Below are 71,700 nucleotides of genomic sequence, written 5' to 3'. Positions count from 1 at the left end.
TCAATTAAAAAAGGGAGGAATGAAACTCACCTTAGCAGCATATAAAGTCGTTCACCAAATGAAACTCGGATTACCAAATAACCGTAGGTCTCAACCTAGAGAACATATGTTGTCAATAAATGTCTATCAAGCTAGGTCAGGTCATAGTGTATCATAATCGTAATGCTCGAGATCGACATACAAAAGTTATCAAAAGTTATTTCAAAAAGTCAATCTGACTCAATACAATAGTTGAATGATCATGGTAATCGAATCATTTTAACATTTCTCATAGTTTTCCAATTCTTGTAAAATTAAACTATAGTTTTTATAAGGTTTTAAAATATGATAAAACAATCAGTTTTGACAATTGTTCAACAAAACGAGACGTGCCTTATATAAGGATTCATTTACTCGGCTAGTAATATTCAAAAATCCAATTTATCAATCTTACATACAAGTTGTTTAAATATCAATTGCAGACTCAAAAGCAATTTTAATTAATGTCAATCATAATTCAGTTGATCATATCTTTTAATTCGTTCACCGAAATTATGCGATTTCTAAATGAAAAGTTATTGATTTTTCGCCAGCTTTTCAAAAACATGCATATCACATACCTTTTTCTAGTAATATATGTATTTAATTTGTGATTCATTATAAACTGTTTAACGATGAAATTTAGCATACAAGCATATATAAATATATATACTCGAGCACTAGACATGGATACACAATTAATATATAAAAGATAAGATATGAATGTTCACGTATCAATATTGAGATTCAAATATTGCAGGAAAGTACGTGGACGCAACAAAGATGATAAACACTAGGTTTGACTTGCGAACAGTACCCATGAATATTACCCATAACCTCCATAGCTATAACCCATAATTTCCTTAGCTCTATCCCGCTCGAAAACCTATTTTTGAATGTGACATGCTCATAACCTCGTCGTAGTATTTTGTGTATAATACTAATTAATAATACTAATAATAATAAGATTAATAATAATATTAATCTTAATAATAATAATAATAATAATAATAATAATAATAATAATAATAATAATAATAATAATAATATAAATAAGTAAATAATTACGGAGTATAAGAAATGAATGAGACCAGAGCCAATTCGATCAATTTATAGGACTTGGCCTGAAAAAGTACTCCATGCGATCGCATGGTTTTTGGGCATCAAGGCCATGCGATCGCATGGCCCTCTGATCCAGCTCACATTCTTTTAACTTCTAGTTTGTCGACATAATTAAATATTAATATAATATATATAATTTAAATTAATTAATTATATATTATATTATATTCCCATGCATAGTTGATTTGTAATTTTTGTTCCGATAAGTCGTACGTCATCACGCGACTTATGTCCCGGTTCCAATTTTTCGAACGTCCTTTCGTACGCCGAGAAAACTTGTACTTTATGTTTCGTGACTCGTACCTTTGTCAAAATATAGATTTAAATTATCCATAAACTATATCACTAGAATTGTAACTTATACACTTGAGTGTTTTGGTCATTTACTTCTATAAATCATCGTCTCGCTATTTGTTAATACATATATAATATCAAATCGTTTTATTACCAAGTTAATATTATATTTTATCATATTGTTAAATATATATTTTCAATATTAATAAACACGTTTTGAAATACACATCGCAAGTTATTCATATATATAATTCTAACAGTTAATATTCTTATTATTGTATATGTCCAAATTACGTTATTTAAACAAACACTTTACCATTTATTCCGAATACCGTTAAACATGAATGATTTCCCAAATCAACGTGGACCGCACAACAGAGGCCCGTAATAATATCATAATCCTTAAGGGACTCAATAAATATCTTTTAATTCAATCGTTTGGCATAATATTTTAACTCCGTAGTTAAATATATCAATCAGATAATCAAACCAATAAGTTTAATGCACAGTATCATATACTCATCACTTTGTTACGTTTTCAAGTTATAGTATGTATCTATTTACATATAATTGTTCGTGATTCGTTGAGAATAACCGAAGGGTATTTGAATAGTTTAAGAATTTTAGGATTCAACTTCATAGACTTTGCTTATCGTGTCGGAAACGTTAAAGATTAAGTTTAAATTTGGTCAGAAATTTTCGGGTCATCACAATACCTACCCGTTAAAGAAATTTCGTCCCGAAATTTGAGTGAGGTTGTCATGGCTAACAATAAAAATGTTTTCATGACGAATATGAGTCGATAAATAGAGTTTTATCTCCGTTGAATAATATGGATAAAACAATCCAATTACTCGAAGCGTATGAGTGGAGTTATCGTAATAAAATGAAATGGAGAATAGAGATGCGTCTTATCTCTTGACGTAGTAAAAATTGATTTCCGGAATTTAAGGAATAGAAAATCTTCATAATCTAAATAATATTTGATTCTTCGGGAATTAAGGAAATTAAGATTTCCTTTGATTAAATGCGTAATCTGTCTCAATTGCTATGTCTGATATTTCGCTATAAATTAACCACTTCTGTTTTATTACTTTCACCACTCCTACATCTTCTTCCTCATTTCATACTTCCAAAAGATTGTGAAATGCTTTATCCAGTTCTGATTCTTGATATACTCCTAACTTTCATATCTGTCATTCTTCTCTTTCATCTACCGCCAGACGAAGTTGTTTTCTTCTACCATTACCTTGGGGTTATAGTGTTTTTCATTCTTCCGTGTCTTTATATTACTATACGCATTGATATACATGGTTTGTAAATTTCGGGGTTGTTATCGGGCTTATATTCTCCTTTATATTTCAGAGCTCATGCTTTCGATTTCTCTTCTCGACTTTAAGTCAAGCGAATAATGGTCCAGAATTCGTAGGTATGAATTTCGGAATGAACATAATTAATGTTCTAAGAAAGAAATGGTAATAGCACAATCTGACTTGTCAAATTACCAGAATACCTCGAAAAAGACCGAATCATTAAGAAAATATTTTTTTGATAGTTTAAAGGTTAAATAGAATGAAAGAGTTATGTAATATGGTTCATGATGAGGGTATGATCTGTGAACCTTTATCACATTCCATTAGAAACTCAACATGACTTACTGTAATATAATCACGTTGATCAAGTGTCATTATATTATATTAACTCATGTTTCAGTTCCCAACACTGCTTCAAAATATTCATAATTTAAACTCGAAGGTTTACAGAATATAGAAACTAAACAGTTTCCTTTATGATGTAATACAGATAACGCGAGGAGATAAATGATTTCAGATAAGGATAGTTATGAAAATATCTTCAAAAATATCGAGGATATTTATAATGAAATATACGATGATATCTTAAAATTTCTAATATCGAAGGATGATGAAGAAGATTTGTCCGTAAAAGTTTAGAGTCAGGAGCAAGGTATTCGTTAATATCTTCAGCAGATACTGAATCATTTGGATTCTTTGAAGGAAGGTTTAGTCTTTGTGATTTGTCCACAGCCTCCTTCATGATTTACTCAATCCGTTTTCCAGTTTCAAACCTTCTCTTTTTCTGAGCTTTGCCAACACACAATTCTTTATCATCAAACTTTTGGCTATTAAAGTCCTTTACAGTTTTTGCTGCTTCATCAGCTTTTTCAACATTCAGGGTATTGTTTCGTAGACTGGTTGCTTTTCAGAATTTCATAATGAAAGCTCATAATTCTAAGAGATGAATGTTATATGTATACATATGATGTTCTAGTACAGTTTTGAATTCAAAGTATGGCATTTGAAAGATGTAAGAATCTAAGAGTGATGTTTTCTGTTAAATCTGGGCTTGGATTCTGATTTTTTTTTCAAAATCAGAATATGTAATCAAATTTGGATGCGAATGGTTGTTTTGATTTCTATGAAAGAATGTATATTGTTGTGAAAGTAGTGAATATAGTTGATGATTGCTGAATCAGATTCGAAGAATGTAACATATTATTTGTGAATTTATATATCTTTTGGGTATTACCTACCCGTTAAAAGTTTCACAAATAATATTTTGTACAAGAGAATTTTATCACAATTTTTATGAAAATATTAGTATGTATATTTTTTTTAAATGTAATACAGATTTAATGAGTTAATATTATATTAAGCTCATTTAATTTTCAGCTGGAACTAGAAATAAATAATCTCTAAAACTTTAAAAATTTCGTAATCTTCGTGGATTATCTCTTCAACGTAAATGAAATTATGAATCAATACTTCGTTATTCATTTTTATTGATATTTCCTCGGTGAATGATGTTAGTGCTCGTGGAATTCTTATGAACTTCATAAGATATAAATGATGTTTTCTAGAAAGTTTCGAGTACATCGAAAGATAAAAGTGTAAAATCAAACATGTAGTTGATTAATACACTAAGTTCATTATGAAATGGAATTCATTGAGTTGAAACAGATATTGTAGTTAACGATGGTTAAGTCGTTAACGAAGGATGTACATCATAGCATATTAGTAATATGAATTAACCGAGTAGTACATACTAGTTAAGATTCACACGTAATAGCTTAGTACGAAAAGATTTATTTTGATCTCAGAATTCATATATATATAAAATATACATATAATTTCTTTAGAGTGAATGAGTTAATACTTCATAACTCGTTGATACGATATACGCGTTGTTGATTAGTGATGATATTTGAGGTGATTATGGATCTGGCGGAGCTTGTAGTTGTTGTAAATGCTGCTGATGCTGACGATGCTGATGGTACTGACGGTGCTGCTGCTAATAGAACTAGCTTATAAATCGTGCACCATTCCGATCAGGGTTTTATTTCATCATTTCTATTCGCTCATTCATCTGGTTTCCAATTAGAACTAGAATAAGTAATCTCTAAAACTTTTTGACACTACATATTCTCTGCAGAATATTTCTTCGATGAAGTTATGAATCAATACTTCATCGTTTGTTGTTGTTGGTATTCATTGGTATCTATGGTGCGTATGACGTTGATGTTCAAGGTACAGAATGTGATGTTGAGGTGTGAGATGTGGATGTTGTTGTTGGTGGTGGTGATGGTACTGTTGGTGTTGCTGATGGTGGTACTGTTGCTGCCGGTGCTGCTGCTGGTTCTTGTAACCTTTGCACCATGTTCTCCAAAGCCACTACCCGAGCGCGAAGCTCGTTGACTTCTTCTATTACACCGGGATGATTGTTGGTTCGGACAAGCAGGTGAATGAGATTCAGAATTTGAGATAGTATATTATCGTGACGAGATACTCTGGAAATGAGAGAGAAAATGGTGTCTCGAACAGGTTCGCCGGTAAGTGCTTCAGGTTCTTCGCCAAGAGGGAAAGGTGGTGGATGGAAGGGATCACCTTCTTCTTGTCTCCAATGACTAAGCAGGCTACGAACCCATCCCCAATTCATCCAGAATCGGTGATGGCTGATTGGTTGATCCATTCCGGTTACACTGTCTTCGGAATTCAAGTGAATATCCATATCGGAATAGCTGTCGGACTTTAAGGAATTTGAACTAGATACGGGATCCATCTTGTATAATTAGGGAGATGATTTTTGATATGTATTAGATTATAGAATTTAGTTTGGTATTCTTCAATACATAATTTACATATGTACATATAATACCAAATTCCATAAATCACGGAGAAATTTTCGGAAGATGTCAGGAAAAGTTTATAGTAACAGATACGCTAAGATATGAATTTTTGTCTATACACTATTTATGCAATAAATGCAGGAAAACGTGTCTAGACTTAAGAATGATAAGCATGTAATTTCCGACAAGAAATGATAAGCAAAACTCGGTAAAAACAGATACAGTCATAGTCCAGACTCACTAATGCATCCTAACGATTACTAGTTAAACACACTAATGCAAATTCTGGTTCCCTATGACCTCAAGCTCTGATACCAACTGTGACGATCGCTCCAAATCCATATGGACGAACACGTCATTCATCGATTTCATTGCGAGGTATTTGACCTCTATATGTTACGTTTTGTAAACATTGCATTCTTTTGAAAAGGCACACCATAAATGAATATTTAAATCAAAGGTTTTCATCATCTGATGATTTCTACATATAGACAATCACTGTAAATAATAGTTTACAATAGTACTTCCGTTGACAATGCAGTCAAAAATAAGATACATGGTAATGATTTGGTGAATGCAACGTTTCCTTGAAAAATATGCCATGTAAGACTCCATGCACATAGCTTGTCTAACATATAAGCAAACAGCGGAAGACTTCTAGGGAACCTGAGAATAAACATGCTAACAAGTGTCAACACAAAGGTTGGTGAGTTCATAGTTTTAACGTTTTGCATAATCTGTACATAAAGGTGGATCACAAGATTTCAGTTGTTTCATTCAGAAACGTTTATCAAAATATTCTACAAGATTGAGCACCCTGGTAACTAAACTTTAACGTCTATATAATAAGTACCCCTGTTTTAACATACATGCAACCAACATGTACAATACACGCAAACCAACGTGTACTAACCTCAAATAGCATACGTCTGTTTTATAGTTCAGGCTAGGGTTTCTATACCTGGAACAGACGGGGATGTCAAGCCCTATGGATCCATATATAACTACTCGCGCCCACCAGTTCTTATAACTGGCAGTTACTAGTTACCAAAGCTAAGGGATTTTCGGTTCAAACTCGGTGTAGAATTTAGTGTGTACTTGTATCCATTGTGTTTAAAATAAAGTGCATGTATTCTCAGCCTAAAAATATATATTGCAAAAGCAATTAAAAAGGGAGCAAATGAAACTCACGCAAAATCAGTTTTAGTATTTGTATTCATTTTATAAAACAGTTATAAAACAGCGCATGTATTCTCAGCCCAAAAATGTGAATTGCAAAGCAATTAAAAAGGGAGTAATGAAACTCACCTTAGCAGCATATAAAGTCGTTCACCAAAATGTGACTGAAACTCGGATTACCAAATAACCGTAGATCTCAACCTAGAGAACATATGTTGGTCAATAAATGTCTATCAAGCTAGGTCAGGTCATAGTGTATCATAATCCTAATGCTCGAGATCGACATACAAAAGTTATCAAAAGTTATTTCAAAAAGTCAATCTGACTCAATACAATAGTTGAATGATCATGGTAATCGAATCATTTTAACATTTCTCATAGTTTCCCAATTCTTGTAAAATTAAACTATAGTTTTTATAAGGTTTTAAAATATGATAAAACAATCAGTTTTGACAATTGTTCAACAAAACGAGACGTGCCTTATATAAGGATTCATTTACTCGGCTAGTAATATTCAAAAATCCAATTTATCAATCTTACATACAAGTTGTTTAAATAACAATTGTAAATTCAAAAGCAATTTTAATTAATGTCAATCATAATTCAGTTGATCATATCTTTTAATTCGTTCACCGAAATTACGCGATTTCTAAATGAAAAGTTATTGATTTTTCGCCAGCTTTCCAAAAACATGCATATCATATACTTTTTTCAGTAATATATGTATTTAATTCGTGATTCATTATAAACTGTTTAACGACGAAATTTAGCATACAAGCATATATAAATATATATACTCGAGCACTAGACATGGATACACAATTAATATATAAAAGATAAGATATGAATGCTCACGTATCAATATTGAGATTCAATATTGCAGGAAAGTACGTGGACGCAACAGAGATGATAAACACTAGGTTTGACTTGCGAACAGTACCCATGAATATTACCCATAACCTCCATAGCTATAACCCATAATTTCCTTAGCTCTATCCCGCTCGAAAACCTATATTTGAATGTGACATGCTCATAACCTCGTCGTAGTATTTTATGTATAATACTAATTAATAATACTAATAATAATAAGATTAATAATAGTATTAATCTTAATAATAATAATAATAATAATAATAATAATAATAATAATAATAATAATAATAATAATATAAATAAGTAAATAATTACGGAGTATATGAAATGAATGAGACAAGAGCCAATTCGATCAATTTATAGGACTTGGCCTGAAAAAGTACCCCATGCGATCGCATGGTTTTTGGGCATCAAGGCCATGCGATCGCATGGCCCTCTGATCCAGCTCACATTCTTTTAACTTCTAGTTTGTCGACATAATTAAATATTAATATAATATATATAATTTAAATTAATTAATTATATATTATATTATATTCCCGTGCATAGTTGATTTGTAATTTTTGTTCCGATAAGTCGTACGTCATCACGCGACTTATGTCCCGGTTCCGGTTTTTCGAACGTCCTTTCGTACGCCGAGAAAACTTGTACTTTATGTTTCGTGACTCGTACCTTTGTCAAAATATAGATTTAAATTATCCATAAACTATATCACTAGAATTGTAACTTATACACTTGAGTGTTTTGGTCATTTACTTCTATAAATCATCGTCTCGCTATTTGTTAATACATATATAATATCAAATCATTTTATTACCAAGTTAATATTATATTTTATCATATTGTTAAATATATATTTTCAATATTAATAAACACGTTTTGAAATACACATCGTAAGTTATTCATATATCTAATTCTAACAGTTAATATTCTTATTATTGTATGTGTCCAAATTACGTTATTTAAACAAATACTTTACCATTTATTCCGAATACCGTTAAACATGAATGATTTCCCAAATCAACGTGGACCGCACAACAGAGACCCGTAATAATATCATAATCCTTAAGGGACTCAATAAATATCTTTTAATTCAATCGTTTGGCATAATCTTTTAACTCCGTAGTTAAATATATCAATCAGATAATCAAACCAATAAGTTTAATGCACAGTATCATATACTCATCACTTTGTTACGTTTTCAAGTTATAGTATGTATCTATTTACATATAATTGTTCATGATTCGTTGATAATAACCGAAGGGTATTTGAATAGTTTAAGAATTTTAGGATTCAACTTCATAGACTTTGCTTATCGTGTCAGAAACGTTAAAGATTAAGTTTAAATTTGATCAGAAATTTCCGGGTCATCACAGTGAAGCTCATTGGATAGCAGTCAAGAACATTCTAAAGTATCTTAGGAGGACTAAAGAGATGTTCTTGGTCTATGGTGGGAATGACGAGCTGAGCATCAAAGGATACTCTGACGCTAGTTTCCAATCAGATAGAGATGATTGCTCTTCACAATCAGGATTTGTATTTATGTTGAACGGTGGAGCCGTCACGTGGAGAAGTGGCAAGCAAAGTACTATTGCTGATTCTACGACAGAAGCCGAATATATAGCGGTAAATGAAGCTGCTAAAGAGGCCATGTAGATAAAGAAATTCATCGAGGATCTGGGTGTGGTTCCTACAATCCATGATCCTGTTGAGATTTTCTGCGACAATGTGAGTGCGGTTGTCTTGGCTCAAGAACCGAGGTCACAAAAGCGCACGCGGCACATACTCAGAAAGTACCATTACATCCATCAACTTGTAGCAGAAAATGACATATTATTAAGTAGAGTAGACACGACTAAGAACTTGGCTGATCCTTTCACCAAACCTTTGCCACAGACTAAGCATGATGCTCATAGCATGTCTATTGGCATTCGTGTCATTGATGATAAAGTTTGATTGTATTTTTATGTTAAGTTTGAAACTTTAAACATTGGGTAATAATATATGTTGCAATTGATCTGATGATTAATATATTGAGATTATATTATACGCACGATGCGATCATTTCATTGTATATTGCCATGTTTCATTTTGCATGTTTTAACTTCCAATGAATATTATTTCATAAACTTCCACAGTCGGTCATTCTCTAAGGAAGAGAGATTTGAATTAAGGCTGCTATGAAGTGTAGTAATATAGGCTTATATGAAACTATATTCATGAGGAACTTGATAGTTGATTCAAGGTTCTGGAATGACCATAGTTAGACATTACTTCATGGTTTTAAGTCAAAAGGTAAGCTCTAAGATGGCAACATCATTTATCCTAGAGTGGATATGTATGAGAAATCCTGACATAAACTATGTTATACTTTGACCTGTTTCTAACGCTGTGCATAAATGCCGGTCATAAGGGAGCAGTGATAATGCTAAAAACGAACATATATTTCATAGCATTATTCCTCAAGAAAGACAAGCTTTTAGTTGCAATTGTTCTATTTACAAGTGATATTCGTTTAAATAATAAAAGGTGAAGACAAAAGACAGATTCGACGAATTGAAGACGCAAACGACCAAAAAGCTCAAAAGTACAAAAGACAATCAAAGAGGTTCCAATTATTGATAAGAAACGTCTCGAAATTACAAGAGTACAAGATTCAAAACGCAAAGTACAAAATATAAAATTGTACGCAAGGACGTTCGAAGATCCGGAACCGGGACCGGAGTCAACTCTCAACGCTCGACGCAACGGACTAAAAATTACAAGTCAACTATGCACATAAATATAATATAATATTTAAATAATTCTTATAATTATTTAATATATTATATTATTTATAAAACCGTCGGCAGAAGAAAACAACCAAATATGAGCCTCCCCAGCTGGCCATGCGATCGCATGGCCTGGAAGGCATAAATCCATGCGATCGCATGAGCCCCAGTTCCAGCCCACATGCCTATAAAAATCGAGCTTTGGTGCACCACAAATCAATCTATCTTTCTCTTTTCTCCATTCATACGATATATTTATATTTATAATTTATATTTTAATTTTAATTTTAATTATAATTCTAATAATAAGGGTATGTTAGCGAATATTGTAAGGGTGTAAGTCGAAATTCTGTCCGTGTAACGCTACGCTATTTTTAATCATTGTAAGTTATGTTCAACCTTTTTACATTAATGTCTCGTAGCTAAGTTATTATTATGCTTATTTAATCCGAAGTAATCATGATGTTGGGCTAATTACTAAAATTGGGTAATTGGGCTTTGTACTATAATTGGGGTTTGGACAAAAGAACGACACTTGTGGAAATTAGACTATGAGCTATTAATGGGCTTTATATTTGTTTAACTAAATGATAGTTTGTTAATGTTAATATAAAGATTTATAATTGGGCGTCCCTATAAATTACCATATACACTCAATCGAACACGATGGGCGGGGTATTTATATGTACGAATAATCGTTCATTTAACCGGACACGGGAATGGATTAATAGCCACTAGAATAATTAAAACAGGGGTGAAATTATGTACAAGGACACTTGGTATAATTGATAACAAAATATTAAAACCTTGGGTTACACTCAGTCAACATCCTGGTGTAATTATTAAACAAAGTATTAAAATCTTGTTACAGTTTAAGTCCCCAATTAGTTGGAATATTTAACTTCGGGTATAAGGATAATTTGACGAGGACACTCGCACTTTATATTTATGACTGATGGACTGTTATGGACAAAAAACCAGACGGACATATTAAATAAACCAGGACAAAGGACAATTAACCCATGGGCATAAAACTAAAATCAACACGTCAAACATCATGATTACGGAAGTTTAAATAAGCATAATTCTTTTATTTCATATTTAATTTCCTTTATTTTATATTTAATTGCACTTCTAATTATCGCATTTTTATTGTTATTTTATTTAATTGCATTTTTAATTATCGTACTTTTTAATTATCGCAAGTTTATTTTATCGCACTTTTATTATTCGCAATTTCATTATTGTTATTTACTTTACGCTTTAATTTAAGTCTTGTATTTATTTTTAATATTTTACATTTGGTTTTAACTGCGACTAAAGTTTTAAAATCGACAAACCGGTCATTAAACGGTAAAAACCCCCTTTTTATAATAATAATATTACTTATATATATATATTTGTATTTTTATAAAAGTAAACTAATATAGCGTTAAGCTTTGTTTAAAAAGATTCCCTGTGGAACGAACCGGACTTACTAAAAACTACACTACTGTACGATTAGGTACACTGCCTATAAGTGTTGTAGCAAGGTTTAAGTATATCCATTCTATAAATAAATAAATATCTTGTGTAAAATTGTATCGTATTTAATAGTATTTTCTGCAAAAATTAATAGTATTTTATATACACCTCGCGAAACATCAAGTTATTTTTGGTGCCGCTGCCGGGGACATCATTCTAGCTTAAAAGCCGGAAGCGCAACGCTAATATAAAAAAAAAGATTTTTATTTTTAGTACGCTTTTGTAAAAATACGTGTTAAATATTCAAAAATATTAAAAGAAAAACAAAAATATAAATATTTTTTTTAAGAGTTTGGTAAATATTTAAGTTTTATAAAGTTTCTTTATTTCTATTTTTTTTATTTTGTAAAAATATAAGTTTTATTTAATTAATAAATATATTTTATATTTTACAGCAAAAACAGAAAAAAAAAAATTATATATAAATCTATTTTTTTAGATTGTTATTTATAAAATCATAAAGTATTTTATTTTTATCTTAGTTTTTTAGATAAGTTTTATTTAATTTATATAAATAATTTTTATAAATATTAAAACAGAAAAAAAAAAAAAGAGTAGTAAAAAACCACTCGGCCCGATCACTGTTGCAGCCCAAAGTATGGCCCGAATTCGCAAGCCATGCGATCGCATGGTAAAACAACTAACATCTCATGCGATCGCATGAGGTGAGTTGACAGGTCTGGTAACCTAGTCCGACCAGTTTAGGGTTTAAATTAATTATAATTATTATTAATTAACCCTAATTAGGGTATTGTTATTTTATTATTTAGTTTATTTTGTATTTTTTTTAGTTTTAATTAATTTTATTTTGTTTTAATAAATTATAAAATTGATACCTTTAAAAATAAATAATATAATATTTTTATAAAAATTTTTACTTTTTACAACTTTAAGTTTATTTTTATATTTTGTAACTTTTTATTTGTTTTAGCGTAATATTTGTATTTTTCGCTCATATTTAGTTTTAAACTTAGTTTTTGCCATAGTTATTTTTACTTCTAGATTTTTAGGCTTTGCCGTAAAATCCCTTAAGTGCTTTTTCTTTAAACTAAGATTTAAGTGCTTTAGAATTTTGCGACGCCTTTTTAAGTTTTAGTTTCTTTTTAAGTTATTTCCATTTGGGATTTAGTTTTTCTTGTAAGCTTTAATATTTTTAGACGACTTTTACCTATGTATCAATTATCATTTCAATTAGTAATCTCAATTTGCGATTATAATTTTAAGCTAGTTGTAGTAATAAGATTAGGTTAGTCAAGTATTTTTAATTTTTATAAGTTTCTTTAATTTTTTCGTCACCTTTTATTTTTCAACCATTTTTCTTTTTCGACCTTTTTCCGACGAACTCTTTTTTCTTTCTTATTTCTCGCTATTCTAGTTTTAGGGCATAGATTTTTATTCTACTTCTTATCTAAAATTCTTAAAATTACGAAAATTTATTTTAAGTGGTTAAATTGATAGACATCAAAATTTTCTGGTTCGTAGTAATAGTTGGATTTGTACGTGGACCGGGTTATTGGAGCCAAACAGTCCTCAATTATATTGAGACCAAACGAATCCTGCCCCTCTGCTGCATCTTTTGGCTATTCGAAACGTGGGCAAAATCAGAAAAGTCTATTGATTGGATAACTTATTATAATTTTTCTTTCCTTTTTAAAAACTAATAGGATATTCAGTGAATGCACCGAGCAAGACGTTCACCACCTTTTGTACGTTCACCACCTGTAACTAGATCAAGACATTTAGCAAATATAACCGCCGTTGATTTTTCTTTAGAATCGTCATCCAGTCGACCAAGTACTTCAGTTCAAATTTCCGATAATCCATTTTTTGAACCCGACCTCACAATTGAGAATCCGGAGAATATTCAGGAACGGTTCGTAGATCTTGAACCACTAAACTTTCCTCCGGAACCACCAATCATTCAAACAGAGATTGTTGAGGAACGAACCATTAAATCAGAATCCTCTAGTGATTCCGATTCAACAAATTCAATTATGGAGAATCTGGAACCTTTAAGTATGGAAGACCGAATGAGAGCTAAACGCACTGGCCAAGGTCACGCAATTACTCATCCAGACATTAATGTGCCAGATTATGAAATCAAAGGACAAATTCTACACATGGTGACTAATCAATGCCAATTTAGTGGTGCGCCGAAGGAAGATCCAAATGAACATCTACGTACCTTTAATAGGATCTGCACACTATTTAAAATCCGAGAAGTGGAGGATGAACAGATATATCTCATGTTATTTCCCTGGACTTTAAAGGGAGAAGCCAAAGATTGGTTAGAATCGTTACCTGAAGGGGCGATCGATACATAGGATGTTTTAGTTGACAAATTTCTTAAACAATTCTTTCCGGCATCTAAAGCCGTAAGACTTCAAGCAGAAATTGTTACGTTCACACAGAAGCCGAATGAAACTCTATATGAGGCGTGGACAAGATATGGAAAGTTATTAAGAGGATGTTCGCAACATGGTTTAGACACCTGTCAAATAGTACAAATATTCTACCAAGGATGCGACATCACTACAAGGAAAGACATAGATATAGCAGCTGGTGGTTCTATTATGAAGAAAACCGAAACTGATGCTTACAAAATTATTGATAACACTGCTTCCCACTCACATGAGTGGCACCAAGAAAAAGATATCGTTAGATTATCTAAAGCAGCTAGAGCCGATTCTAGCCATGACTTAGATTCCATTTCCGCAAAGATAGATGCTGTCGAGAGACGAATGGAAAAGATGACTAAAGATATTCACTCAATACGAATTAGTTGTGAGCAGTGTGGAGGACCACATTTGACAAAAGATTGTCTCAGTATTGAATTAACAATGGAACAAAGAGAGAATATTTCATACATAAACCAAAGGCCTGGAAATAATTATCAGAATAATTATCAACCGCCAAGACCGATTTATAATCAAAACCAGAATTATAACCAAAATATTCCATACAACAACTAACAAGGTCCTAGCAATCAACAAGTATCCAATAATACTTACAATCAGCAAAGACCTAATTTTCAAAACAAGCCACCACAACAAACCGATGATAAAAAGCCGAATTTAGAAGATATGATGACGAAGCTAGTTGAAACTCAAACGCAGTTTTTCACATCTCAGAAACAAACCAATGAACAAAATGCTCAAGCATTTAGAAATCAACAAGCTTCTATTCAAAATCTGGAACAAGAAGTAAGTAACCTAGCAAGGTTAATAGGTGAAAGAAAACCGGGAAGTCTACCTAGTGATACAAATGCTAACCCCCGGAATGAAACAGCTAAAGCCATTACCACAAGAAGTGGTACAACACTTAAACCACCGGAAATACCTGTAACTTCTGATGAAACTATTCCTACTCCACAAGAACCACAACCTGATCAAGATAAGGAAAAAGAACCGGTAGTTGAAAAGGTTAATGAAGATAACACAGTTAAGGCTAAACCTTATGTTAAACCATACAAACCACCACTTCCTTACCCGAGTAAAATGAAGAAAGAGAAACTTGAAGCCGAGCAATCCAAATTCTTGGATATGTTTAAACAGATAAATGTAAATCTTCCTTTCATTGATGTGATTTCAGGAATGCCTAGATATGCTAAATTCTTGAAAGATCTAATCTCAAATAGAAAGAAAATGGAAGAACTCTCGGCTGTTACTATGAATGCTAATTGTTCAGCAGTGCTGTTGAATAAGATACCAGAAAAACTATCTGATCCAGGAAGTTTCACAATTCCATGTTTTTTGGGTAGTCTTAGTTCAATAGAAGCATTGGCAGACTTAGGTGCTAGTATAAATCTAATGCCGTATTCACTATACACTAAACTAGACCTTGGAGAATTGAAACCAACCAGAATAAGCATACAACTAGCCGATAGATCAATAAAATATCCTAGAGGGATAATGGAGAACATGCTAGTTAAAGTTGGTACTTTAGTATTTCCAGTAGATTTTGTTGTTCTGGACATGGAAGAAGATTCTCAAGTTCCTCTCATATTAGGAAGACCATTCTTAAACACGGCTAAAGCAATGATAGATGTGTTCGGTAAGAAATTGACCCTAAGTATAGAGGATGAGAGTGTTACCTTTTCAGTTGATAGAGCAATGCAACAACCACAATCTGCAGATGATACATGTTATTATATTCAAACTATAGATGCACATGCAGAATTATTAGAAGAATTTCCAGAATTACAAGGAACAAGAGAATGTTCTTTAGGAGAAGGTAATGAACCAATTGATGAAGCTGAAATGTTAGCTACACTTATAGCTAATGGATATGAACCAACAACAGAAGAAATCCAAATGCTAAAAGAAGAAGACAGATATCGATACAAATCATCGATAGAAGAACCTCCGAAATTAGAGTTAAAGCCACTTCCAAACCATTTGGAATACACTTATTTACATGGTGAATCTGAATTACCTGTAATAATATCGTCTTCTCTTACTGAAAATGAGAAATCACAACTCATTTCTGTGTTGAAAGCTCATAAACCAGCCATTGCATGGAAGATTCATGATATTAAAGGAATAAGTTCTTCGTATTGCACACATAAAATCCTTATGGAAGAAGGTCATAAAACGTATGTGCAACGCCAACGAAGACTAAATCCTAATATGCAAGATGTAGTTAAGAAAGAGATTATTAAACTGCTAGATGCAGGTTTAATTTATCCAATTTCTGATAGTCCATGGGTAAGCCCAGTTCAATGCGTACCTAAGAAGGGTGGCATGACTGTCATTACAAATGAGAAAAATGAGCTTATTCCTACTAGGACTGTAACAGGATGGCGTGTATGTATTGATTATAGAAAATTAAATGACGCCACCAGAAAAGATCACTTTCCCTTACCTTTCATAGATCAAATGTTGGAAAGATTAGCCGGAAATAGTTACTATTGTTTTCTAGATGGATTTTCCGGATATTTTCAAATTCCAATAGCACCCGAAGATCAAGAGAAAACCACATTCACGTACCCTTATGGTACTTTTGCTTACAAACGCATGCCATTTGGACTTTGTAACGCCCCTGCAACCTTTCAAAGGTGTATGATGGCGATTTTTCACGACATGATAGAAGAATGCATGGAAGTATTCATGGATGACTTTTCAGTCTTCGGTGATACATTTAAATCATGTCTAGTTAATCTGGAACGAATGCTAATTAGATGCGAACAATCAAATCTAGTTCTTAATTGGGAGAAATGCCATTTCATGGTTAAAGAAGGCATCGTTCTTGGACATAAAATTTCAAAAGAAGGAATTGAAGTGGATAGAGCTAAAGTAGATGTAATTGCTAAACTTCCACATCCCACCAATATTAGAGGAGTTAGGAGTTTTCTAGGGCATGCCGGTTTTTACCGACGTTTCATAAAAGATTTTTCTAAAATTGCCACTCCTATGAATAAACTCCTAGAAAAGGATGCTCCATTCATCTTTTCAGATGAGTGTATCAAATCTTTTAATATTCTTAAAGAAAAACTTACTAATGCGCCGATCATGATAACACCAAATTGGAATCTACCATTTGAACTAATGTGCGATGCAAGTGATTTTGCAATGGGAGCCGTTTTAGGACAAAGGATTGAAAAACGATTTCAACCTATATATTATGCTAGTAAGACATTACAAGGAGCACAAACAAACTATACAACTACTGAAAAATAACTCCTTGCTATTGTCTTTGCTTTTGACAAATTTCGATCATATCCCGTTCTAGCAAAAACGGTGGTCTATACCGACCATTCTGCTCTTAGATACTTATTTTCAAAACAAGATGCTAAACCAAGATTAATCCGTTGGATCTTACTCTTACAAGAGTTTGATATTGAAATCCGAGATAAAAGAGGAGCAGAAAATCTCGCCGCTGATCATCTTTCTCGTCTTGAAAATCCTGAATTAGAAGTTCTAAATGAATCGGCCATACAAGACAACTTTCCTGATGAATATCTATTGAAGATAGATTATAAAGAAATTCCATGGTTTGCAGACTATGCAAACTACTTAGTATGTGGATTCCTTGAAAAAGGATTATCGTACCAAAGACGAAAGAAATTCTTCAGTGATATAAAACACTATTTTTGGGAAGATCCACATCTGTTTAAAAGTTGTCCCGATGGAATAATACGCCGATGTGTATTTGGAGATGAAGCTAGTAAAATATTAAACCATTGTCACACAGGACCAACAAGAGGGCATTATGGGCCTCAACTAACAGCAAGAAAAGTTTATGATGCTGGATTCTATTGGCCTACAATTTACAAAGACGCACACCTTCTTTGCAAATCCTGTGATGCATGTCAAAGGGCCGGAAAAATAAGTCAACGTGATGAAATGCCACAAAATGTCATCCAAGTATGTGAAGTATTTGACATTTGGGGTATTGACTTTATGGGTCCATTTCCAAAATCTCATAATAATCTATATATACTCGTAGCCATTGATTATGTATCTAAATGGGCGGAAGCACAAGCTCTCCCAACTAACGATGCACGAGTTGTAGTCAATTTTTTAAAACGTCTTTTTGCAAGGTTTGGAACACCGAAAGCTTTAATAAGTGATCGGGGTACTCATTTCTGTAATAATCAACTTGAGAAAGTTCTTAAAAGATATGGAGTAACTCATAAAATCTCCACCGCATATCATCCACAAACAAGTGGACAAGTTGAAAATACCAACCGAGCCTTAAAACGTATTCTAGAGAAAACCGTAGGATCAAATCCGAAGGAATGGTCCATTAAATTGGAGGATGCACTCTGGGCTTTTAGAACAGCCTACAAAACTCCAATTGAAACCACACCTTTTAGACTTGTTTATGGAAAGCATGTCATCTTCCAGTAGAAATTGAACACAAAGCATTTTGGGCTTTGAAGACATGTAATCTTGATTTACATGAAGCCGGACGTTTACGATTAAGTCAACTAAACGAATTAGAAGAATTAAGACATGAAGCATACGAAAATTCGTTAATCTATAAAGAAAGAACGAAGAAATGGCATGATAAAAGAATCAGAAGTTCAAAAGAATTTAAAGAAGGAGACATAGTTCTTCTTTTCAATTCACGATTCAAGCTATTTCCTGGAAAATTGAAATCTAGATGGTCTGGACCATTCATAGTCAAAAGAGTTTTCCCATACGGAACGATAGAATTAATAAATTCAAATGGGATTGAATTTAAAGTTAATGGTCACAGAGTTAAACATTACATACATGGTCCGATGGAAGTCGACAACGAAGTTAATCACAATTTCGACACCACAGCTAACTAAGTGTGGGGAGAATCAAGTCTTTAAAGGATAATATGTATTTCTGTTAGAGTTAGATTGTCTGTTTTCGTGTAGTTCTCGAAAATGGAACTCGAATGGTCTTTCCCTAGCAGACCCTAAAGAACTAGTCTTCTCCCCCCATTCTGAATTTTTATTTTTTTTAGGTTTTTACAAAATGAAGACTGCCTGTGAACTAAACCATGGTCTAATGCTACACGCTTTGATCACTAAACGTAATAAAGACATACTACCAAGTGAATTAGTATCAGTAATAAGAGAAAGAATGGACGGAGTTAGAAAAGAATCTAGATGCGAAGATAATAAGTTACAATTTGGTAAAGGAAAATCAAAATCCGCAGCGAAAAGAAGAGCACGACACCTAGAAAGATGTCACAAATGCGGAAAATGGTCACATGGAGGTAAATGTTCAAATAATCAAACCTATTCAAATACCGAATTTGTTACTTTATGCAGAGACGGACCGTTCATATGTTTAGAAGAAAAGACACTGAATGCTCGAGGTTACGCCTATGTAGCCATGGAAAACCAATTAAACCGACTATCTTATGAATGGGATAGATCATATAACTAAGAAATCTATTTCACAGGTAAGTCTGTACAATTTTTATTTTATTTATTTTTATTTTTAAACCTTTTGATAATAAACGCTAATTTGTTCGCTATAAAGTATTAAATTGGTATTAAATAAAATTAGGTTTGGCGACCGAAATTATTGATATCATTCAAAAATTTATTACATCACTGCGAAATTTAACGTTTATTCTTAAGGTATAAATATCTTTAATCAATCAACCCAAAATATTTCAAAAATTCGTCATGAGTTAAATTAGGTCTTGGAACCGAAATTACTTTACCGAAAAGAGGGGCGAATATTTTTGATAATATTTGATTGATTAAAGTGGAATAAAAAGCCAAAAAGATTTTTAATTTTATTTTTACCATGTTTTTAAAATTAATATTTAAATCTTAAATTAATATTGTAAACTTTGTAAAAACAATATTTTTAAAAATTGTAAATATTTGAATTTTTAAATTAAGTTTGGTGTGAATTTTTAATTTTTAAAATATGAATTTTTAATTTTATGCATTTCAAATTTTAAGTTTGGTGTGAATTTTTAATATTAATTTTGAATTTTATATTTAAGTTGTGTGAATTTAAAAACAAAAATTTACTTTATCTCATTAAGTTAAAAATATGATTTTTAAAATTCGTCGTAAGTTGAAGACTATGTCTTTGAACCGAAATTGCTTTACCCGCGGGAGGGACGAGAACTTTTATTATCATTATTTTTAATCTTATTGAATTAAAGTATGCCAAAAACATCAAAAAAAAAAAAAAACCCAAAAATCTTTACTTATAAAAATCGCGCTTTGATTTGACAAATTTTAAAATTTTGTCGAGGGACAGACTAGGACAACGATCCGAAACGCCCTCGCTCCTAAAGGAAAATAAAATTTTAAAATTTAATTAATTATAAGTTTTATAAAGTATAAGGTTTAAAAAAAAAAAAAAAAGCTGAAAACACTGTACCCGGACCCCCATGCGATCGCATGGAGCTGAAATTCAGGCCTGATACATACAGCAGCCTGTTCTGTCTTCCTCACCACAACACACACACATTCACGAAACTCACCCAAAAATTCACCAATTTTCGCCATTTTTCCACCGTAATTCGTCATTTTTCTTGCTCTAATCATGCCTAGATTCTCATTCTTCAGCAAATTGGTAAAAATTACACCCCTAAACTCTATAAATTCCTAGTTTTTGTGATAATTACCAATTTTTTACCTAATGCAATTTTGTTAATTTTTAGTGTAATTAGTGTTAAATTGTTAGTATTTTATGCATGTATAACCTAGATTGATGCTATTTAACATGATTTGAAGTCAAAAACTTCAAAATTTTTAGAAATCTAGGGTTTGTGTTCTTGAGCAATTTGGGGCTTTTTGATATAAACAGGTTATGGCCGATTTTTGTCATGAATTATTGCTAAATTGAGTAGTGTAACATGTTTAGATAGTTAAATGATCCAAACAATGATCCTAAACATGATTTTTGGAGATTAAAGTAGACTTTTTAAGTCCAAAATTCATGAACTTGATTTATTTGATATATTTGCCATTTGAGACTTGTTAAATTATTAGTAATGAATATTTTGACATGTTATTTGAGTTAAATGCTTATGAATTTTGTATACATTTTCATATGTGCTTATTTGAAAAATGTAGAATTGTGAAAAATTGTGAAAATGTGTATAAGTTTAATTTTGATTTAACATGTTATAGTGATTGTTTTAAGTTGTTATTTTGCTAACACTAATGCATATTTGGATGCACAAATTTTGTGTTTAATGTATTTTACAGAGAGCCGACACTGGAGGTTCAGGAGCATCATCATCTAGACGACCAGCACCAGCACCAGAACCAGAACCAGAAATGCAACATGAACAAGAACCGCAACAGGAACAACAACAGCCTGATCAGCACATACCTTATTATGATCCGGTACAGTTTGTTGATGAATTCATAGTATTCCCAATGAGGCCGCCAGTAGAATTCTCAACGATTCCTGAGCACACTCTACATCCTAATCTGAGATTTGATAGAAGATGGAGAGATTACGAGACATATCAAAGGAACAAATTCAAATTGGTAACAAAAAATGTAGAGGTGCCAAGGGTAATCGATTGGGCCGCTTTGGAAACGGTCCATCTAGCTGACCGTGTTAGACAGCTTTTAGTTCAAAGGTATGGCAGTTCTTCTTTTACAGATTGGGAACGTCTTTTCACCATTCGTAGACCTGTATATAAGGAATGGTGTGTTGAGTTGATGAGTACTGTATCACTTGATACAAATATAGTTAGAATAGATGATAGAAGATTTCTTAAGTTTATCCTTGGCGGTAGGATGTACAGAATGTCCATGCTGGACATGGCCAGGGCCTTACAGATATATACTCCTGGTGAGTTGCTATTACCCGATTGTACAAACTTGATTCATTATGGTGAACGGGTAGATAGTAACTTTGACGCTGACGCCATTTGGAGGCGTATGTCACATTTTGATGTTTTTACACGAGCAGGAGGACACTCCTATACACATATTGACAGAGCCGAGCTTCGTATTATTCATAGATTTTTGGCTAACTCGATTACACAAAGAGGTCATAATAAAGAAAAAATTACCTTATATGATTTATTCTACCTAAAGTGTATTCGGGATCCTAGAAGCTTTGTCAATATCCCTTACTGTATTGCTTTTTATTTATCTAAAATGGTAGAGGGATTGCAGGACGGGAGTATAATAGGAGGAGGTATTTTTGTTACTCTCATTGGAGAGTATTTAGGTGTTGATAGGAACCAAGGGGGTCCATTACAGATTTGTAGAGAACAGGTTGAGCCCTTAGGATTGAAAGTTTATGTGGGTGCTAAGGTATTGAAAAGTAGACGTAACCAGGCAGTACCCTATGAGGGATCTCATCCTCAGGTAGAGAGAGGCTCAGACGAGGAAATGGAGGAGGCGGAAGACATTAGGGATGTCTTTCGAGATGCTATTCTTGACGTCCACGTTCGTATAGATGAGGAAGCAATGACGAACGCGGCCAGACATAGTATGTATGAGCAGTGGAACTCCGAGCGAGTATACGAGGATTATAGGCGACACCAACACGATAGCTGGTTAGTTCATCAGCACCAAATCATGAGCCAGCTATCATATCAGGTACCAAATAACTATGTACCTACTCGACCTGCTCATTTTCCGCCACATAGCCCCGATATCCGACCACCCTTTAACCAGTATGACTATAACCAAGCCTATCAGAACACCTATAACCAACAATGGAACCCACCCGATGAGATGAACTGGAACCCCTATCCAGACTGATTTAGTTCCATTTGGTTATTTTTATGATTTTTATGTTTTTATCTTTTGAATTTTTCATGTTTAAACTTATGTTATTGGATATATTTGTGTAATTTTTATTATTTTATTATTATTGTGTACTAATATTTCATATTTAGAATTTGAAAGTGGGATATTAAGTCCCATTTCAAATTGCCATGCATGATTATATTTGTGTGTATGTATATTGTCGATTGTACAAAACAGGGTAAAACAACGCATTTTCAAAGACTGGCATTAAGTTCAGCAAAAGCTACTAATTTTGACGACAAGATGACAAATAAATGTGATGTAACAAAAGACGAAATGAACAAATGATATGCACCATTTATCATTCAGCAAACAAACGCCAATATGTTTGGAAACTTTGGTAAAATTTAATCATTTCTACGCTAATCACCCTCAATAATTTAAATTGTACTGATTTCTTGCAAATGAGGGCATTGCAAGATCTTAAGTGTGGGAAGAGGTTAAATTCTTTCGGATTTTAAAATTTTTATCTTAAACACTTGGTTACCATTAAAAATACTAGTAAAGCAGTAGTTGTATTAGAATCTAGTGCTCTCTGATAATAAAGAACAGCCCTAGTCTTATATACTGACTACCCAATTCTAGTAAAATTTTTCAAAATTTTCAATTAAATGAACTCAAAATCATGTTTATACATATTTATGAACGATAAAACTAGGTTCTAACACCGAAATTATTTTTACCTCGGAAAGGACATAAATTGAGAAACAAACCAAAATGTTAAAATTCATTTAAAATGGAATAGAGGACGATAAAAAGGAAAATAAAAGCCAAGTGTGGGAAAATTCTCCAAGTTATTCAAAACATATATCACATATTTTTGTACAAATAACTGAAAATACTTTTGCTTTGGACTAAACTAAACTGTTTTACCCGATGAAAGAAAAGAAGAGATGGATCTACACGATGAATCAATTCCATCATTAAAAGGAAGTAAAGTCTTCCGAAAAAGACACGCGCTTCTTGATTTAGGTCAAGAAGTTGTCGTCCAGACCAGCTGTAGGTTGACGAAAAATCTAGAAAAGTCATCACTAAAATCAGCAGAAAATCCACGGACCTCAGCATTAAACAGGGTCGCCAAGTGGTCAGATTTATCCTAACCATGAGAAGGATTTATCTCGTACAATGGGGGGGGCACCATGCAAATTAGCTTGATAAGAATAATGAATCAGATCCCCAGAAAGGATAATCTCCTTAAAGATTAAAAATCAGCTTTTAAGCCTGATATTACTCAATCCTAGAGATTGACCTTAAAGATTGAGAATTCAAACTTATGGAATTCAATGATATCTAAACTCGAGCTTGAACGAGAAAATATTTTGATCAAAATTACAAACCGATTTGTTTTCTGAAAACCCTATTTTCAATGCGTTCATTACCATTGAACGTAAAATCCTAGGAATTCACCTGGAATTCATTAGGTCACCTGAACCAAATCGGGTGTCAACCGTAAGAACGGTGGTTGCATAGCATGGTCAAAGACAGGACCTTGTGCCAGACCGAAAAATCGTAAGGGCGAGCTTTACTATTGCTCCTACCAAGGATAGTAATTGCGTCCGACACGTTATAGACCATAATCAAATGAATGTCATTAGACATTGCCTTAACAGTTGCTTGTTCAACGCTTTCCTTTACAACTGGACGGTAGTTTACCGAAAGGTAATATACGGGACAAGTAAACTGGACGTGTTGCTTTCCAAATACAAGGTTAGCAAGTGGGTGACACAAAACCATAAATTTTGAGCTAAAATTTTCAAATCTGAAACCCACCAAACCCACAAAAATATTTTACAAACACCGATAAAGGGTTATTCCGGAAAACTTATCTAGGGTAAAAACTAGATTTAATTTTCAAAAGATCAAATGTTTTCATAAAGATCCAATTTCCTTAATGGATCTAAATTTTTATAGTCATGTGGGACTGTAAACCATATCGTTACTACCATTGTTTATACCGCCGTATAGAAATCACTGATGTACAAAGTGTGAAGAATAAAGAAGTGATTCTAGTATTTCAAGACAATATTGCTTGAAGACAAGCAACGCTCAAGTGTGGGAATATTTGATAATGCTAAAAACGAACATATATTTCATAGCATTATTCCTCAAGAAAGACAAGCTTTTAGTTGCAATTGTTCTATTTACAAGTGATATTCGTTTAAATAATAAAAGGTGAAGACAAAAGACAGATTCGACGAATTGAAGACGCAAACGACCAAAAAGCTCAAAAGTACAAAAGACAATCAAAGAGGTTCCAATTATTGATAAGAAACGTCTCGAAATTACAAGAGTACAAGATTCAAAACGCAAAGTACAAAATATAAAATTGTACGCAAGGACGTTCGAAGATCCGGAACCGGGACCGGAGTCAACTCTCAACGCTCGACGCAACGGACTAAAAATTACAAGTCAACTATGCACATAAATATAATATAATATTTAAATAATTCTTATAATTATTTAATATATTATATTATTTATAAAACCGTCGGCAGAAGAAAACAACCAAATATGAGCCTCCCCAGCTGGCCATGCGATCGCATGGCCTGGAAGGCATAAATCCATGCGATCGCATGAGCCCCAGTTCCAGCCCACATGCCTATAAAAATCGAGCTTTGGTGCACCACAAATCAATCTATCTTTCTCTTTTCTCCATTCATACGATATATTTATATTTATAATTTATATTTTAATTTTAATTTTAATTATAATTCTAATAATAAGGGTATGTTAGCGAATATTGTAAGGGTGTAAGTCGAAATTCTGTCCGTGTAACGCTACGCTATTTTTAATCATTGTAAGTTATGTTCAACCTTTTTACATTAATGTCTCGTAGCTAAGTTATTATTATGCTTATTTAATCCAAAGTAATCATGATGTTGGGCTAATTACTAAAATTGGGTAATTGGGCTTTGTACCATAATTGGGGTTTGGACAAAAGAACGACACTTGTGGAAATTAGACTATGAGCTATTAATGGGCTTTATATTTGTTTAACTAAATGATAGTTTGTTAATGTTAATATAAAGATTTACAATTGGGCGTCCCTATAAATTACCATATACACTCAATCGGACACGATGGGCGGGGTATTTATATGTACGAATAATCGTTCATTTAACCGGACACGGGAATGGATTAATAGCCACTAGAATAATTAAAACAGGGGTGAAATTATGTACAAGGACACTTGGTATAATTGATAACAAAATATTAAAACCTTGGGTTACACTCAGTCGACATCCTGGTGTAATTATTAAATAAAGTATTAAAATCTTGTTACAGTTTAAGTCCCCAATTAGTTGGAATATTTAACTTCGGGTATAAGGATAATTTGACGAGGACACTCGCACTTTATATTTATGACTGATGGACTGTTATGGACAAAAAACCAGACGGACATATTAAATAAACCAGGACAAAGGACAATTAACCCATGGGCATAAAACTAAAATCAACACGTCAAACATCATGATTACGGAAGTTTAAATAAGCATAATTCTTTTATTTCATATTTAATTTCCTTTATTTTATATTTAATTGCACTTCTAATTATCGCATTTTTATTGTTATTTTATTTAATTGCATTTTTAATTATCGTACTTTTTAATTATCGCAAGTTTATTTTATCGCACTTTTATTATTCGCAATTTCATTATTGTTATTTACTTTACGCTTTAATTTAAGTCTTGTATTTATTTTTAATATTTTACATTTGGTTTTAACTGCGACTAAAGTTTTAAAATCGACAAACCGGTCATTAAACGGTAAAAACCCCCTTTTTATAATAATAATATTACTTATATATATATTTGTATTTTTATAAAAGTAAACTAATATAGCGTTAAGCTTTGTTTAAAAAGATTCCCTGTGGAACGAACCGGACTTACTAAAAATTACACTACTGTACGATTAGGTACACTGCCTATAAGTGTTGTAGCAAGGTTTAAGTATATCCATTCTATAAATAAATAAATATCTTGTGTAAAATTGTATCGTATTTAATAGTATTTTCTGCAAAAATTAATAGTATTTTATATACACCTCGCGAAACATCAAGCAGATTGGGTATATCATGGAATGTGGTGGATGTCTATACAGTTGAAGCAATTTGTTCCTTCTTCTTTAAGCGAGTTTAAGCGATATCTCTGGGCCCCTCGTTGATTTGTGCTGAATTAAATGCATGGCCATGCTACGACTGAATTAATGCAATTGCAGTCTATTTGATCACCACAAATCACCATCAGGAAACATAATCTTGAACGATGATGATTGACACTTAACCATGTCACACATTCATATAGATATCTTGAACAAAAGGATGATTGATATAAATCAAAATATAGGAGTGTAACGTAGCAGACTAGTTGTTACACATGGTGTGTCTTTTAAGACAGGCCAATATTATTAATGTCAGTGCAAGTGGGAGTCTGTTGGAAATATGTTCTCGGGTTGGCTACGGTTCGACCGTGGTTTAACCGTGGTACATATATTCCGAAGATATGCCCATGACATTAAATAATAAAAGTTCATTTATCCTATTCGGTCACACACAAATGCCAATCGTAAATTGTTTGATATACCTTCTAATCAGAAATTAATTTATTAATCATTAGTTAATGGTTTAATAAATCAAGTAAGTTTTTTATGTGTTTACATATACTTACAAATCTAAATATGTAGAGATTTGATTAGATTTTGCAAATCATATTTTATATAAGATATAAGATTTGATTTGATTTGATTTATAAAATATGATTTGATTTATAAAATATGATTTTATATAAAGATTTGATTTTGCAAATCTTTCCAAATCTTCATTTATTATATTTTTACTATATGTATTATTGTATCAATTATGTAATATATAATACCAAGTCTTGGTATTGGAAATATATAAAAAAGATACAAAACACACATACAAAAATGCTATTTTCTTTCACATTTTCAAGTAACCAAAATACTTGAAATCTATAATTGGGTTCCGTTTTTGGTGGGAATAAGGAAGAAGAAAATATCCGTTAAGTAGAAGGTATAGATCGAAACAAGGTTGGAACTTTGGGTGTCTACCGTTTAGAGGAACTCTTCTTTGAGTTTTCAAATTCGATCTTCAAAAGGCTACAAAGGTTGTATTCTAATCTTCTCTTGTTCGGTTTCGTTAATTTATTTTGTTTGCTAAAGTTTTGTACAATGATCCGTGGAAGAGTATGATTTTGTAAAGTTTTAAAAATGCTTCCGCTCGCTTTGAATTTGTATCATACTCCAACGGTAGTATGTTATAGTACTAGATTTTATACAGTATGTGAAATGTGAATATGATCTTATAAAAAAAAAATGTTATAGTACTAGATTTTATAGTACTTAGATTTATATAGAAGTTTTATGAGGATAGTCTGTAGTCTGTAACTTTTCTGTTGTTCTTTATCACAGTTAATAAAGTTGAATGTGTATGCAGTTCTTGTTAGTTTCATGTGATGTAAACGACAATGTGAGGCACCGGATCATAAATACACAAACTGCTAATTGTTATCAATATGCATATTATTTTCTGAGATCATGTACAAAAGAGAAAAAAAGAGTTCTGAAATTGAATAGAGTTCTATAAAAATAAAATAATACATTACAATTCAATAAATTCAGACTGAGTTATCATCTTATTCATGTTAATACTGTGGCTTAGAGCATTCGGGTGCCATCTGTCCATTAAAGCGCCAAACATCGGAGCAGTAGTTGTACATCATATGATTATCTCTAACCCATTTGAGTTGATCCTGTTCACTTATTGTCAGTTGCTTGTAACCCGTAGATGTCCACCAGTTGTCTCGGGCGGTTAAGGCACATTGGCTAATGCTACAGGGCCCGTTCCACTCACAAGATCTAGCCCTGAAGTTACGGTAGTTAGCCACAAATGGTGCTGCGGTCCAGTCAATTTTGACTAGACCACCTCTCGTAGCCCAATTATCCGCATTCCATAAACTTGAATAGACTCGCATCCCTTTTTGATTAGGGTATGGAATCCCTTCACTCTCGTAGTTTCTAAAAATTCTGATAGGTATACTATCAACATACCATCTGCAATATATTAATATATTAAGAAGATAATAATATTAAAGTAACTGATTTAACAACCGTTTGATGTGAAGACTAATGGTAGTTGACTTACACAACTTGAGTTGGGTTCCAGTGAATGGTGTAGTTGTGAAAATCGGCAGTCGGGTCAAACCATAACCCGAACTCCTGTTCTCGGTTCGCTTGACCTTGAAGAAAGATGTTTGTGTGTACTGTGTACGGCTCTCCAGTCGAGTTCCCTAGAAACTCAAAGTCGATCTCATCATGTTTGTCGCCTGCTGACGACAACTATCACAATCTAACATAATAAATTAGTTCTCATTTTTCGATGTGACATTATATTATGAAGTTTGTAATGAGTTTTTGTTGAACTTACATAAAATGCTGCTACAGTTCCAGCAGAGTTACCAGGAACCAACTTGATTAGCATTTCAATGCTTCCGAATAAGAACACCTTCTTTGATTGGATACAAGTTCCTATAAGTAAAATAAAACTTTTGTCATTAAAATCCGGAACAATAAATTGTTTTCAGGATATTTTTTGAAGATTTTAGTATGTATACCTGAAGTTTGATCCAAAACGAGCTGGATATCATCACCGTCGCCTAAAACTGAAGAATGTTGAGCACCCCAATTGAAATACATGCTTTTAGGAAAGTTCGCATCAACCTTAGAAGTTCGAAATACTACTGAAAGCAGAACAACCGCCATGAACAAAGCTCGAGAACCTGCCATTTTTAAATTAAGAACGATAATTCTCTTATAAGATTCATCAGGTATGTACCATGTAGGTTGTTGGTAGCTCTTGAATATGTTGGTTTATGATATATATATATATATATATATATATATATATATATATATATATATATATATATATATATATATATATATATATATATATATATATTGGTAGGATCAAGAGGGAAGTAACCATTCGGGGGGAAGCGGGGGAAGCCAAAATAATTTTTTTTTTTTTTTTCGTTTTTTGAAAAAACTTTGTTCACGAACATTATAGATGAGATGAAAATATGAACATTTAGTAGAGACACTTTGTGATAAATATTTTTATTTTGGCGGGAAATCGCTCGAAGAAGTAATATATAACAATTATCGTGTTTTTCGAGCGTATTTTGAGGTTCTAGCTATTGGGGTTTAGATATTAGGGTTTAGATATTAGGGTTTAGAAATTTAGGGTTTAGATTTAGGGTTTAGATTTAGGATTTAGATTGAGTTTTTAACACGAACGGTTTAGAGTTTAGGGTTTAGGGTTTGGTGTTTTTGGTTTATGGAATAAACCCAAAACACCAAACCCTAAACCCTAAACCCTAAACTCTAAATCGGGCTAAATTTTACTTCACAAAACATGAAGAAAAAAAACGTTCATATTCTTCACGAACAATATTATCTTGAATGTTATTTTTGTCGATCGTTTTCCCGCATAAATAATAACATTCATCACGAAGTGTCTCTTATAAATATTCATATTTTCGTGTGATCTTGATGCCGGAAAAAAAATTTAAAAAAACCAAAAAAAATAAAAAATTTGCTTCCCCCTATTGGTTTCATATATATATATATATATATATATATATATATATATATATATATATATATATATATATATATATATATATATATATATATATATATATATACACTCAAAAAAGCATATGCACCTCACCAAGTTGAGTCATGTTTTGTCCATTTATTTTTTGACTTTATTTTATATCATTCCATATTTTCTTGACCTTGTCATGCATTTTCAAATTGGTTTATAAGACGTGCATCCCAGTGTGAAATACTCGTAATTACATCATTACAAAATCTAAATATCACATATATATCATTTTTGTGTGATATAAACAAATGTGACATTTATGATTTATCTATATTTTAACAAATTGACACTAATTAACATAATGCAATGGGACAAATAAGTTTCTCAGTGACAATTTTTTTATTACCACCCAATGAAGTGAAATGTTATGGATAAAATTGTAATCAATGTTTTATGAATAACACTATTGCTGTCAATTTTTCATTGGGGTGCACGTCTTTATATTAGGATCCAATTAAAGAACATAGCTGGCTAGCCACAACAACTTCTTGATTTTCAATTTGTACCCTGTACTCACCTAACTTAACCACTTGTAGTGTTAACCAAAAAAACATCAATGTTACATGCAGACAACTAAAAGAGGAATGTTTAGATGCAGGAACCTAAACAAGTATAGGTTTCTGTAGAAAAGACAACATTAATGTCATGGTGACAGCTACAAGAATGTTAAAAAAAAGCAAGAAAGGGTCAAAATTATTTGTAAATTCTAAAGTCAAAAGAACAATGGACTCATCTTCGTGAAGTGCATATGTTAGGACATAAGCTATATAAAGGATCAAGAAACAAGAAACAAGAACATCAACAATCAACAACAAACATTATTACATACTTAACGAATCATAGAGAAGCATCCATAAGCTTGAAAAATGGCGCTTTATCGAGATTTGGTTATGGCTGTTTTTGTGTTTGCAATAGCATTCAGTTCGTCCATGGTTAGTGCAAACTTCCGAAAAAGTATGTCTTTCAATTGGGGTGCTCAGCATTCATCGATTTTAGGAAATGGTGATGACCTTCGTCTTGTTTTAGACAAAACCTCAGGTATAAAAAATTGACCTTAATTTATATTCTTTACAGACAGAATGTAATACATATATGCTTCAAGATTGTATAACAAAAATCGAACTACTTGCAGGATCTGGCATCCAATCAAAGAGGTCGTTCTTATATGGAAGCTTCGAAATGCTAATCAAGTTGGTTCCGGGCAACTCTGCTGGAACTGTGACAACATATTATGTAAGTTTTTGAGTAACACCATATTGAAATTTACGTACATTGCTTGCAGTAAACGATAACTAACTACTTGTGTTGGATCGTGACAGTTGTCTTCTACGGGTGACAAACATGATGAGATTGATTTTGAGTTTTTAGGAAATTCGACGGGAGAGCCTTATACTGTGCACACGAACATCTTTACTCAAGGTCAAGGTAACCGAGAGCAGCAGTTCCAATTATGGTTTGACCCGACTGCTAATTATCATAACTACACCATTCACTGGAACCCTACGGAAGTTGTGTAAGTCAAACAAGTCAAAGCAACATTAGTACGAGTAGTAAATTAAAGTCAAACGGTTGATTAGTCAATAATACTAATTATTTATATTTGTCATGTAAATGTGTTGCAGATGGTATGTTGATAGTCTACCGATCAGGGTCTTCAGAAACTATCAGAGTCAAGGGATCGGTTACCCAAACCAACAAGGCATGCGAGTCTACTCCAGTTTATGGAATGCTGATAACTGGGCTACAAGAGGTGGTCTAGTAAAAATCGACTGGACCGCTGCACCATTTGTGGCCAACTACCGTAGGTTCAGGGCTAGAGCTTGTAAGTGGAACGGGCCTGTTAGTATGACCCAATGTGCCATTCCTACCCGAGGCAACTGGTGGACATCTCCTGTTTATAAGCAGTTGACTATGAGTCAACAGGGTCAACTGAAATGGGTTAGAAATAACCACATGATATATAACTACTGCACTGACTTCAAGCGTTTCAACGGCCAGATGCCACCCGAGTGCTCTATGCCGCAATACTAACCAGGGGAAGATTAAACTGCAGTCCATGCAAATTCAAAATTTCATGTTTCTTCATTTTCTTTCGTAATATTTCGTATATGAAATACTAGTATTATTTATTTATACATATCATACTTTGTAATTCAAATATTCAATTTGAGCCATTGCCTCGACAAGACATTGTGAGTGAACACATAATTTAATACATAAACAATGAATTAATGAAATATTAATGAGCTTTCGTGGTAGGATCAAGAGGGAATTAACCATTCGGGGGAAGCGGGGGAAGCAAATTTTTTTTTTTTTTTTTACGTTTTTTGAAAAAACTTTGTTCACGAACATTATAGATGAGATGAAAATATGAACATTTAGTAGAGACACTTTGTGATAAATGTTTTTATTTTGGCAGGAAAACGCTCGAAGAAGTAATATATAACAATTATCGTGTTTTTCGAGCGTATTTTGAGGTTTTAGCTATTGGGGTTTAGATATTAGTGTTTAGATATTAGGGTTTATAGTGTTTAGATATTAGGGTTTAGAAATTTAGGGTTTAGAGTTTAGATTTAGGATTTAGATTGAGTTTTTAACACGAACGGTTTAGAGTTTAGGGTTTAGGGTTTGGTGTTTTGGGTTTATGGAATAAACCCAAAACACCAAACCCTAAACCCTAAACCCTAAACCCTAAACTCTAAATCGGGCTAAATTTTACTTCACAAAACATGAAAAAAAAACTTTCATATTCTTCACGAACAATATTATCTTGAATGTTATTTTTGTCGATCGTTTTCCCGCCTAAATAATAACATTCATCACGAAGTGTCTCTTCTAAATGTTCATATTTTCGTGTGATCTTGATGCCGGAAAAAAAAAATTTCAAAAAAAACGAAAAAAAAAAAAATTTGCTTCCCCCCGATTAGTTACTTCCCATTGATCCTGACCCATAAGCTTTCAATGGTTTAATAAAATATGTTGACAACATATGATTAATTGAAAAACGTTTCTTAAGAAATCTCAATTACAAACAACTGAACAAGCGTAATCGCATTAGGGTCATGCAAATATATATAACGCTTATAAAGCTTTTACGCTTTAAACATTAAAATAAAGCTTTAGTGGGACAATTTTGATATTTTATGATTGTTAAAGGATTAAAACTGAAATATTGCTTTACAATTTACGGAGTAGTAAAATTTACAGACAACTATCGTACCGAAACCTAAATCACCGGGATGGGGATCGGAGACGTTGAGAAGATGGTGGCCGTGGGGTTAATTTGGGGAGCTACAAATGCCCTAATGCGTCGAGGTGCAATTATATCCGAAAAACAAATTCACACCCAAAAATCATCATCAACAAAAACCAAAAATCCAATTTTTACAATCTTAATTGACTGGTTCAGTCTGCTATTAGTTTGGCAATACTCTGTTCCCTTTTTAGTCAATCTTTCTGCTTCTGTTACATTTTTTGCGATATTAAATGACACGCCGATCTCACTTGCTGTTCCGGTGACCAATGCGACGACGTTTGCTGCCACCGCTGTGTTTGGGATGTTGCTTGGTGAAGAAACACGTGTCGGGTTAACTTTACTTGGTACTTTCTTGATTGTTCTCGGTGTTTATATATGTGTTATATAAATTCAATTAGTAACGTTACAAATTGGAATAATGATTGGATTTTTATGAATTTCTTGTGTTGCTTAATTGATTATTATGTACTGCCCATCAAGTGTTTGATGTAATGCCAGTGTGAACATTTTTTCCTACGTATTACCAAATTATCACCCAATGATCAATTTCTGCTCATCTCTGTGAAGTATCATAATTAATATAAACAACCAGTGTAGTAATTACACTGATAGATACATATTAGTGAAAGCATTTTTTATTAGACAATGAAGGGGTCCATTTAAATTGATTCCCCTTTTGTCAATGATCTGTTCACGTACCTGTTTCCTGTAAATGTATGATATGTAATTCAAAATGACTTGTCTCTAGTAGATAATATAAAATTGTCTCCCTATTTATTATTTATTGAAATGCAACTGGTGCAAAAAGAGAGTACAACTAAATTCAAACAACATCTACCTACGAAAACCTTGAATAATAACTATGGACTATTAATCTAAACTAATCAAGGTGCACCCACATACCACGGCTAGGAACATTGAGATGATTCACAAACATCATGTAATAACCTGGTGGTGCAACCTTCCCAGACGGTGGTGCTACAACAGTGATCACATTCTTCTCGATCTTGTCCACCCCGGTAATGAGCAACCTTTGGTTTTGAGAGAAACCATGGGTTGTAAAAGGTGGGTACAAAAGAGTCACTAGAACATCACCATATCCCAAATTTGTATTCGATTTTATTGTAAATGTGACCTTAAACGGTTTACCATACTTCAAAACCTTATCAGTTGCATCTTCCTTGATAACGGGCCTGTTGTTATCGAGCTTAGGATCAAGATAATGGGGTGAAAATTTCTCAGCTCGTAGTTCAGTTGGGAAAGGACCATCAAATGTGTAGAACTGGTGCGAGTTACTTCCCACAACCAATATCTTACCATCGGGAAGCACAGCAGACGACGAATGGTACATCCTAGGAATGTTTGTAGGAGTCAACTCTTTAAACCGTTTACCCATTTCATTTTCGGGCATATATACAGTCGGTGTAAGATTTGGATCTTCGGCATCATTCCAACCGGATGTACCCTTTTTCGCACCATTGATTAAAAGCATTTGTCCATTGGGAAGCAACAATAGATCACCCATGGTTCTTGGTGATGGCATGTCCTGTTCTTTCTCCCAAGCGGGCTTATCGGCTAACACCTTAAGTCTATTGCAGTCGGCTAATGCAGGCGTAAACACTTTGTTTTGTGTGTACCTTTCATCGACATTAGGGAAAGCATCTTTTTTATTACCTCCACAAACGATGACCTCAGCTGGAACCGGTTTAGAATTATCCGGGCTGAGTCTTAACGGGAAGAGGGCGGATTGACCCGACGGTGGATAGTTACGAGACCCACCTGGTAACGCTGGGTACTCCTTTACGGTCTCACCCGTTTTCGGATTAAAACTAATGGCCCGGTCGTTTGCGAATATGAACACATTCCCATCCGGGAGTTGGAAAAGAAACGGGTAAAGATTGTTCTCAACGGGTGGGCCGTTTCCTTTGGCGGGCTCGGTTGTTTGTTGAAGGAATGGGAAGTTAATCACCTTTGGTTGGAAGTCGAATTTTGGTGGCACGATATCGTAACTAAACGAGTTTCGTCCTCCTACAACAACTGCACTACCGTCTTCCAAAACACAGTTAGACGCGTACCATCTACCTCCACCGAGCCCATTTTCTCGTTCGACGAACTTTGGTTCAGGGTCATTCAATTTGAACAATCTAACTGACTTCTCACCAAGTTTATTACCTCCTGTTGATATAAGATCACCGGTGGGTAACAAATGTCCCGAAGAACACCATGGATCGGTCTTGACCTACAATACATAACAGACAATATCGTTAATTTTTTGAAAATGACAATTGTCTTGTAACAGTGTGAGTGTTAGAAAGTGTAAGCCACATACATAAGCTGACACAACTTCTCCACTCTCGACATCATATTGTACGGCATGAGCGAAACAATCGGGCTCGTTATTATTATCAGGATTCGGTGGGCAGTTCCCTTTTGGACCAAGTTCTCGGGCCGACGGGCCAAGGTTTGTAGTATCGAACCAAACAGCCTTGTTGTTTGGCATCAGTTGTAATTGCATAGCGTTAACACCCACATTCGGGTTATGTATGACCCATTCACCCTTATACTCGGTATTTAATGTAGGTTGTCCATATAATGGCGGATTGTACCATGGTTTATCAGCAGGCGGTCCATTAGGAGAAACTGGATCGTTGGGTTTCGGTGGCTTAGGCTTAGGCTTATCTTTCGCGTCATCTTTTCCTTTGTCTTTACCACCATCTGCAGGCTTATTTTTGTCTCCATCGGGCTTGGGCTTATTGCCTCCATCTGCGGGTTTATTGTCTCCATTGGGCTTGGGCTTATTGTCTCCATCTGTGGGCGTAGGCGTATTGCCTCCATCTGGGGGCTTATTGCCTCCCTCATTTTTATTGGGACAATCAGGCTTATTTTTGTCTCCATCAGCAGGCTTATCTCCGCCTCCATCTGCGCCTGGATCTGAAGGAACGTCTTCTTGGCTTGACGGATCTATATGCCCGTCCTTCCCACTCGGGTCTGGAGATTTAGGCCCTTTTTGTTCAGGGCAGTTGAAAGGCTTGCCATCTTTGCATTGGCCCTGAATTTCTTTTAGGTCATGGGAAATAACAGCAGCTGCAAATAACAGTAATATATTGAGTAACAATAAAAATTTGATTGAAGCCATATTTGGCAATTTAAAATTATTAGTTCTGTAATCAACATATTCTTACAGTTTTATACTTGAGCTCTTGCATCGTAAAATTAGAAGTTTCTAACTTTAGAAGGTTGTGTTTCTAATCGTTGTCTAAGGACGTCAATAAAAGTAGGAGCTTGTTGTGGTAATGTGGTTATGTGGTATGCGGATTAAATTGATGCATTAAGAACCGTACGTGATTTTGAATGTTTCCAAACTTATTAGTATATTATGTTTTGTTTTCTAGGTGCATTTATTTATTTAATGTATCAAATATTACAAATTAAAAATTTATTATATTGACCATCAACTCTTTAAGATACAATCTGATGCTGCATACGATGGTTAATAAAATCAAATGCAAATTGATCAGATCGTTTAGGATATTTATAATATGTCTCGATGTATATCGTTGTCAATTTTTTAGTTGTATTGCAGTCAACCATACATATTAATTTTCGAAAAGAAAATCAACAACTTGAACATATATTTTTGGGGGTTACATTTGCTGAAAAAGTGTTAACACTTACTTTGCAACAATGTATAAGCCATATTTGATTTGAACTTAATGAGCTTAATAGAATAGAACTTAATATGAAAGTAGTAAGAAGATACTTGTTTTCGAATTATTTAATAAGTGGTCTCTTATTACATTTTAGTCATAATATTTAAATATTATTAGTAATTGATTTTATAACTACCCACATAAAGATTAATTTGAGAATTTCAATTGTTCAGACGGTTATTCAGTAAATAAAACAAACATCGGTTTACCAAACATACCCTATCTATTTTCTTTTGCCAAAAAAAAAAAAAAAAAAAAGGTATTATTTTTAACTATTATTTAATTTGCGGGCCAGACTTAGAGCGCGTGAAACTTATCACTACCCTCGTAAAGTCTTTGAGATAGCAAAATAAAATGTAAAAGAAAATAGAAAAATACATTTCAATACCGTTTAAATTTGAACTTTCTAGACATTAAAGTGGTGTTTGTTTTTTAAGATGTTTTGTCGGAAATCTGTGAACCGTGTCTGTAAAGAAGATGTGGCCTAAAGATCTATATGTGGAATAGTGAAGACTGCTTGTTTTTATGTTAGCAACATATGTTAAATTCATCTCGAGCAGTTAGAAGCATATTTTTTAAGTCTGCGAGGTTGCAGACAAAATAAGACATTAGTTATCTTATGTCTTCAGAAAAATAAACAGTCTGCAATAAAATGTTTGCAGACATAAGACATAGTAGGATCTGCAGCTAAAAAATAAACAATGCCTAAGTATTTAAGTATGTATATTAACAGTTAAATAATATATAAATATTTATACACATGTGAATCGAGTTCTAGTTGTTAAGACACATGTGTCAAGCATGCTGCATTTTAGTCAAATAAATGGTTCCAAACTATATAATACTAGCTTGTTTATTGCATCATCATTACAATACTGTATATCTGTAAGGAGTAAGTAAACGCATAATAAAATAAGTGCCTCGAAAGTCAAACAAATCTTAGCAATCTATATAGTCATATAAAGCTCTAAAATGATGATGTCATCATTAAGTTAATTATCATTTAATTTTCTTAATGATTGATGTCATAATTATATATTAATTTAATTAAAAAAATAATACAAAATCTTTTATGAAAGGAAATACTAATCTCTACTAAATTTTAATTTTAATTTTCTAAAAAAATTTAAAAGGCATTTATTATTACTAATAATAATAATTATTATTAAAAATATAAATACCCAACTTTGAACGAACTTTATTATTATTATTTACTTTTAATATAATAATTATAATTATAATTATAATTATTATATTATTAATATTCAAATATTGATTCTTTTTACCAAATTAATTACGTTACATATGTATGCAAAAATACATGTCTCTATATATTTATAAAAACAACAAGTTTCTTAGTCAAACGGGTCATTAAAATAAATGACTTTAGCATTTATATTCACTTAATACCTAAAATATGTCATTAAATTGTTTCGTTTATCACGGGTCATTTCACTAGTTTAATTACAACTAGTAAAATGACCCGTGAAATCACGGGTTTATTTAAAGAAAACAATTTAATAACATATTTTAGGTATTAAGTGAATGTAAACGCTAAAGTCATTTATTTTAATGACCCGTTTGAGTAAGAAACTTGTCGTTATTTCTACAATTATATAGAGACATGTATTTTCGCATACATGTGTAACGTAATTAATTTCGTAAAAAGAATCCATATTTGAATATTAATAATATAGTAATTATAATTATTATTATTATATTAAAAGTAAATAATAATAATAAAGTTTGCTCAAAATTGAGTATTTATATTTTTAATAATAAAATAATAATTAGTAATAATAAATGTCTTTTAAAATTTTTTAGAAAATTAAAATACAATTATTATATAAAAGTTGTACAATATAATTTAAAATCTGTAAAAAAAATTATAATTTAGGAGAGATTAGTATTTTCTTTTATAAAAGATTTCGTATTATTTTTTATTTAAATTAATATAAAATTATGACATCATCATTATGAAAATTAAAGAGTAATTAGCTTAATGACGACATCATCTTTTTAGAGCTTTATATGACTATATAGATTGCTCAAATAATTGCATGATGTGGTTTAATCGTGATAAATGTACACTAAAGATAATGGTAAATCAGAAAGATTTTAACCGAAATAAATATAAATTAAATATATACTGATAATGTCTAGAATTGAATACAAGTATAAAACTAATCATTTATATATATTGTTTTCTTTATAAATCACTTAGAATCCATATCAGAGTAGATGAATATAGGAGTTCTAATTAGATGTGTTTATAAATTACTATAATATAGATGTTTAGCTGTTTACAAAATAAGAAGATAAGCAGTCTTTATAAGTGTAAATGTGTGATTTTTGCTAAATAAAACAGATCAACGCTACCAAAGGGCCTTTGGCCTAACGGTATCAGGAGCCCCTCTGACCTTGAGGTTATGGGTTCAAGTCTTGCTTAGTACATTATTTGTATAAAATTATTAAGTTAACCCATCAACTTTGAGGTTGTCGTTCTAAAAATCACTAAAAGAACCGGAGATGGTTTCAATTCAATCATCAATCTTTATATATTTTTTCCATTTCTTCTGTGAAACACTAGTTTTTTTTTTTTTTTCTTCCTAAAAAGCATAATAACTACTCCAATATCATAAGAAGTTGCAAACACAACAAGTAATTGAGATATGATCACATATATATGGAGCTAGAATTGTTGAATCAAAGTGAAAGTCTTAGCTCCAGATCTAACTCTTGATTGCCATTTGAATCAGAATTCTGATAGCTGCTTGATCCCATTGAATTATTTTGATCTTTCTTTTTATTCTTCCTCAATGACTCCTAAAATAAATGCACACAGCAGAAACTAAGCAAGATTAATATAATTTTCATTAATTTTCAATGCTTATCTCATAAAAAGCACAATGTAGTGTAGTAACTATTTATATTACATAATCACCTCTAGCAAATCTGGGCTAAAAAGGTGTCTACTTATGCCTGCAGGTTGTGCATAGCCTTGAGCTTCAAACATACCACAACTTGCATCCCATCTGATTTATAATGTGGTAATTAATTAACTATGATCAGTTACTAATTTATACTATACCTTTCTGATAATATAGTATATGTAGTATATTTCAAGAAAAATAAATTAAGAGGAGGTTTGATTAATTACCTATGATTAATGCTAGATATATGTGATTCACCATATACGATGTTTGGTCTTTCAAATTCGCCCATACCCGTCTGCATATTTCAAGATTTCGCCAACATATAACTGGTTAGAAGGGTGATAATACGGAGTATATTGTATACATATATTAATTAATCTGACTTTATATCTAGGGTTTATCTATATACCATGTGGGAATGGTGTCCAGGCAAAGTACTAAAAGAAGCTGTAGATTGTGAAGGATATGAGAAAGAAGAAGATGATGATGATGATGAATATGCTGTTTGAATTCTGATATCCTCCTGCATACAGACAATCAAATGATTTGACTTTTTACTATTTTCGCTAGTGAAAACTTCGCTAATTAAGCTAGTCGTTGTATAAAAATAATACTGTACATAAAAAAGATGAAGTAATAACATTTGACATAGTGAATGGTTTTCCACAAAAATGTACTGTAGCTCAACTTCTACTTCTTGAAAAGTAGTGTTGTGTTTTCTTTAGTACGGAGTATTTTACATGCATGAAGATGCATTGCAACTAACAATGAATCGAGTTCTATAGCTTAGAAAGTAACTAAATTTTCATATATATATAATAATGAGTAAAATGAAATGAAATGAAATGAAGATATCTATGAACATATATAAATTTTAAACACATAAAAGGTTGAGCTTTATGAAACCCTAGCTACCAGCCCTTATATTTGATCATATATAGTAGTCAAGCGATCGAGTATTTGAGACGTCAATGGACGATTCAGAATACCAAATATCGCTTGACCCGTACGTGATCAAATATAAGTGTTCGCAGCCATGATCATATAACTTTAATTTAAAGGCTGAACCTTTATATTGTTTTTGTGTGTGTGTATTCACAATTAATGTACGTGTATAATATAAGTTCAAATTTTAAAGACCATATGTATCTAAATATACCTGAGGAAGATAGCCTCCCATTTGGGTATGAAGTCTGATTTTTTCTAATTGAGCAACACCAAGACCTCTTTGTGGTTGCCTTGGTTGTTGTTTATCTGAAGCAGAACCACTACTCTTTTTTCCTTTTCTTGATGATGATCCACTTGTAATTGCAGATGAATAACAAGATCTTTCATTACCATTAAAGTAATTCATCTTTTTTTCTTCGAAATTAATCCTTTTATATATCTCATATATAAATATAAACAAATCTAGCTATGCTTTTTCACCAACTTTGATCTTTTTAAAACCAGCTTCTTTTACTTGTTCTTCTTGAAATCTGATACAAATTAAGATGAGTAGTATATCAGTAAAATATATAGAAGTGATTGATCTCTCTTTATGCTGATCGATCAATTATAGTCCTCTTTTTAAAGCTGTCGATTTTTTTAAAGAAAACTTCACTGATCAGATTGCATTTTGATATACCTTGCAGGTTTTGCCTCTATATATTTGCCTAGATTTTATTCTGTATTTTTTTTTTCTTCTCCTTCTTGCATTTCAATTCAAATTTATTTTAATAATAAGAATCTCTAATTAAATATTCCGTAAATAAAAAATTAGTTGTACTGTTGGGATACATAGATGATCTTGTCACCATAAGAACTTAAGAAGTAATTAAATATGCGTAGAACCTCTTTTAAATGGTCATGGAAAAGATTATCTATTTTTATACTAAGATAAACACAATTTAAATTAAAATACATTCAAATATCTAAATTGTAATATAGTGATTCGTTCCTTAACTAGTTTATAAATTGAATAGATCCCGATCCAAATGAAAATGTAAGTGAAATCGAACATTGTACATACATTAACCAACTACTTACAAAACAATGGAGTACAATAAAACACAATACAAATTATATATAAAAAATCGCAACTTCCCACTACACGAACCAAAATATTCATCAGAAAGTATCGTCGATTAGCAATTGAATGCGAGAAACAAGCGATGTTCTGATGAATGCAAAAGCATTTCTTGAAACCACGAAGACACCCAAACCCATCGATCACCTAGACACATCAAACAAGCGAAACATCCTAGCACTAAAGATACCGGAACATCATAATTAGCCCAATCATCAAACAAACCGAACTAGTAAGGATCGACCTACAGACAGAGACTGCAACTCCACCCGAGACCTCAATGTTGGAAAATAAACTTGATTTTGGGCTATGTGTTTTGGATTTGGGCTTGCAAGTATCAAGTCTTTTGGATCAAGATCATAATCCATTATGTAGAAACTTCTTGTAAAATGTAGTAGACAAAGTGTGTAGAAAGTGTGTAGAATGATCTTATAAAATATCTAGGTCTAGAAGTATCATAATACTAAGAAATATCTAGATGCTAGTAGATTGTGAAGTATTCTAGACTACTCCATTGAGTAGTATAAATAAAGGGCTTCACCCCTCATTTGTAATCAAGCAAAAAAGCAATTCAATAAGCAATAAAAGAAAAGCTTTCAATATCAATCAAACTTCTAAATCATCAATCCTCTCTTCCACAAATAATATACATAACCTCCTATTTCCAACAAATTGGTATCAGAGCTTGGTTCGACAAGATGATGGCCAACAATGTCATCACGTTTCCTCGCCTCACAAAGGATAATTATGATCGATGGAGCATCCAAATGAAGACCTTCCTAGGTGGACAAGACCTATGGTAGATTGTGGAGGAAGGCTATGAGGAACCTACTGAAAAAGGTTCTCTCAGCAAGGAGAAAAAACTATTGAAGACCAACGATCAAAAGGCTCTTTCCATCATCCAACAAAGTGTAGACGATGGAGCTTTTGAGAAAATTGCAAGTGCAACCACCGCCAAGAAAGCATGGGAGATCTTGGAGAATTCTCACAAGGGAGTTGATAAGGTGAAAAAGGTTCGACTACAAACACTACGAGGTGAGTTCGAATCCTTAAATAAGAAAGACTCTGAATCAATTTCCGATTATTTTACAAGAGTCTTGGCGGTTGTCAATCAATTAAAGAGGAATGGTGAAACTTTAAGTGATGTAAGAGTCATTGAGAAAATTCTTAGATCATTAGATTCAAAATTCGACTATATAGTCGTAACCATTGAAGAATCTAAAGATCTAGAATCAATGACTATCGATGAACTCATGGGTTTACTACAAGCCCATGAAGAGAGGTTTAATAAGAAAAGTAAAGAGCCTTTGGAGCAAGCTTTACAAGCAAAACTCTCTTTCAAGGAAGAAAATAGTGAAAAGACTCATCAAACGAGTCAACGAGCTCGTGGTCAAGTACGTAGCCGAGGACGAGGACAAGGATATATCAAACATGGAGGTTATAGTTCTTACAGAAATGAAGAAAGAAGTCAAAATTTTCACCCGACAAGAGGTCGCGGGAGAGGCTACACAAGTAGAAGGCCAAGAGTAAATTTTGCACAAGAAGATAACGAAGCCGTGGAAAACACTTTGTTACTAGCATGCAAAGGTGAAGACAACGGAGAATCGAATTTGTAGTATCTTGACACGGGTGCAAGCAACCATATGTGTGGTGACAAAAGCATGTTAGTGGAGTTAGACTAGGTAACAAGTGAAAATATCACCTTTGGAGATTCCTCAAAAGTCCCGATTAAAGGCAAAGGTAAGATCCTCATCCGCTTGGAAAATAGAAGGCATCAATTTATCTCTAACGTGTATTATGTGCCCAATATGAAGACGAATATACTGAGTATTGGACAACTCTTAGAGAAAGGCTATGATATTCACATGATAAATCGTACCCTTTCTTTAAGAGACCAAAAAGGAGGTTTGATTGCTAAGGTGCCAATATCAATGAATAGGATGTTCATGCTAAATATTCAACATGACATTCCAAGATGTTTAAAAGCATGTTTCAAAGATAATTCTTGGCTTTGGCACATGAGATACGGGCACTTACATTTTAGAGGCTTACAATTATTATCAAGTAAAGGAATGGTGAAGGGTTTACCTCCAATTAATCATCCGGATCAAATATGTGAGGGATGCCTTCTAGGAAAGCACTTTCGAAACAGTTTTCCAACAGAAGCTTCTAGTAGATCGAAGAAACCTCTAGAACTTATTCACACGGATGTGTGTGGACCCATCAGCCCATCGACTTTTGGTAAAAATAGATATTTTCTTCTATTCATTGATGATTTTAGTCGAAAGACATGGGTCTATTTTCTAAAAGAGAAGCCGGAAGCCTTTGGAATGTTCAAGAAGTTTAAAGCATTTGTGGAGAATCAAAGTAGTCTCACCATAAAGGCAATGAGATCCGATCGTGGAGGAGAGTTCACATCCAAGGAATTCAAGGAATTTTTCGACAACAATGGGTTACGACGTCCTCTAACCCTTCCGTATTCACCTCAGCAAAATTGTAACAACCCTGATTTTTCCGTTACTTTCGTTAACCTTCCGTTAGTTTATTTAACGGCGATTATTTAACTTTTATGCGTTTACGTGTATTAAATGCGTACTTGATCTTCGGAGGGTTTTAATAATTAATATGGGTTGGTATTAATTCGAATAAATATTTTGAATAATGAAATACGATGAAAACGATACGATTTTGATCATAGCTTTTTGAGCAACGAAACGCTCGGGTTTATTTTAATAATTAATTTTATTAATTATTAACTTTTTAAAATATTTAATTTATTGGGTTTTTAATAAATTAAACAATTGGTTGCATTTAACGATCGGGTTAGCGTTCCGGGCCTTCGGTACGACTAAACGACACTTAAAACGGACCACGATTACACGGGATTGCAAAACGAGAGCTCGGGAACCCCATGGGGGCCCCATTTGGCCAAACCCCCTCCCCTCCCCCCTTATTTTGTTAATTTTTAGCTAATGGAGGGACTTAAGTGCAATTAGGGGTATTTAGTCCATGTATAAATTAATTAGTACTTGTATTCTTTTCCCTAAACCTAATTAGAAACAAAGAACGCAGCTTTTCCCTCCTCCTTCTCCTCCTATCGTCGACCAACACCATCACCACCATACCTTCATCTTTCAAAATTAGCAAAAGTGTTATACACGAATCGCGTTCATCTCCTCGTTCTCTATCCATTGGTATAAACAATTTTGTGATCTAAGGTATAATTGCATAAACCCTAATTCTTAAAATCTGAATTTTATTAAAGTTTCATAGTTATGTTGTCAATTGCTCAAGTCTATACGCGTACGTGTTAATTGTAATCGTTATTTTGATTGTTTGATGCGCTAGGGTTTAAAAACGAATTTATATTTGTTTGATCAGAAAAATTAAGTTTTTCAAATGTTAATTATTATATTATAATTAGATTTCTTGCGAAAAACTATTGAGTTTAGGCTTTGGATTCGCTTGATTTCGTTTCCGTATGATTAAGTTATGTCGATTTGAATTATCGTTGTGTTTTTGTTGCTTGGTCAGAAATCTGGTATTGATAGAAAATGAATTGGAATGTGAAACTTATACCACTGGAAAGACTTAAAAACACTCAAGTAAGACTAGGATATCATGTCGTTTGCTTATGTATAGCCCAAGATATGCTAGAATTAGTGTAAATGTAGTTTTATACAGCACTTGCATGAAAATAACATTGTATGATAAAATGTGTTAACTTCTGTGATTAAAGCTTTGCATATTTGAAAAGTAGACAAAAATTACTTCATCTTTCATGTGGATATCATAGGCTAATTGTATCTAGATCTTCGGATAATCGTATGCGAATGTGACTAACTAAATGAGAATCGAATCTGTAAATTAATCACTGTTTTGTACTCTGTGGATTATGTGAATTGTTTGAGCATGTATGATTCTGGGAAATGAAACTTAACATAATATGTGACTTATTGTTAGTTATGTCAATCTCTGAAACTTTATGCATTGGGCACAATAGAGCCATACTTTATGTGAATTCTGATTTGAGCTGAAAACTGAATGTTCAACTTGCGCGAATAAACTGTACCAATTGGCTAAACAATGTAACATCCCGCCTTTTTCTGTTTACTTTTCCGTTTAATTATTTAAAGTCCGTTATATGACTATAACATCTCCCGTTAATACGCGTTTTAAATTATCTCGTTTAGGTAATTCACGCACCCGAACGAAAGTTGAGGGACTAAACTTGACAAGGGATCAAACCCTTGACTAGGTCAAAGGGTCAAACCCCTTTCATCCATTCATTTTCATCCTCATCTTTTACTACTTCCAAATCCTCTCAACATTCAATCCTTAATTCATCATCTAAATCCGATTTTGGAGGCTAACATCAAAACAAATTACATATTTGGAATCCTCTCTTCATTCTCTACGTTTTGATACTAATTTCATCTCGATTGGGTAACTTTCTAAAAACTCTAAATTTCATAATCTTAGTGTTCTTGACTTAAAGGTGTGTTAATTAGTGTCTATGGCTCATTGTGATGTCGTATATGTAATTTGTATGCTCGATCTTGTGAATTGACATAACTAGCATGAACTTGAAAAAGAGCTTGTTAAATCTTTGATTTTGGATGATGAAATGTGTTTAGATGTTAATGGTTGTGTGTTCAAAGTGTTAGTTACTTCATTAGCTTCGTTTTGGTGTGTTGATTGACATGAAAACCTTACATTAACATGATTATTGGTTTTGAGATTTTGGTTAGGGTTTGATAAGCTTTATATGAACTTTTGAGGTATCAAATGCTATGAAATATTGTTGATAAGTGTTTTGTTGCAATGTGTGTTTGATTACCTTCGAAACGGCATATCATACATGTAAATTGGTTGCCCGAATCATGAAATGCGTTTTTAGAACTTGAACCTTTGATTATGAATGTTTAATGCGGTTTTGGGTTGTTGTAAGTGTTGAATTGCTCGTTGAAATGTGTCTATTCGTTTTCCTCGTCAAAATACCTTTATGATGATATAAGATACATGTTTTGGTTGTTTGCGGATCATAAAATGTGTTAGTTTGGTTTTTGGTTCGTGCACTTAGGAGTTTTCTGCATCAGACTTGAATACGGACCTGGACGCCGTCCAGATCTTTGGACGCCGTCTCAGCCTTCAAAGATGGATGCCGTCCAGACAATCTGGACGCCGTCCAGATACACTGGCAGACTTCTGTCTTCGCTGGTCATTTTACGGAAAATGTTTGCTATACTATGGACCTCCGATTCACATGTAACTTGTTCTAACATGCTCATATATGATTAAAAACCTCAGAAAAATAGTTCGGGACCTGACCCGAACGTGTTGACTTTTTCGTTGACTTTAACCCGACCTAAGTTGACTTTTAATCAAACTTAACCAAATGTTTGTGCAATCGTTCTAACATGCTTTTATACTTATACCTTGCATGAAACATGACAATTTGATTCACATGCTATTATGATCGAGTCTTAACGAGCCATAGGACTAATTGAACATCTTTGACCAATCGTGACTATCGTTATTGATACAACCTATTTGTTTAGGTCAAGACTAGTATTATTCTTTGCACACATTACTTGTTGAAGTACTTATTACTCGTGCACACAATGTGAGATCATAGTCCCACTTTTACTCTTTTGCACTTACATTTGGGATGAGAAAACATAAATGTTTCTTTTTACTAAGTGAACACAAGTACAGGAAAACAAACATTCTACATACGAGTTTGAACAAAAATCCTCAATTCGATTATCATTAGTTACACTTGCCGGGTGTAAGCGAGAACTTATGTTATATGGCCATATGGGTTTGAAAAACCCTCATTCAAACGGTTCGCTACCGTTTACGAATGAAATATATTTTCGAGAAACAGTGTATGTTCTAACACTATTGTGATGGGGTTCTATGGAAGGAATGTTAAGCATTGATAATTGGGTGCTCGTGAAACAAACTTTTGGAATGTATTACTATTATATCATTGTTGCAAATCTTGTGGTTCACTTGTACTTACTTACTCAAACCTATGATTTCACCAACGTTTTTGTTGACAGATTTCTATGTTTTTCTCAGGTCCTTGAACATTTGTGTGATACATGCTTCTGCTCATTACTTTTGATACTTGCTTGGATGTCGAGTAAACATGCATACGTGGAGCGTCTTTTGGCTACTTTCATTTGTGTCGCATATGTTTAAATTGTACTTTAAACTTTGTTATGTAACTAGTTGTCAAACTACCTTGTAAACCTTGAAACATCTTTACTTTTGAAATGAATGCGACATACTTTTGGTCAAACGTTATTTTAAAGACTTATGACCACGTAACGGGACCTAAGTAGACGGCGCCGTCAAATGACAATTTTGTCGGGTCGCTACAGATGGTATCAGAGCGTTGGTTGTAGGGATTTAGAGTTCATTGGTGTCAACCTGAGTCATAGGGTACATTAGTGAGTCTAGACTACAACCGGCATATAGACTTGAAGTAGGAATTACTTGACTACTTGTGCATTATACTCGAAAGTTTCTACTCATATCTACTCTTGTTTCATCTTAACCTCACGTTGTTTAATTTGATTGACGTGCCACCTTGACTATATGAAATGATGTCGAATGCACATATGAATCAGGGTAATATAATTTCCGGGATTATATTACGGTGACTCATATGAACGTTCCGATATTGTGGCATAAAGAATTTAAGGCGAGTCAAGGAAAATTTTTCTCTCTATCCTTATTCCATATCATGATTAGTATTATTGAAAATACTAATCAACGGTATTCTTGTGTTTTGAAGGAACAATGCCTCCTCGTCGTGTGCCATGCCATAAGACTCCCGAACAAGCTCTACAACGAATGATAGCCACCGCCGTGGAAGCGGCCATGGCCGATCACTCCTCCAACAATAACAACAACCACAACAACAACAATCAAGGAGCCGGTAACTCAAGCGAGGGATGCTCCTATAAAGCCTTCATGGGGTGCAAACCTCATACTTTTGATGGGACCGGGGGACCGGTTACTCTCACTCGATGGTTCGAACAAACAGCGGCCGTCTTTAGCATAAGCGGTTGTCGGGACCAAGATAAGGTCAAATACTCCACTCACACTTTCGCCGGTGTCGCCCTCACATGGTGGAACACCTATGTACAATCAGTGGGTACCGATGAAGCTCACGCCCTCTCTTGGGCCGACTTGAGGGAAAAGATGATTGTCTAATATTTCCCTCGTGAAGAAACCCGAAGGCTCGAACAAGAGCTAAGAACTTTAAAGGCGGTCGGAAATGATCTCAAGGCTTATAATCAACGATTTTCCCAACTAGCCTTGATGTGCCCAAATCTTGTGAACCCCGAAGCTTTAAGGGTTGAACTTTACATGGATGGTCTTCCAAAGAGCATCAAACACGGAGTAATGTCATCCAAACCCAATAATCATCAAGAAGCTTTGAACATGGCCCGCAAATTGATAGAAACGGTGGACGAAATTGTAGTGTCGGCACCTAAAGCCGAGGATAAGTCGGGTAACAACAAAAGAAAGTGGGAAGCCCCCCAATCAAGCAACAACAACTTTGCTAAGAAGCCTTACACCTCCGACGGCAAGAAGGGTTATGCCGGGAACCTACCTCTTTGCAACAAATGCAACAAACATCACTTTGGTGAATGTGGCAAGTTAATTTGCCACCGGTGCCAAGGAGTTGGTCATAAGGCCAATGAGTGTAAAAGTGTTGCCCCAATCGCTCGAAAGGGGCCCAATGCACCAAAAACGGGCACTTGTTATGAATGTGGCCAAACGGGCCATTATAGAAATGCATGCCCGAAGAGGAAAGATAACCCCAATACGCGCGGCCGAGCTTTCAACATCAACACCGAGGAAGCCCGAGATGACAATGAATTAGTCACGGGTACGTTTCTTCTCAACAACACTTATGTTACTTGTTTATTCGATTCGGGTGCCGATAAATGCTTTGTATCCGAGACTTTGATTCATTCTTTTAGCACTCCACCACTCCCACTAGATACCACTTATACCATTGAAGTGACCAACGGGAAACTATTGAGTGCCGACACATATTACCGGGGGTGCACATTAAACATTTTGGGTAATGAGTTTGAAATTGACTTGATACCCATGGAACTAGGAAGCTTTGATGTAATAATCGGTATGAATTGGTTAGCCAAAACGAAATCTCACATCCTTTGTGATCTTAACGCAATCCGAATTCCTATCGAGAATGGTGAACCTTTGATTGTTTATGGCGATAAGAGTTGCACCGGACTCAACCTCATTTCGTGCCTTAAAGTTAGAAAACTACTCCGTAAGGGTTGTTTTGCGATCCTTGCTCACGTTAAGAAAGTCGAGTCCGATGAGAAGCACATCGATGATGTGCCAATTGTTAGTGACTATTCCGATGTATTTCCCGACGAATTGCCGGGTCTTCCACCTCATCGACCAGTTGAATTCCAAATCGATCTTATTCCGGGAGCCACACCCGTAGAACGTACACCATATAGACTCGCTCCATCCGAAATGCAAGAATTACAAAGTCAAATCCAAGAACTACTTGATCGTGGTTTTATCCAACCTAGCCATTCACCATGGGGCGCTCCAATTTTGTTCGTTAAGAAGAAAGATGGATCCCTACGAATGTGCATTGATTATCGTGAACTAAATAAATTGATGGTTAAGAACCGATATCCTCTTCCTCGCATCGATGACCTCTTTGATCAATTACAAGGGTCTTGTGTATATTCAAAAATCGATCTCCGTTCGGGTTATCATCAACTAAGGGTTAAGGAGGAAGACATCTCCAAAACCGCTTTCTGGACTCGTTATGGTAGTTATGAATTCCTTGTCATGCCATTTGGTCTCACTAATGCACTGGCAGTATTCATGGATCTTATGAACTGCGTGTGCAAACCGTACCTTGACAAATTCGTTATCGTGTTCATCGATGATATTTTGGTCTATTCTAATAGCGAAGAAGAGCACGAACAACATCTCCGACTTGTGCTCGAACTTTTAAGACAAGAATGACTCTATGCCAAATTCTCCAAGTGTGAATTTTGGTTGAAGGAAGTTCAATTTCTTGGTCATGTTGTAAGTGACCAAGGTATTAAAGTCGATCTAACGAAAATCGAAGCCATTAGTAAATGGGAGACTCCTACAACACCTACTCACATTCGTCAATTCTTGGGTCTCGCCGGATACTACCGTAGATTCATCAAGGATTTCTCTTTGGTTGCTCGTCTTCTAACCGCTTTAACTCACAAGGGAAAGAAATTCAATTGGGCGACCGAACAAGAATCCGCATTTCAAATCTTGAAAACAAAGCTAACCACCGCTCCTATCTTGTCACTTCCCGAAGGCAATGACGATTTTGTTGTGTATTGCGACGCCTCAAAACATGGTTTTGGGTGTGTGTTGATGCAATGAACGAAAGTCATTTCTTATGCTTCTCGACAACTCAAAATTCATGAACGAAACTACACGACACATGATCTCGAACTCGAAGCCGTTGTCTTTGCACTTAAAATGTGGAGACACTATCTTTATGGAACCAAGAGTACTATCTTTACCGATCACAAAAGTCTCCAACACATCTTCGATCAAAAGCAACTAAACATGAGACAACGAAGGTGGATTGAAACCTTAAACGATTACGATTGCGAGCTTCGTTACCATCCCGGGAAGGCAAATGTAGTAGCCGATGCCTTAAGTCAAAAAGAAAGAGCGGTGCCTCTTCGTGTCCGAGCCTTAAACATCACCATCCACACCAACCTTAATAGCCAAATTCGGGTAGCCCAAGATGAGGCTCTCAAGGATGAAAACGTTTCACACGAGCTCTTGAACATTCTCGTCTCTTGATTCGAAATTAGGGAGACCGGACTCCGATATTATGCCGGAAGAATTTGGGTGTCTAGCTATGGGAACCTACGAAGCCTTATTTTAGATGAAGCCCATAAGTCACGATACTCGATTCACCCCGGTGCCAATAAGATGTACCACGACCTTAAAGAACAATATTGGTGGCCGAACATCAAAAGGGACGTAGCTACTTATGTTGCCAAGTGTTTGACATGTTCCAAAGTCAAAGCCGAACACCAAAGACCGTCCGGGTTACTTCAACAACCCGAAATCCATCAATGGAAGTGGGAAAGAATAACGATGGACGTCATCACCAAGTTACCAAAAACGACGGGCGGTTATGATACCATTTGGGTTATTGTTGACCGTCTCACCAAGTCCGCACACTTTCTCGCTATGAAAGAAACCGACAAAATGGAGAAACTTGCACAACTTTACATAAAGGAGATCGTAGCTCGACACGGTATACCTTTATCGATTATCTCTGACCGAGATGGCCGTTTTGTTTCTAGATTTTGGCGTACATTGCAAGAAGCGTTGGGAACGCGTTTAGACATGAGCACAGCATACCATCCGCAAACCGACGGACAAAGCGACGTACAATTTAAACCTTGGAAGACATGCTACGAGCTTGCGTCATCGACTTTGGAAAAGCTTGGGATAAGCACTTGCCTCTCGCCGAATTCTCCTACAACAATAGTTATCACGCGAGTATTAACGCCGCACCATTCGAAGCTTTATATGGCCGAAAATGTCGTTCACCTCTTTGTTGGGCTGAAGTAGGTGACACACAAATCACCGGACCCGAACTCATTCATGAAACAACCGAGAAGATCGTTCAAATCCGAGATAGGCTTAGGACAGCCCGAAGTCGTCAAAAGAGCTATACCGACAAACGACGCAACGACCTCGAATTTCAAGTCGGTGACCGGGTAATGTTAAAAGTCGCACCTTGGAAAGGTGAAATCCGTTTTGGGAAACGCGGGAAGCTAAATCCGCAGTATATTGGTCCTTTCGAAATCTTGAAGTGTATTGGAACCGTTGCTTACCATCTAGATCTTCCACCTCAATTGAACTCCGTTCATCCTACCTTCCATGTATCTAACTTGAAAAAGTGTCTTTCCGAACCCGATATCGTCATCCCTCTCGAGGAACTTACTATTGATGACAAACTTCATTTTGTGGAGGAACCGGTTGAAATTGTGGACACCTCCATCAAGACATTGAAACAAAGCCGAATTCTGATTGTTAAAGTCCGTTGGAATGCCAAAAGGGGACCCGAGTTTACTTGGGAAAGGCAAGATCAAATGCAAAGGAAGTACCCTCACTTATTCCCGGTTCCGGAAACGCAAGATTTCGAGGAAGAAACAACGACTACTACGCCTACTTAAATTTCGGGACGAAATTTCTTTTAAGGAGTAGGTAATGTAACATCCTGCCTTTTTCCGTTTACTTTTCCGTTTAATTATTTAATGTCCGTTATATGACTATAACATCTCCCGTTAATACGCGTTTTAAATTATCTCGTTTAGGTAATTCACGCACCCAAACGAAAGTTGGGGGACTACACTTGACAAGGGATCAAACCCTTGACTAGGTCAAAGGGTCAAACCCCTTTCATCCATTCATTTTCATCCTCATCTTTTACTACTTCAAAATCCTCTCAACATTTAATCCTTAATTCATTATCTAAATCCGATTTTGGAGGCTAACATCAAAACAAATTACATATTTGGAATCCTCTCTTCATTCTCTACGTTTTGATACTAATTTCATCTCGATTGGGTAACTTTCTAAAAACTCTAAATTTCATAATCTTAGTGTTCTTGACTTAAAGGTGTGTTAATTAGTGTCTATGGCTCATTGTGATGTCGTATATGTAATTTGTATGCTCGATCTTGTGAATTGACATAACTAGCATGAACTTCAAAAAGAGCTTATTAAATCTTTGATTTTGGATGATGAAATGTGTTTAGATGTTAATGGTTGTGTGTTCAGATGTGTTAGTTACTTCATTAGCTTCGTTTTGGTGTGTTGATTGACATGAAAACCTTACATTAACATGATTATTGGTTTTGAGATTTTGGTTAGGGTTTGATAAGCTTTATATGAACTTTTGATGTATCAAATGCTATGAAATATTGTTGATAAGTGTTTTGTTGCAATGTGTGTTTGATTACCTTCGAAACGGCATATCATACATGTAAATTGGTTGCCCGAATCATGAAATGCGTTTTTAGAACTTGAACCTTTGATTATGAACGTTTAATGCGGTTTTAGGTTATTGTAAGTGTTGAATTACTCGTTGAAATGTGTATATTCATTTTCCTCATCAAAATACCTTTCCGATGATATAAGACACATGTTTTGGTTGTTTGCGGATCATAAAATGTGTTAGTTTGGTTTTTGGTTCGTGCACTTAGGAGTTTTCTGCATCAGACTTGAATACGGACCTGGACGCCGTCCAGATCTTTGGACGCCGTCTCAGCCTTCAAAGCTGGACGCCGTCCAGACAATCTGGACGCCGTCCAGATACACTGGCAGGCTTCTGTCTTCGCTGGTCATTTTACGGAAAATGTTTGCTATACTATGGACCTCCGATTCACATGTAACTTGTTCTAACATGCTCATATATGATTAAAAACCTCAGAAAAATAGTTCGGGACCCGACCCGAACGTGTTGACTTTTTCGTTGAATTTGACCCGACCTAAGTTGACTTTTAATCAAACTTAACCAAATGTTTGTGCAATCGTTCTAACATGCTTTTATACTTATACCTTGCATGAAACATGACAATTTGATTCACATGCTATTATGATCGAGTCTTAACGAGCCATAGGACTAATTGAACATCTTTGACCAATCGTGACTATCGTTATTGATACAACCTATTTGTTTAGGTCAAGACTAGCATTGTTCTTTGCACACATTACTTGTTGAAGTACTTATTACTCGTGCACACAAGGTGAGATCATAGTCCCACTTTTACTCTTTTGCACTTACATTTGGGATGAGAAAACATAAACGTTTCTTTTTACTAAGTGAACACAAGTACAGGAAAACAAACATTCTACATACGAGTTTGAACAAAAATCCTCAATTCGATTATCATTAGTTACACTTGCCGGGTGTAAGCGAGAACTTATGTTATATGGCCATATGGGTTTGACAAACCCTCATTCAAACGGTTCGCTACCATTTACGAATGAAATATATTTTCGAGAAACAGTGTATGTTCTAACACTATTGTGATGGGGTTCTATGGAAGGAATGTTAAGCATTGATAATTGGGTGCTCGTGAAACAAACTTTTGGAATGTATTACTATTATATCATTGTTGCAAATCTTGTGGTTCACTTGTACTTACTTACTCAAACCTATGATTTCACCAACGTTTTCGTTGACAGATTTCTATGTTTTTCTCAGGTCCTTGAACATTTGTGTGATACATGCTTCCGCTCATTACTTTTGATACTTGCTTGGATGTCGAGTAAACATGCATACGTGGAGCGTCTTTTGGCTACTTTCATTTGTGTCGCATATGTTTAAATTGTACTTTAAACTTTGTTATGTAACTAGTTATCAAACTACCTTGTAAACCTTGAAACATCTTTACTTTTGAAATGAATGCGACATACTTTTGGTCAAACGTTGTTTTAAAGACTTATGACCACTTAATGGGACCTAAGTAGACGGCGCCGTCAAATGACGATTTTGTCGGGTCGCTACAAACAAAAGTTGCTAGATTTTGATATGTGTTACTTTGATTTGTCTTTGAACTATGGCCACTGGTCTTGTATCAATTGCATGTTCCTAACTCCGGTTATAGCCAAAATGAAATCAGTGCGCGGTCAGAAACTGACTTGGCAAACCCCAAATGTATCCCTTCTGATTCCTGACTTTTAATTGTCGTATGAGTCCCTGGCCGGACTCTTTGGAATCGATTTTAAGTCTATTTATGATCTGGAGTTTTTCATATTTACTTGAATTTTGTACTATGAGATAATGTGCTAAGTATGCTACGTGTTCATAAATTTTGTGCATGACGATAAACTGAAATTGTGAAAATGATCATTCATGACCTAAAACGTATTGTTTGCCTTAGGGTTGACATGTTGACCAATATTTGGCATGAAACTACTGATGTTGACTTTAGTTGACTACTTTGACCAAGTTTGACTTTCAGTTTGACTTCGGTTGACTTTGTTTGACTTGCATGATATAGTTGACTTTTACTTTGAAACGCGTCGAGTCGAGCAATAAGACAACGTACACTATGAAACCACACTTATTTAAGATACATATATTGACCAACCTACATACGTATACTTAGGTTGCATAACTCGGCTATAACCCGTACAAGTTATTTGTTCACTTTTCATTCCGAGCTTATTTCAAGGTGAGTCTACAGTCCCGCTTTTTACATGTTTTCAGGGATGAGAATACACGCTGTTATATTTACATTTTTAAATACTTTTATATTGACAAGAGTACTACACATATGCATAATGAGTTTGTTCAAAAAGCCTCTAGCTTGAATACTTTTAATACCATCGGTGTAAGCACAATTTAGATGGACGGATCCGTTAGGTTGACAACCTCACCCGCTATAAAAAAGTGGTGCATTTACTTTGAACATTAAATACATTTGAACAAGTGTATAACATTTTACGAGGTAAGGTCGGGTATAGTGGCTTCTATACTCGGGTCATTGCTAGTATTCAGGTGCTCGGTTTATGCAAACGATAGAATCTCTTGGTCAAGAAAACTAAACTATTTTTCTGATAATTGTTTTTTTTCAGATACTGTTACATTACTTTAAAGCTGTAGATTCACCAACATTATTTGTTGACCTGTTTTTGAGTGTTGTTATTCTCAGGTCCTTAAGAGGTATGCTTCCGCTGTGTTTGCTGCATGACTGGCCGTGGAGTCAGCATTTGATTTTTAAGAACATTATTTACTTTCGCATTTAAAACTTTTATACTGTTTAAATACTGTTGGCTTGTGGTTACGATCACAACAGTGTTTCTATTTTGGGATTATTGACTTGTGTTTTAAAAAGTTAATTTTTGAATAAAATTAAATGCGATTGCTTTAAACGTCTCATATAGAGGGCGTAACTGTTAACTGTGGGACCGGAATTAACACGCCGTCAGATGGTAATTTGGCAGGGTGTTATAAAAATGGTGTTGCGGAAAGAACAAATAGGACCATTCTTGATATGGCTCGGAGTATGTTAAAGAGCAAAAGGATGCCTAAGGAGTTTTGGGCTGAGGCAGTGGACTGTGCGATCTATCTAGCAAATCGCTCGCCCACTAGAAGCGTCAAGAACAAAACGCCCATTGAAGCTTGGAGTGGAAGGAAGCCCGGCATCTCACACCTTCGAGTGTTCGGAAGTGTGGCATATGCTCATGTTCCAGATCAGAAGAGGACGAAGCTCGATGATAAAAGCGAAAAACTCATATTCGTGGGCTATGACTCAAGTTCGAAGGGTTACAAGTTATAGAATCCCAAGACCGGTAAAGTAATCTCAAGTCGAGATGTGGTGTTCGATGAAGAAGCAACATGAGATTGGAATGTTCCCGAAGAGGAGAACTACGACTTTCTCCCTTATCCATTCAAAAGTACTGCAAGCAACGAAGAATATCTAGAAGTTCAAGAACCTTCTAGTACAACATCTCCGCACTCTCCACGTACTCCAACCACTACACCTAATGAAGTGACACCAACATCAGGAGAAGAATCAAGTAGGCTACAACATCACACAAGGAGCATTAGGGAGTTGTACGAGGTAACCCAGCCTATGGAGGATCTATCATTGTTCCGCCTTCTTGCCGATTGTGAGCCAATAAGTTATGAAGACGCAGCAAAAAGCCAAAAGTGGAAATGTGCTATGGACGAAGAGATTCAAGCAATCGAGAAGAATAATACGTGGGATCTTGCCACACTACCAAAGGGACATAAGGCTATTGGTGTATAGTGGGTGTACAAGGCAAAGAAAAAATTCCAAAGGTGAAGTTGAAAGATACAAAGCAAGGTTGGTGGCGAAGGGATATAGTCAACGAGCTGGCATAGACTATGAAGAGGTATTTGCTCCCGTCGCTCGTCTAGAAACTATAAGATTAATAATCTCACTTGCGGCTCAGCATAATTGGAAGATTTATCAAATGGATGTCAAATCCGCGTTCCTTAATGGCCACTTAGAAGAAGAAGTCTATATAGAACAACCTTTGGGATACATCGTGAAAGGCCAAGAGAATAAGGTGCTGAAATTGAAAAGGGCCTTATATGGGTTGAAGCAAGCGCCTCGAGCATGGAATAGCAGGATAGACAAGTATTTCCAGCAAAATGACTTTACAAAATGCCCATATGAGCATGCTCTCTATACCAAAGTAAGCAAGGAAGGAGATGTTATGATTGTGTGCCTATATGTGGATGACTTGATATTCACTGGTAGTAATCCCAAAATGTTTGAGGAGTTCAAGAAAGCAATGGTTCGGGAGTTCGAGATGACCGACATTGGACTTATGGCTTATTATCTTGGGATCGAGGTGAAACAAAAGAAAGAAGGAATATTCATATCCCAAGAAGGTTATGCGAATGAGGTGCTCAAGAAGTTTAAGATGAATAACTGCAAGTCAATGAACACACCGGTGGATTGCAATCTCAAATTGTCAAAAGATGATGAAGGATACTTGGTAGACCCAACACAATACAAGAGTTTGGTTGGAAGTCTGAGGTACCTAACCTGCACGAGGCCAGATATTCTCTACGGAGTTGGACTAGTAAGTCGATACATGGAAGCACCTACAATAAATCACTTGAAGGCGGCCAAGAGGATACTTCGCTACATCAAAGGTACGATTGACTATGACCTGTTTTATTCGCCTTCTGAGCACTTCAAGCTAGTTGGATACAGTGATAGTGATTGGGCTGGAGACATAGATGATCGTAAGAGTACGAGTGGTTTCGTGTTCTATATGGGAGATACGGCGTTCACATGGAGCTCGAAGAAGCAACCCATTGTGACTCTGTCAATGTGTGAAGCCGAGTTTGTAGCAGCAACATCGTGCACTTGTCATGCAATATGCCTCAGGAAGTTACTAAATAAGTTTAAGTTTTTTCAAAAGGAACCTACGGAGATATATGTGGATAACAAGTCTGCGATTGCTCTAGCAAAGAATCCAGTCTTCCATGATCGAAGCAAACACATTGATACAAAATACCATTACATAAGGGAGTGTGTTACAAATAAAGAGGTGCAGATAAAGTACGCGAAGTCACGTGACCAAGTTGCTGATATTTTCACAAAGCCTCTAAAACACGAGACGTTTCAGAGATTACGGAATATGCTCGGAGTAACGAAATCAAGTTTAAGGGGGGCTGTTGGAAAATAAACTTGATTTTGGGCTATGTGTTTTGGATTTGGGCTTGCAAGTATCAAGTCTTTTGGATCAAGATCATAATCCATTATGTAGAAACTTCTTGTAAAATGTAGTAGACAAAGTGTGTAGAAAGTGTGTAGAATGATCTTATAAAATATCTAGGTCTAGAAGTATCATAATACTAAGAAATATCTAGATGCTAGTAGATTGTGAAGTATTATAGACTACTCCATTGAGTAGTATAAATAGAGGGTTTCACCCCTCATTTGTAATCAAGCAAAAAAGTAATTCAATAAGCAATAAAAGAAAAGCTTTCAATATAAATCAAACTTCTAAATCATCAATCATCTCTTCCACAAATAATATACATAACCTTCTATTTCTAACACTAAGAGGATGAGCTTTAACGAAACAATAGGTCAGGGGATGTACATAATCTATATGAAGGATACGAATCATCTAGTTTGAGATAATGAGAAACAAGACCACATGCCGAGTAAACTAAAACCAACATGGAAATTATAAAAAAGGGGGATAATATGGGTAAAAAGTATTAAAGAAAGAAAAAGGAAAAAAATATGGAGGATGGACCCGTGAATTGAGCTTGCGAGTTGCGACCCTTCGTTAAACATCAGACAAATATTACTACTCCCTCCGTCCCTAAATTATTGTCCAGTATTTCATTTTGGGATGTCTCAAATTAATTGTCTACTTCCATAAATAGAAAGGAAAGGAGATATTTCATTGGTGGATATGGAGAGAGAAGATATTTCATTGGTGGAGAAATAAAGTTAGTGGGATTTCCTAAAACTGTGTGTTTTTTGTCTGGGGACAATTAATCTGGGACGGAGGGAGTACTGATCTAGTGCTTGCACTTGTTTAATGGTTACTATATTTAATATTTAAGGTTTCAAAATATCGATTTTCAAAGTTGCAAAATCAATTGAATTTTGCAGTTCATTCATTTTTCAAATGAATATATACTAGTCCACATTTATTTTTCAATTATGAAAATACCAAATAAATAAATAAATGATAACAAGTATTCGGCGTTGGGCTCAAAATCGCTAGCCCAAAAAAAAACAGGAAGGAGGAACGTTCGAACTTGCGATCTTAAGCTTCCACCCAGCAGCCTTATAAACTGATCCGCCAATTTCGACTGCTACTATAACTAATTTTTTCTAAATGAATATATATATATATATATATATATATATATATATATATATATATATATATATATATATATATATATATATATATATATATAATATTAAAATGAAAATTGTACAGGTACAATTCCTATTTTGCTTTTAAAAATAAAATATATATATATATATATATATATATATATATATATATATATATATATATATATATATATATATATAAAATATAATATAATATAATACTATAATATAATATATTTTTCGTCAACAATTAATTGTTCATTCTTATTTCTTACAGCAATAATTTGTTGATTGTTTATTCTTAATTACAGCAAGAACGAGTTACTGATACTAGGTTTAAAACTAATTGGGTTTTCTTTAATTAATATCCAATCGCTGATATAAACTTGGAAGATGCATGCTAGCTGGAAAGCCCATGTGGTCAAAGAATGGTGAATTAATATAAAATATAATGGCACATTATTAGTGTGTAAGCAAGCTGGCATGTAGTAACTAGCAACCCTTTTAAATTGACATGCATCCAAATTAAAATACTTAGATTTTTTAGTTGTACAAATTATGTTTAATTGCATTTTCTTTCTTTCTACTCCGTAATTACTAATTAACATATATAAAATATATTTAATCAAAAATTTATTAGAATTATTACATCATCAACATGTCCTCAAAAATTTTCCTTTTTATTTTTAATTTTTTTAAACTTAGAAAATTATGATTAATTATGATGTCATCATTTTAAAATTTTTAATAGAAAATATAGATAATAATAATATTAATAATAATAATAATAAATAAATAAATAAATTGGATTAGCGAAAAAACCTCTATGAACATTGATTCCCCCATAAAGCGTAAACCTCGGATAATCAAGCCCCATGAGCGCGAGACCTGATACCGAATGAATTGAGCACAAGACGCACCCTTCGGTCACACTCCGTTTTTGAACGAAATGGGTTTGCCAAGATTCGAACCGGGTAATGTGCTTCTTTGAACACCTCAGTGACCACTTAGGCAAGCATGCGTGGTACATTCAAAGTAAAATAATTTTTACTCTAATAATTATATATCCTTTTCAACATTAAATATTGACTAAAAAGAATTTTAAAAGATAAGTACCATTAGATAAGTACCATTTGTTTCTAATTAAATATTGTCAAACCCAAAAATTAATACGAGTAGCTTTTAATTTAATACTCCGTAACAAAAATTGCAACAATCATGTGTGTAGTGGATCATTCATACCTGATGTTATTATATTTGAGTCAGGTTGATTTTGTCATGGATTATGTCACATTTAGATATGATTGACCTCTCACCTACCTCTACGCAGTAACAATTTACGACCTTAAATTATTTATCTTCTATATATGTAAAGTTAGACCATTTTTAATGCTGATAATGTGATAGGATGTGATATAGATTTTTGTGTAATATAGTGTTTATTTGAAAATAATCATAGTGCGATCGCGTGATGGAGTTTGTAACGGTGATGGAATAATGAAGTGTTATAGTCTTATAGAGTAGATTCCACCACTTTTATTTTTTTCATTTTTTAAGTTATTATTTTATTAAATAATAACTTAAAATATTTTAGTATTTAATAGTAAAAGATTTTTTAATTTTATAGATTTAAGTTTTTAGTGTTCACATTGTATTTTTAGTATTTTATTTAATTATACTATCTATCTATTATCTATCTATTACATATTATAAATCATGAAAGTTAATCCCATGTGTCAACAGCTCTTTAATCCTCTCATTTATTTGCTGACATGTAATTATGTTAATTAATCCTACTTAATTAAAATTAAACTCCAAAAAAACCCGATGCATTTTTTCAGTTTCCTTTTCTTCAAATACTGCAATAGTTAAGGTTTCAATTGCCTTCATCCATATCAATATCAATTAGGGTTTTGTTGATTTCGTCTGTTCTGGCGATGGCAACAATACAATTATTAAACAATGGTTTATTCAATTACTGTATCCACGAATTAAACCCTTCACGGGTGAGCGACCGTAGAATCATCTTCCACAATCAAAGTTCATAGCCTTCACGATTGAAACGCCAGTGGATTGAATCAATTTTAGGGTTTTTTTTCTCCATAACCAGCAGCTCCTTTCCTTTCTACGATGGTGTACCAGATTCATGTCTTGTGCGATGGTATGTTCTCCATAAATCAGGTTTGTTCTCCATGTTTGACGTTTGATTTTGTGGGATTTATTGATTAAATTTTGCTGATAATTTTTTAATTTAAATTCAGATTTAAAACCACAATGCCCATTTTTGTTGTTAAACTAGATGATTGTTATATTTATGGTTTATACAACTTGATATTATATTTATGGTTTATACCACTTGATATTTTTATTAGATTTATGACTTTTAGGCAAGGATTCTAGATTATGTAAAGAAAGAACTAGACGGATCTGCGTTGATGATATTTTTAATATAATTTATGGTTTATTCAATTTGATAATTTGATGTTCAATGAGGTATGTTTGCTTTTTATAACTTTTTTGCTCCAAGTGTATAATAAAATGCTTCAATGAAATATAAAAGTTGCAAGGTATGAATTTTTTTATAAGTATATTGATTTTTGACAATACACTGGATCAATGTCTATTAGTTTGTGATATAACTCAATTCAAAGTGGGCTCAAGAACTGTAATATAGATTTTGTTGTACAATAATATACATGTTGTCGTCTTTGTTTTTTTAACTTCTTATTAGTCTTTTTTAGTTTATATAATTCTTACAGTAATATGGGTGGTGAGTAAGATATGAATTATGAATTATTCTAGGAGCGTAAACATGGCTGGGCGTCTATTACATATTATAAATCATGAAAGTTAATCCCATGTGTCAACAGCTCTTTAATCCTCTCATTTATTTGCTGACATGTAATTATGTTAATTAATCCTACTTAATTAAAATTAAACTCCAAAAAAACCCGATGCATTTTTTCAGTTTCCTTTTCTTCAAATACTGCAATAGTTAAGGTTTCAATTGCCTTCATCCATATCAATATCAATTAGGGTTTTGTTGATTTCGTCTGTTCTGGCGATGGCAACAATACAATTATTAAACAATGGTTTATTCAATTACTGTATCCACGAATTAAACCCTTCACGGGTGAGCGACCGTAGAATCATCTTCCACAATCAAAGTTCATAGCCTTCACGATTGAAACGCCAGTGGATTGAATCAATTTTAGGGTTTTTTTTCTCCATAACCAGCAGCTCCTTTCCTTTCTACGATGGTGTACCAGATTCATGTCTTGTGCGATGGTATGTTCTCCATAAATCAGGTTTGTTCTCCATGTTTGACGTTTGATTTTGTGGGATTTATTGATTAAATTTTGCTGATAATTTTTTAATTTAAATTCAGATTTAAAACCACAATGCCCATTTTTGTTGTTAAACTAGATGATTGTTATATTTATGGTTTATACAACTTGATATTATATTTATGGTTTATACCACTTGATATTTTTATTAGATTTATGACTTTTAGGCAAGGATTCTAGATTATGTAAAGAAAGAACTAGACGGATCTGCGTTGATGATATTTTTAATATAATTTATGGTTTATTCAATTTGATAATTTGATGTTCAATGAGGTATGTTTGCTTTTTATAACTTTTTTGCTCCAAGTGTATAATAAAATGCTTCAATGAAATATAAAAGTTGCAAGGTATGAATTTTTTTATAAGTATATTGATTTTTGACAATACACTGGATCAATATCTATTAGTTTGTGATATAACTCAATTCAAAGTGGGCTCAAGAACTGTAATATAGATTTTGTTGTACAATAATATACATGTTGTCGTCTTTGTTTTTTTAACTTCTTATTAGTCTTTTTTAGTTTATATAATTCTTACAGTAATATGGGTGGTGAGTAAGATATGAATTATGAATTATTCTAGGAGCGTAAACATGGCTGGGCGTTTAATACAACATAGAAAGGACGCGCGCTGAGAGGTGACGACAACACATAAAACATTTATGCACTCAGGTTTCGTGTCTATTGTGGATCTTAGTGCTACTTTATATGTTTTAAACTCTTCATATTGTTGTACTATGCATCAAGTGAATGTTCTTTCAATAATCGTGTTTGTTGTTAGTATTGGTCAAACAGAAAAGTACTCAAGTCAATTCAGTTGGATGAATTCTTTAAGTCTTTAATTCATTGTGTTTGCTCGTAGTTTGACTATTTATGAAGTCAAACATAGAATTTTATGAAAATTCATTGCAGTTTTTAAAACACACTTTATCAAATAGTAAATTCATTGTAGTTTGTAAAACACAGTTGGATGAATGGTAGTTTGACCATTTATGAAGTCTTTAAGTCAATTCATTACACTTTTGGATATTATGAAGTCTTTTTGGATGAATGGTGGTGTGACTATTTAAAGTCAGTTAACATGAATGGTGATTTGAACCTTATTTTGGTTGAAACTGAACTGATTATTTATGTATTTTGCGAAACAGATTGATTTGAACCATTTACCATAAAAATTTGCTGAAGTCAAAGTATGAGGCTATTATGAAAGAGCGTGAATAATTATGGTCAATACTTATCAGTTGATCAAGTAACATCTCTTTACATAACAAAGGTATGCAAGTTCCATTGACTGAATATTTGTAACACTCAACTGTTGAAGCATCTATATGTTTAACTGTTAATACACGATTTAGGCTTATGTCATACCTTTAATTATTGAATTTATGATATACAAGCCGATTATTTCTTGGTTACGATCTTAATATGTAATCTAATTTTTCGTACTGTGCACCTAACAAATTTGTAACAATGGTTAATCAAATAATATATATTTATACATATGTATCAGCAATATCAGTATTATATGTATTTATAAAAAAATGAGTCAACTTTTATGAGGCCCAGATGAAAAAGGGCAAGCTATGGTCTTATTAAAGTTTTATTACTCAATGAAACTACACTTACACAAACATATTCTATGTAGATTGAAACGGGTTCAGACTAGATGGATGCTTACGGTGTGGTGTACCTCAATTAACTCTTGTGAAATTAACACCAATATGTAGCTTAGCCTTTCCTATACATTGTAACGGTTTGTGACTTTTTATTAGGAAAGTGATGTCCTTACCCATTAAGACACTTGGACCGGTTCTACATTATTTTGTTGAACTTAAACATGATGTAAAAAAATTACTACTCCGTATATCTTTTTATATGTTCACTTACAAACTTTAACCCATTTAGACACTTTGACCCGTATCAATCTATTTGTTCATTAAATACTTATAACTCAAGTATACATGTATATAGTAACAGGTTAACTATTTTAAATTGTTTGTTTTGATTATGAGGGTATACTATATTTGATATCTTTTATCTTTTCATTAAATATATCGTTGTTAATTTAGTGTAAATTTCTTATTTTTGTTATGTTTTCTTATCTTTTTTTTTTTTTTTTTTTTTTTTGGTTTTTGAGAGATTCTTGCACGATTACCCTCTTTTGACAGCTGCAAATAGAGCTCACATCGTTACACGTACCTTTTAAATGAGGATCAAGCGTTTTGTCGCCACTATAAAAGAAAAAAAAAAGCCTTCCAAGAAAGTCAGGGGAGGTAACGATTTTTTACGACTATTGTTCATCATTATTATAGCCAGTTAATATATTGAAATAAACAATTTTGCAATTTTTATAGTAATAGTAGTACTATCATAATTATTAAATGTCATTAGTTCTATTTAGTTACGCATTTGTAGTTTCTCATTTGATTATGTGTGATAAACAAACATGTTTTGCATTATTGACATTACAATTAACTGATATTCTTCGACATTGCAGTTGCTATCTGGGCGATTTTGTGCAGGTTGCTATCTGCTGTCACATGTATTTGTAGTAGTTTTGTTTCATATCAGTTACTTTCCCGTTAGTCTTATTCGAGTGTAATGTTCTGTCTGGGTCCTGCTTGGCCCCCTTTTCATTGTAAGATCACTGTTTTCGTTTTGTTATCAAAATATGATTTGCTTTTTGAATAAAAAAGTTATTTTAATTTAGTATATTGTAGTATACTAAATATTTTTATACCAACTGTGCATCTACTTATCTAATGTTGGTCAGCTTCTATAGTGTTTGAAAATAAATTATGCATAATGGTCACTAAGATTATCAATTTGGATATATCCAATCTTTTGAATGATATCATCCAGGGCTTATTATCTGGTGTAAATATCAGTGTTCATATTATCTGTTATTATAGTTCTCTAAGTTATATATTATTTTTAATTAATATCATCCAAGGCTCACAGTTTGACACCACTGGAATTTGAAATGGAGACTTGCAAATCTGTACACGTATGATTTGGTGAGCTGTGTTTCAGGGCTTTTAGTTGTATACTCTTGTCATATAGGTGGAAAATTAGGAGGGTCAGTTGGGTAATAATTGGAAAAATTCCAGATGGCTTAATATAGGACGGTTTGGGTGATTTGCTCACATATACTTATTCTGACTATTTAAGTAACCAATATGTGACAATTAAGTACATAAAATATCGTAACATTTATTTAAACTATTTATCTTCATTTTTTTAAGAAGAACTATTATTCTAGGATGAATGTCTTTCCAAGTTTTGCCATCATTTAATGAATTTTAGCTTTTCAATAGAGTCAACCATATTTTATGCTGCATGTAATGTTCTAATAGAATGAGAGAGTGTGTAACCACCAGCACTATTTTAGGCATTTCTTAAGTTTTTTTTTTTTTTTTTTTTTTTTTTTTTTTTTTTTTTTAACAAAATGCATACTCTTGTGATATTGCATTGTTTAACCACCATTGTTTAACAAAATGGATACTTTAGTGATATAGCGACTATCAAAAGAGTTTGTTAAAAGAACTAATAAATGGCGGTCAATATGAATGCTATGATCTCCAAAAAATTATTCATATGTGGGGTCTAAAAGAGGAACTACAAAAGAAAAAACCAAATTTGTACGTGTCGTCTGGATGGACTAAGTTTGTCAAATCAAATGGATACAATGCTGGAGAAAAATGTCTCATTAGATTTCGACGCAGTAAACTTTTGTTTGTTATGTTACTAGATGGAAGTTACAAAGTTTATCTTTAGGTACTTTCTTTATGGAATTGTTGGTATTCTGCAATTTTCTATATATATGCAGAATAAACAATTAACAAGTCGGATTTAGTAACATTAATCAATGTGTTATGTATAAAACATGGTTTAAAAAATTCAACTATTGGTAATGACGTTACTTATAAAGCTACTACTGTTGGTGATGTGTTTGGTGTTCTGGTGCTGTCGGATTTAGTAGCTTTAATCTATGTGTTTTGTCTAAAACAAAACGAAATAATTAAGCAGTTCACCCAACACAATACCCGTGATACTGTCTTTATCATTTCGTTAATTGATATACCATTGTACGTTTCAAGTTTGTTTGACTGAGAGTCGCCGTGCAACGCGCGGGCTCTTAAATCTAGTAAATTTATATAAAGTGTAAGTACTTAATGTGTAAATTGCTTTATTTTATTTACTCCAGAATCTTATTCATCGTGTAACAGATCTGAAAATTGGATAACTCCATCTTCTTCATCTTGCAACAAATTACCATAACGCATACACACAAATTACCAAAATTAAAAAAAAAATGAAATCATAGTAGAAAATATAAACAAAAGAAAAATACATGAAAGCTTATGATTGGTAGAAGCCATCGATCACGCACAAATCTTTCCCGTGATACTCCCATAGCGCCTGTAACATTTTCAACTCATCACGCCACGTTGTGGCGTCATAGTGGCATGATAATGGCAAAAAAACGCCCACCACACTAGCGTTGGTCTTTACGTTCGTTTGGTTAAAGAATTTGGTGGTGTTTCATGGGATTTGGAATTGAAATCCCATGAAATAACCCATAAATGAAAGATTTTTAAATTCTTCCGGTATAGCAAGGATTTACAGTCCCAAAGTCACAAAAACTCAATAAAACCTCCCTACATCTATATTTTTTCCTTAACAAATACAATCACCCAGCACCTAAAAATGAAATTAAACATTTTCGTTTACTACTGAAGAATTATCATCGCTGATTATCTCCACTGCAATTACTAAAATCTTTTCCATAACAAATTCCACCATCGACCACTAAAATTTGAAAGTAAACCTTCCCTTTACCACCGCAACCGATTATCACGGACGCTGCTGATTGTTGTCGCCACCGTCAATCACCACCATCACCATCGGTTTCTAAAAAATTAACACGTAGTTGCTTCCGTCAAAATTCTCTGAATGACTTTCATTGTGTAGGTTGTAAGTAAGGCATTTAATATTATTTGTTTTTGTTTTTATTTGTACGTTTATTTTATTAGAGTTATTTCCTAATTGAAGATTACTAATTTAGTAATTATATGTAGACATATGTGAAATGTTGTTAGAGTTATTTCCAAGTTACTAATTTGAGTTTTGACTTCTTTGAAATCTTTTGCAATCAATCTTGCTAAGTGCATTTGTTATCCTTTGCAATCAAGCTTTGCTAAGTACTGTTCTTTGAAATCCTAAAAAAACAAAAAACGAATCAAACAAATTTAAAATCCCTGAATTTGAAATCCGTTGATGGGATTTTAAACTCTATAATTTCAAATTCTCCAACCAAACGCCATTTTAGTCTTTCAAGAACCAAACTTTACATCATTTACTTAAAATGTGATCCATAAACGTTACATTGTTAATATATTTTTTGAGATTCAAACTTTTTTTTCTAAAGGCAATCAACTTCTATTATAAACTAAAAGGTATATTACAACGAAGCCTTAGAGTTTAAGGATGACAAGGAAACGAAACAAAATGCTAACTCGAAATTACATCAATTAGGAGCTAAGCTAATCAAGGATTCACATATATTAATATGTATAACTAAATGAGTTTAAGACTCGAACAAGGTCAACCATGATCATCTATACTTCTTGGATTGGTGATCCAAAGTAACCAATTGAGTGATCTTTTCTTCGCTCGGTTCGATATCCACTCGAAACTACGCACTTAAATTTCCTGCAGCGCTATTGAACCCAGCCAACTCGATTTACGAAAGACGTTAACCCAAATACACGCCTGCCATATATCTGGATTCGGAGCACCATTCAATGATAAAGAGTTCTCGCCTAAAAGATCACTTAGCGATTTTGTCACAATGTTACTTGTTCCCCACCGTCGAAAAATCTCGTTGCCATATATCCTTCGCATACACAATGCCACAGTGTGTGCTCAAGTGTTTCAATGTCGTTGTCACATACCAGGCGCGTGAGCTTTCGACCAACCCTTGTGTGTGCTTATGGTTAATGGTTAACCACAGTGTGTGTGTGTGTATATATATATATATATATATATATATATATATATATATATATATATATATATATATGTACATATATATATATATACATATATATATATACCAATCCATGGATAAGCACTAAATGGGGCACAAACTGGATAAGTAAAATTTCAAATTTTTTTTAAAAAAAAAAACGATCCTTTAATATGCAAATAGAAGAAAACGAAAAAAATTTAAAAAGTTTTTGAACAAAATCGTTCGAAAATCGATGATGAATGGTAAAAATTGATGATGAATGGTAAAATTAACCATTCATCTGGTTAATTTATCATTCATTTTTGTTCGCGATGAATGATAAAATTAATCAATGCTAAAAAAAGCAGATGAATGGTTAATTTAACCATTCATCTGTTTATGATGAATGATAAAAAAACAGATGAATGGTTAATTTAACCATTCATCTAGTTTTTTTTAGCATTGATTAATTTTATCATTAATCGTAAACAAGATGAATGATAAATTAACCCGATGAATGGTTAATTTTACCATTCATCATCGATTTTTGAAAGATTTTGAACTTTTTTTTTATGAAAAAAATTGATTAGAGGTGCATTTTAATGCAGATTTATGAATGTAAAAAAAAATTCAAAAAAAAAAAAAAAATTTATTTTGCTTATCCGGTTTGTACTCCGTTTAAGCTTATCCATGGATCGTGCCCCTATGTATATATATATATATATATATATATATATATATATATATATATAGGGGCAGGATCAATGGGGAAGTAACCAATCGGGGGGAAGCGGGGGAAAGCAAAAAAAAAAAAAATTCGTTTTTTTTGAAATTTTTTTTTTCCGGCATCAAGATCACACAAAAATATGAACATTTAGAAGAGACACCTCGTGATGAATATTATTATTTAGGCGGAAAAACGATCGACAAAAATAACATTCAATATAATATTGTTCGTGAAGAATATGAACGTTTTTTTTTCATGTTTTGTGAAGTAAAATTTGGCCCGATTTAGAGTTTAGGGTTTAGGGTTTAGGGTTTGGTGTTTTGGGTTTATTCCATAAACTCAAAACA

General features: G+C 33.6%; 5 protein-coding genes and 1 long non-coding RNA gene across 6 annotated transcripts; 3 read left to right on the top strand and 3 right to left on the bottom strand.

The window, feature by feature from the left end:
- Positions 1-28,818: 28,818 nt before the first annotated feature.
- Positions 28,819-29,959, bottom strand: LOC139904296 (probable xyloglucan endotransglucosylase/hydrolase protein 26). Its single transcript, XM_071886232.1, has 4 exons — positions 29,788-29,959; positions 29,601-29,701; positions 29,319-29,512; positions 28,819-29,227 (listed from the first exon to the last, which is right to left on the bottom strand). The coding sequence occupies exons 1-4, from the start codon at positions 29,957-29,959 to the stop codon at positions 28,819-28,821; spliced, it is 876 nt and encodes a 291-aa protein (XP_071742333.1).
- Positions 29,960-31,711: 1,752 nt separating this feature from the next.
- Positions 31,712-32,876, top strand: LOC139904294 (probable xyloglucan endotransglucosylase/hydrolase protein 26). Its single transcript, XM_071886231.1, has 4 exons — positions 31,712-31,883; positions 31,978-32,078; positions 32,165-32,358; positions 32,468-32,876. The coding sequence occupies exons 1-4, from the start codon at positions 31,712-31,714 to the stop codon at positions 32,874-32,876; spliced, it is 876 nt and encodes a 291-aa protein (XP_071742332.1).
- Positions 32,877-34,057: 1,181 nt separating this feature from the next.
- LOC139904293 (uncharacterized) lies at positions 34,058-34,633 on the top strand. The gene has a single exon (XM_071886230.1). The coding sequence runs from the start codon at positions 34,085-34,087 to the stop codon at positions 34,487-34,489; it is 405 nt and encodes a 134-aa protein (XP_071742331.1). The 5' UTR covers positions 34,058-34,084; the 3' UTR covers positions 34,490-34,633.
- A 348-nt stretch (positions 34,634-34,981) lies between these two features.
- Positions 34,982-37,237, bottom strand: LOC139843155 (putative aldehyde oxidase Art an 7). The gene is made up of 2 exons (XM_071833224.1): positions 36,431-37,237; positions 34,982-36,340 (listed from the first exon to the last, which is right to left on the bottom strand). The coding sequence occupies exons 1-2, from the start codon at positions 37,235-37,237 to the stop codon at positions 34,982-34,984; spliced, it is 2,166 nt and encodes a 721-aa protein (XP_071689325.1).
- Positions 37,238-40,517: 3,280 nt separating this feature from the next.
- LOC139843154 (protein SPEAR1-like) lies at positions 40,518-42,101 on the bottom strand. The gene is made up of 5 exons (XM_071833223.1): positions 41,907-42,101; positions 41,157-41,270; positions 40,972-41,048; positions 40,752-40,846; positions 40,518-40,639 (listed from the first exon to the last, which is right to left on the bottom strand). The coding sequence occupies exons 1-5, from the start codon at positions 42,099-42,101 to the stop codon at positions 40,518-40,520; spliced, it is 603 nt and encodes a 200-aa protein (XP_071689324.1).
- Positions 42,102-64,306: 22,205 nt separating this feature from the next.
- LOC139904292 (uncharacterized) lies at positions 64,307-67,253 on the top strand. The gene is made up of 5 exons (XR_011778724.1): positions 64,307-64,575; positions 65,197-65,285; positions 65,762-65,886; positions 66,751-66,886; positions 67,111-67,253. It is a non-coding gene; the product is annotated as an uncharacterized lncRNA (long non-coding RNA).
- Positions 67,254-71,700: the final 4,447 nt, after the last annotated feature.

This window comes from Rutidosis leptorrhynchoides, chromosome 4 (assembly GCF_046630445.1).
Source record: "Rutidosis leptorrhynchoides isolate AG116_Rl617_1_P2 chromosome 4, CSIRO_AGI_Rlap_v1, whole genome shotgun sequence".
In the NCBI taxonomy this organism is placed as follows: domain Eukaryota; kingdom Viridiplantae; phylum Streptophyta; class Magnoliopsida; order Asterales; family Asteraceae; genus Rutidosis; species Rutidosis leptorrhynchoides.
The sequence above is the reverse complement of the archived record's forward strand: the minus strand, read 5'-3'. Positions and strand labels throughout refer to the sequence as shown.

Excerpts from the sequence above, each read along its gene's own strand:
- LOC139904296 (XM_071886232.1), bottom strand. The coding sequence starts at position 29,959 with ATGGCAGGTTCTCGAGCTTTGTTCATGGCGGTTGTTCTGCTTTCAGTA. Across the intron at positions 29,702-29,787 it reads CGTTTTGGATCAAACTTCAG|GAACTTGTATCCAATCAAAG; the intron begins GTATACATACTA and ends TTTTACTTATAG. Across the intron at positions 29,513-29,600 it reads GAACTGTAGCAGCATTTTAT|TTGTCGTCAGCAGGCGACAA; the intron begins GTAAGTTCAACA and ends AGATTGTGATAG.
- LOC139904294 (XM_071886231.1), top strand. The coding sequence starts at position 31,712 with ATGGCGCTTTATCGAGATTTGGTTATGGCTGTTTTTGTGTTTGCAATA. Across the intron at positions 31,884-31,977 it reads TGTTTTAGACAAAACCTCAG|GATCTGGCATCCAATCAAAG; the intron begins GTATAAAAAATT and ends AACTACTTGCAG. Across the intron at positions 32,359-32,467 it reads TGGAACCCTACGGAAGTTGT|ATGGTATGTTGATAGTCTAC; the intron begins GTAAGTCAAACA and ends AATGTGTTGCAG.
- LOC139904293 (XM_071886230.1), top strand. The coding sequence starts at position 34,085 with ATGGGGATCGGAGACGTTGAGAAGATGGTGGCCGTGGGGTTAATTTGG.
- LOC139843155 (XM_071833224.1), bottom strand. The coding sequence starts at position 37,237 with ATGGCTTCAATCAAATTTTTATTGTTACTCAATATATTACTGTTATTT. Across the intron at positions 36,341-36,430 it reads GAGAAGTTGTGTCAGCTTAT|GTCAAGACCGATCCATGGTG; the intron begins GTATGTGGCTTA and ends TATGTATTGTAG.
- LOC139843154 (XM_071833223.1), bottom strand. The coding sequence starts at position 42,101 with ATGAATTACTTTAATGGTAATGAAAGATCTTGTTATTCATCTGCAATT. Across the intron at positions 41,049-41,156 it reads CTGGACACCATTCCCACATG|ATGCAGACGGGTATGGGCGA; the intron begins GTATATAGATAA and ends AAATCTTGAAAT. Across the intron at positions 40,847-40,971 it reads ATATCTAGCATTAATCATAG|ATGGGATGCAAGTTGTGGTA; the intron begins GTAATTAATCAA and ends ATTATAAATCAG.